Genomic DNA, 68440 nt, shown 5'->3' with positions numbered 1-68440 from the left:
TTGACACGCCGGCAGCAGCTCGCCGCCGACGAGTCCATCAACACGAAGACGACGACGCCAGCCATCCATCCATCGTCAATCAGCAAGATCGTTCTGGACAAGATCGTTCTGGTCAACTGTTCGACAAGACGAGGCCATGCATCCATCGTTCAACTCCATCTGTCTTCAATTTACACTGTCATCGCACGTCATAGTGTACGAATCTATTTTCTTTCAATTAGCTTATATGTAATCCTATATATTATTCAGAGATTAGATTTTTTTTCTAATAATTAGTATTAGATAAATTTCTTTTTAGCCACCATATATCATGTATAGATTAGATTAGTTTCTTCTAGCTTCAAAACCTCCTAAATTCTAGCGGCAGAAGCAAAGGTGCACGACATCGATCAACCAACAAGCAAGCACTACATCAAGCAGATGTGTCTTCATCGAGCCTCCATGTCCGCCTTCAACATGCATTGAAGTAACACCGCTGATGGTCTACATCAACATGGGAACAACATGACACCGCTTTGTCCACAACGATGGACATTCATCTCACGTTCTCTGATAGATATCTCTGCCAGACGCTTCATCGATGTCAGCATCAACCACGTCATCTATGACGGGCAAGACTGCATCAACTTGGCATCGGGTCAACAGCGTTATCTGACATCTGCAAGATGACCCAAGGGCATCCTCTGACATATGCAAAGACGCTTCCAACGGCATCCTCTAACATCTGCAAGGTGTCTCATCTATGATCGTAGCTCCGTCTTCAATTTTTTCGCCTTCGCCTATATGCGGCTACATCAACTACCATGTCGACAACGACCATGGCTACCACACGATCGGCTACCTCGACGAACATTACAACAAGTCATCCTCGACAACTCTAGTCAAAAGCATCCGTGTCATCGCTATCGTCCATGACGCTCCCGCTATGACTTGCGGAAGGGAATAGAGGAGAGAGACAAGGGACGACACAGAAGGGGATGCAGTCACCAATGTGGAGGACCGAGACGACACAGAAGGGGACGCAGTCATCGAGGTGGAGGATTATCCATCAGAGATGCAATTAATGATGGAGAAACAAAGAATAGAAGATGGTGAAACATAAGATTTCAAATTCAGTCGCAAACGTTCACTTCGCTCCCGTTATGACTGAGGGGGATGTTAGAGAATAGATAATACGGTTAGAGATAACAGAGTCCAATAGAAACTATAGAGAAAAGATAAAATCCTAGAGAGACACGATAGAATATTTATCAACTCCAAGTTTTTATCTCCTATGTACTCTATAAATATACTCACGAGGGTCAGTGCAATATACAACAGATCACAGTTTCTCTCCCATCCAATATTTTCCACATTCATTGCTGCCATACCTACTCCCTTCAATCAATTCCATAACCATTGTCGCTCGAGCTCCACGTCTGCTATGAAACACATCAAATGAATGCAGTCCCTAAGGCTAGCCTTTCCCTTTTGCTAAGTTGTTTCACCTACATCGGACATGGCGGGAAAGGAAGGCATAAGGACGTGCAAAGAGGGGGACGAGCTCAATGAAGGCAGCAACTGATGCACTGTATGAGCTCAAGCTAGGGACAATGAAGGACGATGCTAGTGTGAAAAGAGAGGGTGCGCCAACGAGGGAGAAGTTGAGTAAATTATTGAGCTCCATCGACCTATTTGGTATTGTGTTGGGGAATATGACACATGCATCCTCCTTCCTCTCAATGTCGATACTACCATCCTTCTCCTTTGTCCATTGGGCTTGTTGACCATAGCACAAATTTAGGCCCATCAACACCGTCAACCACAGCGTGACGCTTAGGATTGGCAAAGGGGCGGCCGGGACCGAGTTAGGAAAGAACGACCCCTTGGTGGGCTCCCATGGATCAATGCGACTCGCTGAGGATGTAGCGTGACGAAAGGCGTGGAGGTAGCGACCAACGACGTGGAACTGACAAAGGGTGCATTCTGGGTTGACTCCACGCCCACACAGGCAGCGGCGGAGAGGTTGAGCCGTCGAGGGGAGATGGGGGATAGCAGCAGTGACGATGGGAGAGAAGTGGAGAGAACAAAGATTGAAAATTAGGATAAGAGTTTATATATGCTTAGTAATTGGGTTGAATATATGGCAGTATATTGCATTTTTAGGCATGTGGAGGAAACTTCTTTCCGTCCTTAGCCCCGTTGGGGCGAACCCCCACCGAAGAAATTACCATCCCTAGTGACGTTGTGCCCCTCCTCTCCCTATTTGACCGGGTAGACAAGGAGTACCCCGTTCATAGCCTCTATTGTCGTTGTTGGTCCCTCTCTTTTTGCGAGGTGGGAGATTGAGAGAAAAGGAGATGAGAAAGGACGGAGGAAGAGAAGAGGGGAGGGAGAGAGGAAATTTTTTTACACCTTTTCTTTGATAGAATTACACCTGGGTCAACTTATATTTACTTTTATTTTTTTATGTAAGTGCCCAATAGGTTTGATATCAACACGAAAAACTACTAGGGCCATGTTCTTTTGTGGGTAAGTAACCGACGCGTAAGACGTAGCATTGTATTAACATATGATTATTTAATTATTAAATATACAAAATTGAAAAATAGATTGATATAATTTTTAATTCGATTTTTTAAAAAATTTAACAGTTTGGGAAGCATAAGGCAAAAATTGAGAGAAACTGGGTTAGTTAACCTAGATAAAGAACATGGCTAAGGTCATAATACCACATAGGACCAAATTATCATGAAAACCATCTAAAGGAGATAAATTTATCGGGTTTTAAAACCTGAAGAGCCTCCGTTCCGGTCTGCAGCTGGAGGACGTTAATCGAACTTGGTGGACAGTTTCAGTGAGGCAAAATAGATCATTTATCGTTCAGAAAAGTCCCCTCAACTTAGCCTATCGTCATCCAATTTGGGCTGCCGAACCATCATCCTCCAGAAGTCCATAGAAGCCCAACTGACGGCCTGAAGGACTGGCAGATTTGCAGCGACATATCTGTGTATTCGACGAAACAGGACTCCAGATAGGAATATAGGAAAGGAAACCGTATACGCCCTTTCGTTTTTGTGATCCATTTCCCTTTTTTGCTGGAATGCTCTTTCGTTTTTGTGATCCATTTCCCCTTTTGCTGGAATGTCCTGTTGCTACCACAAGGGAGCTTGCTGCGCTGGTCTGCAGCTCTGGACACTGCAACCTGAACAAACTGCACATGGACCTGTTGGGTTACTATATTTTATTGTCATACTACTGATGATGCCTAGGACTGCTCCAACTCAAGTTGTTTGACCAGTCAACTCAAGTTATTCCCAACTTCTAATCATAACCCAAGAAAATGGTTGAGCTGACGTATAAAGATACATACGGCCCTGTTTAGTTTCTAAATGTTTTTTTAAAATTTCACGTCAAATCTTTGATACATAAATCAAACATTAAATATATATGAACATTAAAACTAATTACATGGTTATGGAGGAAACCATGAGACGAATCTTTTAAGTCTAATTAGAATATAATTAGCCATAAGTGCTACATTAACCAACATAGGCTAATGACAGATTAATTAGACTCAAAAGATTCATCTCGCGGTTTTCAAGCAAAATCTAAAATTTGTTTTGTAAATAGAGTATGTTTAATACTTTAAATATGTGTTAAAAACTTGATACGATATTTTTGTAAATTTTTTTTCAAACTAAACAAGCCTTAAGCTCGATGCCCAGAATCAACGTACTACGGTCGAGCTTTAAAGTTTCAATAGTTGATCCTCTATTTTCCCAGTACTGCACTCGTTTCTTACGCCAACTCCACCTATATGGATAGCATACTATCTCCAACCATTCTAAAAAATAACTACTTTAATGATCTAGCTCTAGCAACTAGCTCATAATATAAATGACACTATAATTTATTCTCACTTGACATTAAAATATGTGCAAGAGACTATCTCTTGATTAAAAAATAACTTTTATCTCTCTTCTATTAAAAAATTATATAGTATATCTTATAAATAGCTTAGAGCAAGTACAATAGCAGGCTATAAGCCAACTATAAGCATATTTTAAAGAGATAAGAGGGAAGAGAGAAGAGATGTGGGCTACTAATTTGTACCCAGCTGCACACGGGCTCCAAAACAAAATATGTGTATGATATGTGGGACCATATATTGATATTTTGTAGGTAACTATTGTATGAATTGGCTATTAGATTGGCTATAGATGAATTGGAGCTAGTAGTTGGCTATACTAGTGAACTTGCTCTTGTAAATACTCATTGGAGGTGGTCTTAGATCATGTTTGTTTCCCTCTAACTTTTTGTAGTCTCTGTCATATCGAATGTTTGGACAATAATTAGAAGTGTTAAATATAGATTATTAATAAAACTCACCTTATACCCTGGACTATTTCGTAGGACAAATCTGTTGAGTCTAATTAGACCATGATTAGCGAATGTGATGCTACAATAAATATTTGCTAATCATGAATTAGTTAGGCTTAAAAAATTTGTCTAATAAAATAGCTTTTATTTATGCAATTAGTTTTGTTATCGGTCTACATTTAATACTTCTAATTCACGTCCAAACATCTGATTAAAATCACTGGATCTAAAAGCCATTAATATCTGGTAACTTGACTTTTAAATATTTATTCAAGCACTTGTCTTAGGGGGTGTTTAGTTGGTGAAATAAAAATTTTTGCATGTCACGTCAGACGTTTGACCAAATGTTGGAAGTGGCTTTTGGACACGAATGAAAAAATAAATTTCACGGCTGGCCTGTAAACCGCGAGACGAATCTTTTGAGCCTAATTAATCCATCATTAGCGCATGTGGGTTACTTTAGCACTCATAACTAATCACGTAATAATTAGGCTAAAGATTCGTCTCACGATTTCTTACGTAATTGTGCAATTAGTTTTTCGTTTCATCTATGTTTAATACTCTATTTAAATGTCCAAATATTCAATGTGATGTTTTTTGGGTGAAAATTTTTGGAAAATAAATAGCCCTTTATTTAGATTCTTTCTACAGATGTACTAGTAGAAAGGAGTTGCTACTACTGCCGTACTACTCAAAAGTCAAAACACCCTAAAATTTTTGCTTGTTTCCTGAAACGCAGATCACTTCGGCTTGCAAGGCCGGTCCAACGAGCACTAGTAGACAACACCGAACGAATGCCCGATGGTTCGTTTGTCGCTGCGCTGCGCTGCAGAGTGCAGACACACGCGGCTCGTCGCCGGCCGGCCGGCCGTAGCCGTACGCCTCGCCGTCCGGCACCTGTCCTCGCCCGCCTTGGATCCGCATCCCCTGTCGGTGATCGCGCACACTCGGGGCAGCCCGCTTCTGTTCCAACACGAGCAGCCCACCCCCCCCCCCCCCCCCCCCCCCTCGACCCCGCGCACGCCGCACGCGAGGGGACACGAACACAAATCTCCTCCGCCTCCGCGGCGCGCTGAGAGGCGAGATGGCATGACAAAACGCGGATCCACGCGCTTGCTCTCTCGCCGCGGTTCCATTGGCGTCGCCGGCCGGCGCCTCGCGCGGCTGGACACTAGTGCTAGATGCGCCCAAGTATCAAGGGCCCTACATGCAGTGTGCAGGTCGCTCGCCTCCGTCGTCCCGGCCCTCCCGGGCTATCTCTCTGTTTTTCTTTTTCTTTTCAGTCGCGATGCCGCTGTCACGTTGTCGGTTGATCGGTCACAGATCACGCAGTTTTATTAAGGTTTGCTCCGAGCTACTACTACAATGCTTTCCTACTATACATAATAAATATACACGCACCACTGTAGCTAGTGGCTGACTCCTGACTAGCTGTACGCCCCTGTACTACGTCCATGTTGGTAATGATGGGTTACGTACGCAAACTGTGTTGGCTTCTGCATGGCTCTGCCTCATGCGTGCCTCCGAGCATCCACCAGCCAGCCTCATGTGACGCTCGAGAACAAATTGGCGGGTGCGGTAAGCGGTGACACGAACGTCGGAGCTGTTCGAAACCGCATAGCGTGACAAAAAGGCTTAAAACACTTTTGCTTAGTTGCGACAAAACGAAGACAGAGGCATTTGAAATGGTAAATGATAAATGATAAAAGTTTTGGTGGCAAAAATTTTGATATTATATTTTTACAAGTTGGTGTTTAGAGGCATGTAAAAGTTACCTTTTTTGGCAAAAGTGAGAGGTGGTCCGTGTCCCTATGCACTTTTTGGTGAAATTTGCTACTCTGCACTCCAAATACCAAATACAAAGTTATCATTTTATTACCCTAGTATTTAGATCTATTTTACCAAAAAAAACTTTAAAATAGCAAAACTTTTACCATTTCGAAGAATCTAGACAGGGCCGAAGTAGGTGGCTGGCTGGGGCAGCCTGGGCTGGCCGTCGGCGTCGTCGTCGACAAACCTGCCTGTGATTGCTAGGTAATGTAACTCGATCGCTCGCTTGCACAGATGCGCCATGACATCGTGCGTCATCTTTGTTTTTTGTTTCTTTTTCCTAAAATGAGAGAGCGATCAGCTGTGCGAATCTTATAGCTCAGGCAAAACCTGCCATGAGCCGCCCATGACCGCCAATGTTATCGCAAGTATGAAATGGCGAAAGGAACTCCTCAACTTAAGCCTTGGTCTCATGTTCTATACGCTCTAATTAATTATCATTTCTTTAAGACCACCTTGATCTGCTCGCTGGGTCTTTATAGTTGATATGTTTAGCAGTTCATTAATTCGCCAAAATTCGCTAAAAATTCGAAAAATCAGGGTCTGCTTGGTTACCTGCCACAATTTATCGGTATAAGCGAACAAAAATTACCACACTTGCCTAAGTTGAGATTATCAATTCCTTTGCCACCCTAAGGCAAACAAAATAAAATCTTATCACACTTTTATGAGTCACTGATATGTGTGACCTAATTTATTGTAAGAGAATCTTGACATAAATGTAGATGCAACCAAACAGTTATCAAGTCAATCGAAATTGTTATAGTCGGAGTGATAAAATGTGGCAAAGTAAGTGGCTAGCAACCAAACACCTCTTTAGACTTCTCAAGCCACATTGAAACACTTCACTAGGATATGATTTTCAATGAATACATACCAAAATAAAAAATATATAAAAATCCTACAAACATATGATATTAGTAATATGAAGTGAAATCAAAATCATATCGGAAATACATATGCTCGCAATTTTTATTCCCATAGTTCTCCACATTTTACAATCCCTTTTTTCCATCTTTTACTCCCTCCGGTTTTTTATGATTGACATTGTTGATTTTTGAAACTATGTTTGATCATTTATCTTACTAAAAATTATATAGTTATTGTTTATTTTATTATGAATTATTTTATCTTAAATATACTTTATGCATGACTTATATTTTTTATATTTGCATAAAACTTTTGAACGAGACTAATGGTCAAATGTATGTCTAATAATTATATGCATCAAACGTAATTTAAACAATTGTTTAATTATCATTTTTTATGAATTATTTTATCTTGAAGATGCTTTACGCATGACTTATATCTTTTAAATGAGACTGAAAAAAAACTAGAGAGAGTATCATGCCTTTTACTTTTTTTTCACTCCTTTTATATTTATAATGGAATTTACTTGTTTCTCAAGCATTTGTTATTTCTAACCTTTATTCCACTATATGTCTATTTCAGAAATATATCACCAAATTTTGAGAAAACTTACGAATTTCAAGCAATCGCTCTCTCATTTTGCATCTTTCTTTTTTTTAAAAAAAAGTTCTACATTTCAGGGATTTTAGCATAATTTCATTCGCAATTTGCGGGCCACCTAAAGTGTAGACTCTAACTCTGGTTTTCGAACTTACTTCATAATTTCTTGAATTTAGTTCAAAATTCATGAATATTGTCAAGTCGCAATGGCTTGCATTTGAATGGTCAAACGAGATCGTAAACTTAACGCTGGTGGATGTTCATTCGCCGTCCGCTTTAGAGATCCATATACAAATGGCAGCCGTTAGTTGCATGATCGACGGTCAAGACTCAACGCAGATGCAGAGAGCGAGGTACTCGGACACAAAACAACTAGACGGCGTGAATAAATGGGTCCCCTGCAATCCATCAGCCCTACCACCATCATTTCTCAAACCCAGCATCAGCGAAGAGATGATAAGAGTCCAAGCATGGACCCTACGACCGCTCTGTTGCTGTTGCCACGCAGATGAGCTCGAGCCCCCCCCCCCCCCCCAATGGACTACTAATCAGGCCGTTATCAGGTGAGTAGGTGGCCTTGATCCATTTGTTCTTCCAGAAAATATCTGTCAAATCTTCCAACACGCAATTCTCATCCTCTCTGATCCTGCATGGTTGTCAGGTACCAACCATTTTCGGCTAGGATATTACAAGGCCATACCGCAGGGTCGTATGTGTCTCATGGTCCCCCGGGCTCGAGAAAGAATGCTGCAGTAGGATAGTGTCCTGACTGACCCCTGAGAGACGTACGAATTAAGCCAATATCCACTTGCAATTTGGAGGAGGGGGTTAGGATCTAAGCAAATGGGAGTAAGCACGGCGAGAAGAGAGCTCGCATGTGCGAAGCGGCAGTGCAGAGGAGAGAGCGGAGACCGCGGCGGCAAAGCGATCCAGCCTTGGATAAGCTGGCTCACAGCCTGGAACCCTGGACTCCTGCCACTGCAAGTGACTTCGCGATGCAGGGTAGGGACGACCACGGAACAAGCTCACCAATATTTCAGGCTCATTTTGTACGTAGTAACTAACACACGTGAATTTCACAAATCACAGACTAAAATTTCACACAAGTTTTTTTTAATCTTTGGGGGTTTCTACACGCTAATCAGAAACTCCGATGGATGATGGTTGGTAGGGAGACCAGGAGAGGAGTTCTCGTTTTGTTATGTTCAGTTTTGTGGAGAGTAGGTGCACCAAAATGTTTCAGCCTTATCCGCATACGTGCAATGCAGATCATGTGGCAACGGCAAGGGGCTAAGCTAACCCGACTTGTCCTTCCTGTATTATCTACGTCCTTCTTCTCAGCGGTCCATGGCATAAATGGGACATGAATGGCGGTATGCATGCAGGTGCATGCGTGCGTGGGGGCAAGGATTGGGGGCAAGGATTGATATGATACATTTGATATGCGCAAAAGATTTTTTTCTCTCTCCCTTAGATTAAGATTGGGTGACCTACAAATGGCAAGCATCCCACGGACGAGAGATACACGGTTGCAAGATCTTCCTGACGAGTGACGATAAGCTTCGGATGGAATCATTGGAGCATGAAAGGTGCTTGCATGCTTCGTTGATGGCTACACACTCGACGTTTTTTTTTCAGAAAGAATGGATGGTCGACGGACGGCATCACGGCAAGGACAGGCAACCATGCGGATTGCTTTGCTCCATTGCACAGGGAATGCCTAACCATATTGTTGCCTCGTCACCCAACCTATAGGCAGCATGATTGCACGCTTGAAACAGTCAAGAATCTCTTCGCCGTTGTTCACCGTACACCTCCAACACCAACAATAATGTAGCGGCAGCCACCGACATTCGAGCCATCGCTGACACAGGAAAAAATACCCAGAACATGGCTAGTACCGTGAGTGCGAGCCCTAGAAAACAACCCCGACCGCTCTTTCGTGGCAAGAGAGACGACGGAACGAGAGAGATGAGATCCGCCCAAACCCAACGCAACGCACAACAGCATTTTTTCCTATCCCCACGTTTGGAATCCCTCTCTTCTGGGCAACCATACCAACCTTACTGTAGCTTCTGATAATGAGAAGGGTCAACCATCCCAAAGGCCATATTTCCTCAGCAGCTTCACTATTCTACCCAAAGAACGTTGTTTAACTCGCGCGGCTCGGCGCAACGAGCGATCGGCCGACGGATCGAGGCGGCCGCGCACCTACCACCGCCGGCGCGGCGCGCGCGTCACTACGCACGCCACGTTACGCATCAAAATTTAGCTCGTGAGCAGCAGCGTGGCGATCGCGGAGGCGACCGGGCACGGCGACGCGGACATGCCAACCGACGAGTAGAGGAAGGCCAGGCCAGAGAGGAAGACCGCGCGCGCATGCCCATGACCAGCCGTGACATCGTCGGGCGGCGAGGACCACCCGCAGCTCGTTCTCTTCTCAAGGGCGCCACCCCGCGGCCCGGCCATCTCCATCCATCCATCCATCGCCCATCGTGTGGTAGCAATGGAGTATTGCGATACGGCTCTCTACAGTGCGCAGGAGAAGACATCGTCTGTGTTCTGTTCTGCAAATCTGCAATTGGCATACATTTTTTAGGGCTCCGGAAAGGCCATACCATTTTGTTTGATACTTTTGCCTTTCTACCGAGAGGAGAAAGACACAGAGTTTCGCCGGAGCCTTTTTGGTGATACAATACAGCAAGTGGCATTGCTAACCTAAAGGAGTAAAGGATACTAAGGACAGGCACAAACGAAATACTCTCCCCTAATAATATTAGCAACAAACGAAATCAGCATTGTCTGCAATTAATAACGAGCTTGATTGAGAGCATGAATGAGAAGACAAGGACATTTAGGTGCGACGGACTCTCCAGTACGAAAACACCACCAGTCGTCAATCAGATGCTGATTAGCTTTAGCTTTACCAATAAAATCAGCAGCAGCAGCATGTACCTGTCAGAAACCCCCACCCAGGACCCCCCAAAAAAATAAAAAATAAAATAAGAATCCAAGACACGCGATCGCAAGTCACGCAATAAGAATCAGCAGCTAATTTCCCTTAGCTTTACCAATAAAAACGCGATCGCAAGTCACGCAACGCAGTAGATTCACGGCGAATCAGAATTACGAACAAACACCAGCTTCAAACGCCAAGCACAAGAAGAATCCAAGATGTAAGCAGGTGATTAGCCACGGGTAAAGTCAGAAAAGAAAAGAACCCGTCGGTTAGACCATCCCTTTCGCGCGAACCACACCACAGCGCGCGCCCCCTGGCACGGGCGGAGACCGACGCGTGTGGCCGGGCCGGGCGGCGAGCCGCGAAGGGGTGGAGGCCCACCTGGCAGCGAGAGGGGACCCCCGCCGCGCGACGATTCCAAGTACCAGATGACACGAAATGTTTTCTTCTACAATCTTCGCAGCCTGGCTGGGAAAAAAATGTATTTTGTAATTTTGGTTTGGACGCATTTAGCGGAGGGTGACAAGTAGATGCTTAAGTGCGAGCTGGCAAGGACAGTGAGATGATCAATCAGGAAAAACAAACAAAAGGTTCTTGACGCTGTAGAGTTGTGGTGAAGATGAGGTGATATGATCCGAGGGGTTATGTTTATGCGAAAAGGAAAGAGGAGAAAAGAACAGAGAAGAAAAGAAATCCTTGATGGCATTGGCAATGCGAGATGGGAGGAGGAGCACAATAATGATTTTTTGCAAAAGAATAAAGCGGCGAGAGAGAGGGTGTGTGTGTGAGCCGAAGTGGTGAGGCCCCACCGGAAAGGACCCCCGAAAAAGAAACGATCTTGGGCGGTAGCTCACAGGTCCCGTGTTGCCCGCCCCCACCGGCCATCTCCGTCTCCGTCTCCCTCTCCCCCCTTTAATCCTCGAGAGCTTAACGGCAACGCCCCCTCCCTCTATAATTATCTCCTGCAACTGCAAGTGCTTAATCTCGAAATGCTTGTTAGTGTCAGCTCGTGCACGGCCACAAAGACGAGGATTCCAAGTTACTCTTGTCCCGCGATTGCGATTTGGGATCGTCTTTGCGAGTGTCTTTGTTGCGGTGAAACCTGTTGATGGCAGTGATGGTGAGTGGTGCTGCATTAGATTGACTGACTCTTCTGGGTGCTGGATGGGTGGATCAGCTGCGAGGGTGAAGCTGAAGGTGAAACATATTGAGATTGGAGAACAGAAGAACCAGTGAAGAACACATAGTGCTGCTGCAATGTCTATTTCTCTGTGCTTTTATTTATGATGATGGCCGCAAGCCTTGCAACCATGTAGAGTAGGATACAAATGACCTCTTTTTTTAGTAACAAAACGATCAAAAAAAGTGGAAGAAGAGATCACTAATACCAACAAGAACAATCTAACACAAAGGCATTTAATTGAACAGAACAAAAGAAAAAAATAAAATGAAGAAAAATAAACATGTAGGTGTTTGAACAGGTAATGGTGAAGAAGAATTGAGGGCTCAGAATTTGTACGGGGTCGGCGAAAGAAGAAAAAGAATCATCTTTAGTGTTGCAGTTACCGGGACTCCGCCGCGGCGGAGGCGGCGGGGCCGTACAGGTCGAACGGCGCCCAGAGCGCGTCGAGCGGACACGGCCGCCCGGCGCCGAGCCGCGCCCACGGCTTGCCGGAACCGGACCAATGCAGCAGGCTCACCGGGCCTGGGTGGAGGTCGCGGCAGCTGCCGAACACGTTGTCGCCGCCGAGGCCGTGCTGGTTCCACCGGTGCTCGATCGGCGCCACGTGCCCCGCGAACACCAAAAGGAAGGGCGGCAACGAGCCCAGCTCGTAGATGCGCCCCGCCGGCGACTTCTGTATCTCCATCCACCGCTCGATGCGCCTCGTGTAGCCCGTCCGCCGCCACCGCGCGAGGTCGAGAACCATGACTCCCGTGTTGAAGTAGCACGGCCGGCGCCCCGCGAACGTTCCGGCGAACTGTTTTTCTGACCAGAACCGGTCGGTGAAGTACTTGGTGAAGTTTGCGTGGCAGTACTCCGGTGCGCCGACGGTGCGGCCGCCGAGGTCCGTGCGCCAGAGCTTGGCGACATCGTCGACGACGACGAGGTCGGAGTCGAGGTAGATGACTCGGCGCACGCAGGGCTCGAGCAGGTCGGCCAGGTAGTTGCGGGCGTAGTTGAGTGGCTGCTCCAGGGCCTGCCTCACCGACGTGGAGATGAGGCCGCGGACGCGGTCGGGATCGAAGTAGTAGACCTTGAACTGGAGCTGCGGAAACACGGCGCGGACGAGGTCGCCCAGCGCTGGGTCGGAGACGAGGAAGTGGAAGAAGACGCTCTCAGGGCACATGGCGTGCTGCACCACGGAGTGGACCGCGGCGACGGAGCCCCTGAGGTACTCTTCATCCAGCGTAATCGCGATGTGGACGAGCGAGGGGTCACAGACATTGCCGGTGGCGTTGCCGCAGTCAGCGGCATTGCGAAACGCGGGGGCGCGGCGGAAGGCGAGGCCCCTGGCGCCCCCCGCGATCTGGCCAGGGAAGCGGACGTGGCTGTCAAACTGCGACGACCTGATGGCCTCGGCGGGCGGGAAGGACTGCAGCGACGGCGACAGCACCACCATAACCATGGCGGCGGAGAAGAACCCCGACACCCGCGCCGCCCACAGCATCGCGCTCACCCTCCCGCAGCGCTGCCACCGCTTCCTGCCGCCGCCGCCGCGGCTGGGCTTCGTCCACCCCAAGACGCCGTGCAGGCGCGCGATGGCGTCGTCGAACGGCAGCGCGGCCGCCAGATTGTATCCCCACTCCCAACAAGAAACCGACCGCGAGCACGGCGGAAGAAGCAGCGGCGGCGGTCTCCCCTCACCTCAATTGCATCGCCTCGCGCTCCCCGGGCTGGTGGATCGGCGCGTGGAGTGGGGGAGAAGCGAGGGGGAATCCATGCGACGCGAGGGGGCGAGGTAATGGGGGTGGGGAACAGCAGCAACAACAACAACAACACCACCAGCAGGAGGAGGCAGCACCCACCAACCCACCACCGCGGCGGCAGGCAGGCAGGCAGGCGATTTCCTTCTTCCCCCGCTCCTCCTCCTCCTCCTCTCCTCACCGCAGCTCAGCCTCTTCCGCCCCCTTGCTTATTGTATCCGCCGATGCTGCCGCTGCCGCTTCGGTTTTGTTTATTCACGCGCTGCGATTTTGGGGATTCGGGCGCTCTCTCGCCTCGCCTCGCCTCGCGCCGTGCCTGGCTGCCTCCTCCCCTTTCCTTTTCCTCCCGGCTTTGAGAAGGCAGCGGAGTGGGAGAGGACGAGCTGGCGGCAGCGGCCGTAATAGTCACCGTCAAGCTGATCTCTTTTTTACTGCTCTTAAGCTAGATATTGATCTACTGTTTTTGTTTTTTGTTTCTCTTTCTGGTAACGAGTAAACAGATTTCGCGCGACATTTGGGAGTTGTTGCGAATTTCAGCTTTTAATCTGGCTCAACACGTTTTCTATCGTTTTAATGCTTATCGTTTTTATTGGATAAGGAAGTTGAGTTTAGGAAAGTACTTATCGTGAAAGATATCCAGCCGAATTGGTTTCTGGCATGGGGAGATAAATTCTATCACCCTGATCTCAATACAAGCCTAAAATGACCGTATCAGATTTCCAGCTACTCGTCTTTGTTCTTCTATTTATTTTATTTTTGTGGGTGTGGGGTTCTTTCGGCTTCCATTTGTAGGCTGAACCATTTGCACTACCCGTTCAAACATATAGTTATTGCTAAGAAGTCTTCGTCAAATGTTGTACCGAACGAAAAAAATTATTTGAACATTTATGACCCCAGCGAAGTAAACGGCGGCTTGACAGTGAAAAAAAGAAATGGGGACAAGATGTTAACATGACAGAGAATGAGGTTGATCCACTAATCTTGCGATGGCACCCATCTTGACTATCATAACTCGTGCAGAAATGAGAAAACAAAAGTATGATACGTAGTACATGTGTAGACACGTCGAGGACATTATTAGTTTTCTTTAATCCAGAATCACAGTTTGCAACTCTTTTCCGAAATGTGAGTGCACGCTGATCACGATCGGCCAACGGAAACAAGGCCACATGTCGCTCGCGCGGAAAAAAAAAAGAAAAGAAACATGTGCGTAAATCAACTGCATCTGCAACCATCTCCGGGAAAGAAAAAAGAAAAGCCCAGTAAAATCTCGAGTTCTCATTTCTCAACGATTTCTTTAACTATTATCACCTCCTGAACTCAACTACATCCTCGCGTCGACCGTTGACTATCCGCCGGAACCGACGCCCGCTCACGACGAGACGGAGATACCGTCCGCCGCTGCGAATTTTCAAGGCCAGTTTTAGCAGCTGCTGTACTACCGTCGTGCAGCCTCATCTTTTTTCTTCCTTTTTACGTGTATAAACCAAAAATATAAACTTTTAAAGTTAAAAGTTATTTTTATGTTTTTATCGTAGTTTAGGTTAGATCGCTAAAACCGAGTACATAAAAATTTTATTTATAAATTATTATTACCTCTGTTTTGTAATGTAAGATGTTTGATTTTTTTAATGTTTAACCATTCGTCTTATTTAAAAATTTAATTTAAATATAAAAAATAATAAGTCGTGCTTAAAGTTCTTTTGACAATAAAGTAAGTCACAAGCAAAATAAATAATATTTTCATAATTTTTTGAATAAGATAAAGGGTCAAAAATTATAAGAAAAAAAATCAAACATCTTATATTATAAAACGTTATATTATGAAACGGATGATGTATTTTTTATAAATATATTGTATAACTTTTTCCATCGCTACGTCAACCATGCACGTTTCCCCCACCAGCGTCCCAACGTGCGTGCGCGCGTAGGTGGAGCGAGGAGAAAGGCGCGGTCCAGCTCGACGCCGCCGCGGCCATCCAAGGCGCCGTGTCACCGCCAGGTGGGTCACCGGCGGCAGGGACACCTGGACGGACCCGCTCTGCGGCGGGCTGGCGTCACCGCCGGCGCCAGGCTGTAGGCATGGGCTCCGTGGGTGGCAACCTCGAGATCGGTGACGTGGACGCTTGGGCCCTCCTCCAGGCGCCGACACGTGTCCGCAGGGTGAGCTTTTGTTCCTCTTCCTCCTCGCTCCTGCGACGTGCTGGGTTGTCTTTCCATGTATCTACAGGCATTGGAATTGTGCTACGGACAGAAGAAGAGGAGGAAAAATAAAATGGATAACGAATTCAAAGACAGCATGCTTCTGCACTACAGCTGGCCTCGACAATGCCATTACCTGTCGCTCTGGAGTTGTAAAGTTGCCACGAACGATTATTTTGACAGGACCTTGTCTTTTCTACGAGAGAAACCCCAAAAAATTCCGCTTGTAATATGCAGTTACGCACAAGCAGAATTTTTTTGGTAGGCCTACGATCATGATGCTTCTAGGGTGGTGTTTAGTTTGTAAAAAAATTTTACAAAAACATCATATCAAATTTTTGGATTCATATTTGAAGTATTAAACATAGTCTAATTACTAAACAAATTTTAGATTCCGGCTGGAAACCTCGAGACGAATTTTTTGAGCTTAATTAATATGTCATTAGCACATGTTGGTTACTGTAGCACTTATGGCTAATCACTTTCTAATTAGGCTAAATGATTCGTCTCAAGATTTCTTCCGTAACTGTGCAATTAGTTTTTGATTTATCTATGTTTAGTGTTTTATTTAGATGTTCAAAAATTTGATGTGATGTTTTTGGAAAAAAAATTTTGGGAACTAAATAAGGCCTAAGTACAGGCTTATCCGGTCCGTTTTGATCATAAGACCATGATGATGGCAGCACTAACTACTACTCCTTATTGGCAGTGACAACTGACGGGATTAATTGACTCGGACAGAGCTTCAGACTTTCAGTTCATGGCACCAACTCAATGTCTGAATCCAACAACCCTCCATGTGGTGCCCCTGATTAATTTCACGCAGGTGCTCATCCTTTTACATGGTCCTTGACCTGAGGCGAGGTTTGAGCTGTTCAACTCTGCAAATGAGCAATTGACTTTAGGCAAGGCAATTTGCAAGCTCAATTAATCAGTACTTCAGTAGCATATCATGTTCTCTTTCTCCAATTGATGATTGGGCTAACCGGCTAAGGGCAAAAAATGAGAAGAAAAGAGAGCAGAGGCTGGCAAGGCACTCGGCGAGTTCAGCAGCGAAATTCCCAGGAATAAAGCAACAGGGAGAGTGGGCACATGGTGAGTTCTTGGGTGCAAAGGTAGGTACATATCCTTCAGTGGAGGCATCAGCTTCCAGTCTTCTAGATTGCCAAACAGCCAGAAACATGCAGGTGCAGCATGATTCTGATTCCACTTGGCAATTAGCTGGTCTTGCCTTTCAGCGAAGGAAATGCAACGCAAGATGCCTTGTTTCCTCAAAACGGAGATGCGAGAACCTGAGCATCTTACCGTTTTTTTTTTTTTGTTGTTTGGGGTCTCTGAAGAAATATATAATTCCAGTCATGTTCTGCTTTGTTCAATGATTGAGAGCTTGCAGCCGGAAGTATATTCGACCTAGTTATTGCACGGAAGACTTTAATGGGCCTTTTAGTTTGGTCAAAGATGGCCCAGTTGACAATGTGTCATGGTGCACACAAAGTGATTGTGGGCTGGTTCTTACATAATTGTCTTGTCCTCGACCAAGCAGTCATCGTCTCCGGCGCCGGCGCCGACCACTCGTCGTCGAAGTTTGCCTCTACTCCTTACATTTTTTTGGTAGTGACTGGTGAGCACTGAGCAGCCTTTCTACCCTATCTCGTAATCTCCGATCAGGTTTGGTTTTTTACAGTTTTACGCGATGGCAGGTACATCCTCCGCGAGAAGGCTGCAGCCGGCGGTTGGAGCCCAACCGTGATATCTGGCGACGGCCGGCGCGGGGCGAGGAGACGAGAGGAGCGAACAGAATGGGCCGTCGACGTTACGGGCCTGCTAATAACGTGTTACAATCCAAGTCTGCGCAAAAGAAACTGTGACAAAATTGCCAGTCCAGCTCAACCTGAAACGTCCACCAAACCAAATTAGGCCCACACATGAAAATGTGCAGTTTATCTCCCTCAACAATGGACCAAATCTGTTTCAGCAAGACTGCAGACGGACGATCGTCCGGACGGGAGAAATTAGTGAGTCCTAAAACATCGGTTTTATCACTTTATAAGAAAGAAACCGGATACACTAAAAAATCGTTATCTGTCACGCCCGAAGTTTTATCCCAAGCCTAAATATGTAAAAGAAATTCGTAAATAACAATTGGCTTAATTAACTCAGGAAAAATCCCTCTAAAAGAACCTAATTCAATTAAATCGAGGCTCGTAAATCGACTAACCGGATTTAAATTCAAATTGCAGAAGTATAAAATTTGGCCAAACAAATTAATTTAAAACTCGGCAAAAGTGGGGCTTTCCTTTTTCCCTCCTTTTCCCTTTTTTTTCCTTCCTTCTCAAATTGGGCCGAAGTCCAATTTTCCTCCCTTCCTTTTCTTTTTTTTCTTTTTCCTCTCCTCCTTCCCGTGCCGGCCCAGCCAAGCCGGCCCATCTTCCCGCTCGGCCGGCCCAGCCGACCGGCCCCTCTTCCCGTGCGCGCCTCCTCCCTCCGCTTGGGCCGCCACTCGGCCCAGCTCGCGCGCCGCGCTCGCCCGTGTAGTCCGCGTCGCCTCCCTCCTCCCTCGAGCCACTGACAGGTGGGGCCCACCTGTTAGCGACCGCGCTCTCGCCAGCTCGCCCGCGCCGCGCCGGCCGAGTCCAAGTCCGCCGCCGCGCCACAACGGCCGCCGCCGAGACCTCGCCGCGCCCGACTTGGTCTCCAACCTCCGCCCCCCCCCTAGCCGGCGCCGCCACCCTATAAATCCCCACCGCCGCCGCGCCGTCGCCCACTTTTTCCTCTCCGCCCAAGCCACCGCTGTGCCCCGCCGTTCGCCGCCGCCGTTCGATCTCGCTGCCGGCCGTCCTTCGTCGCCGTCCAGCCGCGTCATCGCCTCCACCTCGACGTCGCCAAGCTTCCCCCGGCTTCCGTCGCCGCCGGTGGGCACCCCGCACCCTTCGCCGCCCCTTCATCCTCTCCACCGCCGCGTCCCGTCGCTCCGCCGCCGTCAGCCGGTCTCGCCACCGAACGTCGCAAGCCGCCGCTCATCCGCGTCTCCACCTCCGCCTCATCCTCGCGGACTTGCTGCCGTCCTCCGTCGCCGTCGGTGAGCCCTCCCCTCCTCTCTTCCTCTCTTTTTTCCACCGTCGCTGGGTCCCCTCGCCGCCGCGCCGTTGCCAGGTGCCGTGCGCTGCCGCCGCGTCGCCGCCGCATCTCCGCCCGGCGTCGCCGTCACCACGCGGTCGCCGAGCCATCGCTGCCAGCACCCGCCATCGCCTCCACCTCCCGGCGCCATCGCCATCGCCTCGGACCGTGCGATGCCGCCCGCCGCCTTGCGTCGCTCGTCGCCGTCACCCCTCCACCTGCCGTCTTCGTCGCCTCGCCGTCGCCGTGGTGGCTCCGCCGCCGCTGGAGCGCCGCCGAGCCCGGCGCGTTGTCGCCACTTTTTCCCCGTGCCGGCGCCGTCCTCCGTTGCCCTCCTCTTGGTGCGGCCGCCATCTCCGTTGTCGCCGCCGGTCGCGCCGTCACCGTCGCGCTCGTCGCGTCGTGGCCGTGGCCGAGCCGCGCCGTCGCCGCCCGCCACTGCCGCTCGCTCGTCGCCGGCGTCGCCTTCCCCTCTCGGCCGAGGCCGCCTCCCCCTCCTCTCTGTTCCAAGGTCGCCGACAGACGGGCCCTACTCGTCTGCCGGTCCCCTCCCTCTCTCCTCCCCGGGCCCCACTGTCAGCCTCTCCTCTCCCCTCTCTCCCACCGGCAAGTGGCCCCCACCTGTCAGCCGTCAGCTCCTCTCTCCTCGCTAACGTCAGCAGCCCCATTAATTGCGCAATAATTCAATTAAGGTTTTCTGTTTAGTTTAAAAACACAGATAATCTTCTAAAATTCATAAGTAATTCATCTAGTCTCCGTTTAGGTCCATTCAAATTTCATTAAATTCATAAAATTGCCAAGAATCCATTAAAAATAGTTTCTTTCTCTGTTTTAGTAGTTTTATAGCCTGTTTTGCTTGTTTTGCCTTGTTTGTCGTAGGTTTTGACCCCGTTGCAGCGCCGTTCGTTCTCGAAGTCGTCGCCGAAGTTCCTCGTGGGTCTAAGCAAGGCAAGTGGCACCCTTCTTTGATCATATTGAACCTATGATTATAAAATCCCCCGCTTTTACATTCAAACATGCATTGTTTTGTGCAAATCTATTTATTGTATTGGGCTATTACCTTTATATCCGTTGATTCCCACTTATTATTACTGTCATCCCAGGGTTAATTTGACTAAACTTAGGGTTAGTCAATGCTTAGCCATGCTTAGTTCAACTAGCTCACCAATTATCATTTAATTACTGTTGCACTTTGATAGACCTTTAATGGTTGTAGTCATTATTAATATCCCGTTGAGGATCAATACAACTAAAATATTGCTTATGGTGGGCTGTGGGTGCATGGTTTTGAGAGTCGTGCCCATGGCAATTAAGGACCGGCTCTCAGGAAACCCTGAAGGTCTTACACGTACTAACCACAAGCCAGAATGGGAAACGGTGAGACCCGTAATCTAGCTTGTCCCTATTTGACGTACCGAGGCAAGGGTAGGCGTGATGGAGTATGGACGGGCAATCGTGGTGTAACGAAAGCCTCTGCTGCTTCCGGATCTACCAAGGCACAAGAGGGGACTGCCCGACTTGGTGTAAAGGAGGGGGTGAAACCTGAAGTGCGGTGCGATTGTCTAGGGAGGGTTAGGTGAAAGGTCTTATGATGGTTTCCGTATTGAGGTATCGTGGTGATACGTTGGGGCATGGTAACATGCTTGGGAGCCGTATCTTGTGGGTAAAGTTGTACACCTCTGCAGAGTAAAACTATTCGAATAACCGGGCCCGCGGTTATAGGGCGAACTGACAGATTCACTGGGATTAGTTGAACCTTTTATAATTGGATTAATCTTGGAACCGGTTTGACCCTGCGCAATGTGGTGTAACGTTGGCAGTGGTTTGGGTCTGTCGCAACGTGGTTTAACGTTGGGCAGTGGGTTGACCCTGTCGCTACGTGGTGTAATGTTCGACAGTGGTTTGGGCCTGTTGCAATGTGGGGTAACATTGGACAGTGGATGATTATTTTAAATGTTTACTTTACTTTTATTTCAGTCTATTTTATCTACTGTTTTGCTAAATTACTGCAGTTTTGTGCAATTTAACTTTAGCCTATCTCTTGATACCCTATTGCATTCATTATTCTCCCTCTCTTGGGTGTTACTCGTTGAGTACGGTGGTTTGTACTCAGCCTTGCTTAACTTTTTTCCCACCAGCGCAAGTGCCAGAGAAAGTACCAGCGTTCCAGTCAGAAGGTTGTTCCGAAGGTTGAAGTGAGGTTCAGTCCGCCGTCGAGAATGCCTGTGGTGTGGAGCCGTCATCGCCAGCTGAAGCTGAAGATTAGATGGACTAGTCTCGTTTTTCTTTTTCCGCTGCATTTCAATAGATAATTGTTTTTATTTGTTTTTAAGTCATGGAACTATGTATTGATTTGTCATAGTGTGTACTCGGGCTGATGCCTAGACCGAGATTTAATGCATGCTGTTGTTAAGAAATTTGGTGTAAATTTCTGGGCGTGACATTATCCTACGATACCTTTGGCTGAAATCCGCGAAAACGTTACAGAAAGAACATCACGCGTATGTATAGTGACTTTCGTCTATAAGTATTTTATTGTTCGATCAAACTTGTATAAAATGGCAGAAATATTGTTTACAAATTTTTACAGTTCACCAAATCTTATTCTAAACTTTAATATTTACGGCCTAAAGAAAATATTTATTGTTTACAATTTTTAATGTTCATCAAATCTTATCCTAAACTTTAATATTTATGATTATATTAGCAATAAATTCTATTTAGTGATATCAGTTGTATAATTATACGTCGACTTGTCATTCTACCATTAGCACTTCATCTATTTCATGTTACAAGTCACTTTGGTGAAGTTTGATCAACTTTATGGAAAATATAGTAAAGTTTGATCAACTTTATAGTAAACATATTAACATCAATAACATCAAATTAGTTTTGTTAAAGAAAAAACATCCATTTTACTCCCTTGTTCACTATAACACTTAAGCTCCTAAACTATTGTTTTTGTTTTGTTTTATATAAAAACTATTGAAAGCGGTTGAATTTACCCCCTAACGTTATTTCTGTTTTATGTTTCACTCCATACAATTCGTAGAATTCATTGGAACTTTGTTTGGTAAGATGATAGATGCATTATAAACATGTTACCATATTTTTAAGATTTTTTCTCAATATTTATATACGATGAAAGATTGAAAGCACATAATATTTATTTAAACACACATATTTTAAATTTCAAACCAACAATCTTAAAAAATAAAATATTTTTGAACTACAATAATGGTGCCATCTATGGGTCCAAAAATTATAGTTTAAAATACAACTTGTATGAAAAATACAAAAGAAGAGGAATATTATTATGAATAAATTGAACCAACTTTAATAGTTTAGGAGTATAAAAAACTAAATTAGGCTATTAAGTGATCTAATGAATTAGTTGGAGAGAGTAAAATGGACATTTTTCTTTACTAAATATGCAAATGAATTTATTTTGTGATATAATTATTGCTATATTTTTTAGAGTTAATTACACTTTGGAACATTCTTAAACCTATCTCTTTTTTCTTTGAACTGCATAATTCTTTTTCCATTGTTGTGCTTAGAACAATCTCAAAAAAAAAATCCTCATCATGTCTAACCTCCATTTCGGCAAATATAAGGACTGCGCATCTATGAGAGATCAATGATTTACGGGAGCCGATGTTTGTGAGGTTGTTGACCGTTCGGGGTGCGCCAAAACATAACAATGACAAATTTATCCCGTTTAAACTGCTAAAGATAGGTCTAAGGGGGGTTAAGTGAACATTGGGTAACAAAAGATAACCGAAAGTATAGTTCAATATTTTTTCAAATAAATATGATCAAACTTAAATTACTTTTACTTAGGACAAACCAAAATTTACTTATAATATGGAAAATATAAAATTAATAAAGGAAAAACTAAATAGAAAGGTTAACAGAAGTACAGTAGTATATTTTTTTAATCAAGAGAAACATTTAATACTAGAAGAAGTATACGGGAAAAAGCAATTTCCATGGGCCTAATGCTCTTGGCCCATGTTAGAAGAGAGAGAAGCCCTTTAGGCCTTCACGCCTTCACGCTCGTTCGAGGAGATGAAGTGTCGACTGCAACTGAGTGCTCCGCCGCTAGAGGTAGCGGCGCGACCGGCGACGCCGACGCCGGCGAGACGAGACGATCGAGTGAAGGCCAAGGTGAGGTCGAAGCAACCACAGTTCTCGACCCGCACCGAGATATATATATTTTTAGTTCTTCTGTTCTTGATTCCTCTTTTTCCTGGTTTGATCGCTGAAAACCTAATCTGCGTCGTTTGGAAACGCCGCCGCCAACCTCGTCGGACCTAACTTTGCCTCGAAATTCCGGAAGCAACGAAGGTTCTCCCGGAAGGCGAGATGGAGGCGAGGCTGGATAGGATCACGGAGCACCCTTTGCTCACCCAGCAGCTCGACGGGCAGCAGGGTCGCCTCGAGGAGCTGTCCAAGCAGATTGCCCTTGCGGCGGCGCTGGTGGACGACGTGAAGAAGGAGCAGGCGGCGGCGGCGCGCGCCCGGGCCCTTGGTGCGCCGGCCGACTCAGGGGGATACCTCCGTCTCGCGAAGCTAAAGTTCCCCACCTTCAGCGGGACATTCCCCAGGCTGTGGATCACCAAGTGCGCATCCTACTTCGAGTTCTACGCCATGCCAACGGAGCTGTGGGTTCCTTGGGCTTCGATGCACATGGAGGGGAGGGCTCAGCTGTGGATGTGGACCTACGAGAAGCGCCGTGGGCGTGACTGGGATCAGTTCTGTCAGGCCGTGGTGGGGCCGACGACCACCGTCGGAAGATCCTGGCACTCATGCACCTGAAGCAAGAGGGGAGCATGATGACCGTGCGCGAGTACCGGGACCGGTTCGAGGAGTGCATGTACCATGTCATGCTGTTCGATCCAAGCATGGGCATGAGCAGTATCTTCTCTGTGGGTATGTTCGTGAATGGCCTGCGAGAAGATATCCGAGCTGTGGTGTTGCCGCACTCTCCAGCAACCGTGACTGATGCTGCTGACTTGGCCCTGTTGCAAGAAGAGGCGTGTGACCAAGCAATGCAGAGAGCCTGAGGAGTAAGCTCTTGTGGTCCGCGTGATTGCTCCAGTGAACTTGTGGGAATAGTGCTACTCTTACCATGTCAATGCTCTTTGGTGCAATAGTTTCAGCAAGGTCCTTTCTTAGGAGTTTTGGGGATTCAGTCATGGATTGCTGCAGAAGGTCTTGGTTTGATGGGAATTTACATTTATCTCAATGGATGCCAAACTGTAGGTGATCTTTATGTCTAGCTCTCTTCTCTCCGTAGGTTTATCTCAAATAGGCCAGATCATTATATATCTTCATAGATGTTCCTTTGAGCAGGGCAGTGTTTACATTCATGAAACTGTCAAAGATCATTATCTATTATCTATCTGGTGCTCTGATGTTTGAATTGCAAAAGTTCCCTTGCCTACTAATCTTTTATTGCTACGCGAGTCCTGAGGATTGCATACTGTGATGCTTGTGCTGTTCTGATTTAACTGTTTTGATTCAAGAGAAATCATGTGTCCTGAGCCTGCTGATGCTTGAGTTTAAGCGCTTGCATCGGCATGGCGGCTATTTTTCTATAAGAAATGCACACCTCCACACGATCAATTTTCACAGTTTCACTTGCATAATTCACTGCGTCTAAGCTTAGCTACAAACTGTCACGCATTTTGCTATTACAATTTCGGTAAGAGTATACAACGGTGTATTTTTTTTTTCCCAAGCACTCGATGTTTGATGTTGAATGTTGATGGTGGGAAAGGAGGGTTGTGATGCACCGGACCATGCTGTGACCTTGTACATTACAAGTTCATGTTGGATAAAAAGCTGAGTGTGCAATGATTATGGAGTAGTTAACTGTAAAATGGTTATGAAGTAGTACTTATTTTGAGTTTGCTGTAAGTCAAACCTTTTCACATTTAACAAGTTTGTAGAGAAAATATAGTAACGTTTTGAACACAAAATAAATATACTATAAAATATATTTAACGGTGGATTTAATAAAACTAATTTAATACCGTTGATGTTTATTTTTTATATACTTGGTTAAACTTAAAATATTCTAAATTGTAAATGACTTATAATATAAAACTTATTTTTCTCTTCCATCGATTCTCAAATTGGGCGTGTGTCTGGAGCCGTTATATTTGGGTATTTTCGGTTGCACTCTGAACTGTATAAATCGACCAAGCGTAGTCATTGGCTCATTTCGTATCATTTTTCTTTAGGTTTACTCTTATCGTCTGGCTGATGTTTCCAAGCGAACACATATTTCTTAACCATGCCCAAGCAGACATAACTTATCGAATTCTCAGTTTCTCATTATACTCTTAACTTGCAGCTTTCTCTAGCATGCATCTCAGGCCTCAACCATTAACCATACATGTCTAACTCATCGAATTCACAGCTTCACATTATACTATTAACTTGCAGTTTTCTCCAGTATGCACCTCAATTCTCAGGCCTCTCACCATACATGCCTATTTTTTTCCCTGGTGAAGCATTGAGAATGCAGGCCCCTTTGAAACATAGATCGAAAAACATATTAATCAGAAAAAACGTATGAATGAAACATCATGCTCATTGGGTTCCTATGGATAGAAAAGCTTCCAATGTCATTTGATTGGCACACAGAAAAGCATAGGAAATCAACACACGAGGAGAAAAAGATGAGATGAAACCCCACGCTTATTTCTCAAACTACTTAGGCCACGTGTTCGGCAAGGCTACTAAGGATGTGTTTGGTTGGGGAGATTTCATGGGTTGGGATGGAGCCAACCCGGTTTTGCCCTTGTTTGGTTTGGGAGTCGGAAGGAGTGGGTCGGACCTAGAAGGGAATATTCTAGACAGATTCGGTGTGGGATGATCCGGCAAAATTTGCCGGACCGAGCCGACCCAGCAGCGTGCGCGGGCACGCGTGAAGAGGGCCCACGCAAGGGTGAACTCTCCGGAAAAATCACCGGTGCATAGACCGCATCTCCCTCCTCCGCTCGCGATTTTTCTCCCCCTCGGCGTTTCTTCCTCGTAGGCGGCTCAACAGCGACAGGGGGAGGAGAGGAGGCTGCGGCGGCGACAGGGAATAGATCGGTGCTGGCATCAGGTGCTCCCCTCCCTCCTCTCCTCTTCACCTCCTGCGCCTCGTCCTCGCTATCGGAAGACGGCGGCGGCGAGGCCAATGACGTGTCGAGGCTGCCAAGGAGGGAGATGAAGCTGAGGCACCCGACGAGCATTTCTTGCTGCCCTTCATTGATGTACAGGTCTTTCTAGATGAATATGATGCATCCTCTCATCACTCCAACATCTGCAAATCGGCAGTACCATACAACAAGCGGTTAACATTTCGTGCGAATTTCATCTATTTCAAAGTTTGATCGATTGTTCAACCGTGTCATTTGTTGCTTGTTGATAGCCAAAAGACATATTGGCAAAAGAAAAATAATTTGTGATTATTATCCTTACATTACTTAGAACGTGGATTAATTGGCTTGTCAATGTTTTAAAAATACTATTTATGTGTGAAGAATTGATGTATTAATGCATGCACATAACTATTCTCAGTTTGTAAACTCAGTTGGTAACTTCACATATTTGTTGTGAGGAGGTAATCTCACCTTTGCATATGAGGAGGTTACTCTACCTACTTGTCCTACCAAAATTCATCCATCCAAACACAGGATAGGTTCATTCCATCCATTTTCATCTCTCTGACCAAACAGAAAACATGCTCGCTCTAACCCTTCATCCAAACAGAAAAATGAAACTGCTCTAAACCAAAAAAACAGGAATGGGTCTAACCCATTCTAACTTATCCCCAAACCAAACACACCCTAATAATCCATAATCCTAGATTCTCTCGTTTTCGCGCGCACGTTTCCCGAACTACTAAACGGTATATTTTTTGAGAAAATTTTATATAGGAAAGTTGTTTTAAAAAATCATATTAATCTATTTTATATTTTTTATAATTAATAATTAATTAATCATATATATTTTCCGTGCCGGATAACTGACACTCATCCTACCCAATGCCAAACGGCCTTAGAGTAACACATTCCATAGGACTTTCAAAGAATTAGCAGGAGCACACTATTTGTTTCAAAAGGCTCAATAGGATTATTTTTCATAGGGTACAAACCCTCTAGAATCTATATGTTTTTCTTTTGTTTCAATGGAGCTTTGAAAGTTATCTCGGTATATTTTTCATGCAACTGTAACTGTACATTCTACTCTTAACTTGCGGTTCTATCTAGAATGCATCACAGACATCTAACCATACATGCCCATTTTTACCCCTAGTGGATCATTGAGAACGAGGGTCCCTTTGAAACATTTATCCCAAAAACAAATTAATAGAAAAAAACATAGTAATAGAATAATCATGTTCATTGGATTTATACGTGATATCAGAACATAGGAAAGCTTCAAACTGTCGTTTGATTGGCACCCCGAAGAACATAGGAAACGAAGACCCGAGAAAAAGAAAAATGAGATGAGAACTTACGCTTATTTTCATCCAAAACTACTTTCGAAGGACTTTCAAAACCCATTCTATAGGACTTTCAAAGGCATTACTGGGAACCAATTCTTTGTTTCAAAAGGCTCCATATGATTATTTTTCATAGGGTACAAACCCTCTGGAACTTATATAGTTTTCTTTAATTTCAATGGAGCTTCGAAAGTTATCTCGGCATATATTTTTCATGCAACTGTAACTGTAAAAGCTATGAAGCCATCTCAGCTGTAGGTCTGCATTACATGGCCCGTAACCCGTGCGAAAACCGGGCCTTACGAGCCCAAACAATCAGGCCCATCCGAATGATGCCCTGACGAGCCCAAATCACCAAGGCCCATCGCAGCCTAATTCACAGAGAGGAAAAATCCCAAACTCGTAAATAATCGCGAACTCCGGTGGCGGATCCCGAAACGGCCGCCAAAAATATCTCGCATCGGCACGAGCTCTGGAACCTTCACTGGCCCCTCCCAACTCCCCCGACGACCAAAAACTCTATTTAGATATTTTCCCACGCATCCGTCCTCCCCTCTCGCGGAATAAAAACTTCTCTGTTTTATTTATTTTTTTCCTCTCCCTTTTTCCCAAGCGCCCTTCAAATCCATCGCCTCCTCTCCTCTCCGCCTCCCTTCCCAATTCGATGCAGCCGCGGTAGCAATTCGGCGTCCCCCCCGCCGCCGTCCTCGCACGCGCGGATTCGGTCGCCCGCTCGCTCGCTCGCTCGCACGCATGGACGCCTCCGCCGGATCCGGCAATGCGTCCGCTGGCGCCGGCGCCGGCGCCGGCGCGTCCGCGTGCTGCTACTACACCCTGCTCGGCATCCGCAGGAACGCGTCCGCCACCGACGTGCGCGCCGCCTACCGGAGGCTCGCCATGGTAAGTACGGCCGTCCGTCCCGTTCGCGCGTGATTGTTTGTGTTCTGACTTCTGAATTGGAATCCTTTTTGCGCAGAAGTGGCACCCGGACCGGTGCACGAGCGACCAGGGCGAGGCCAACCGGCGGTTCCAGCGGATCCAGGAGGCGTACTCCGGTAAGGCTCGCCCGCCCACTCGCCCGCCTCGTTAGCGCTCAACGACGGTTTTGATCGAACGGATCCTTTGCGCGATTGCTGCAGTTTTGTCCGACAAGGGGAAGCGAGCCATGTACGACGCCGGGCTGTTCGATCCCCTGGACGACGACGACCAGGTGAAATCTCGCTTAATTGTTTCTTGCGTAGCAGCTAATAATAATAAATAAATAAACAATATTTTCTTTTTTGGGGCCAATAGTACAGTATAATATGTGTATATATACCAATATAATATTATTTAAATTCTGCCGTGTTTTTCGACGGCCAGGATTTCTCCGACTTCATGCAGGAGATGCTGGTGATGATGGATAACGTGAAAAACGAGGTAGGCGGAAGCGTGGAGCGGCGCACGCAACCGTTCCCAAAATCCCTTTTTTATAGGTGAATTATACTCACTTTTTTTAACTAACCGATGGTTTTGTTATTTTGACCCGTGCAGAAGCCGGACACGCTCGAGGACCTGCAGAAGATGCTGCAAGACATCGTCAGCAGCGACGGCGGGAGCCGCGGCGTCGGCGGCCGCGTGCCGTCGGACGGCACACGGCGGACGCGCGTCGCGCCTTACCCGCCGCAGCAGCGCAGGTGACCGGCGCGCCGGTGTACGAGACGTGCACACGCCGAAGTACGTACGCCTCCTAAGTGACGAGAGAGACCATGCAGGTGGAAGAGAGGAAGCCACGGGAAGAAAAGAAAGAAAGAAACCAATAAAATTAGCAGAATTTGTTTCACCTCTTCGTGTTTTTTTTTTCACTACTTTTGTTAGGTCATCTGATGATTTGACTCCGCTCCATGGAGCTGGGTTGGGTTGGGTTTGGGTCGAATGCGCCGATTCGATTCCGGCCGCGTGACCCAAGAATTGGTGCGTGCGTGGCCAAAGATTCCAATACCTTGTCGACATTTCGTACTGAATTTTCACTCTCTTGTTCAAGTCTCGCCACTTTTATGTTCTTCGTCATCGTTGTGTCTCGTGCCTACAGTGTTCTCTGCCTCTCGGGCTGGCAATCTTTGGCATCTTGCAGCAAATTAGAAATGGTTTCTTTTCGTCGACGCTCCGCTCCTTGTCCATATGCCGTCGTAGGGCTGTTGCCATCACTTGATGTTTCTAGCAACGCTGCTTCTTCGGGGATCGCAAATTGACGTTTTTAATTTTGTGTGTGCCCTGCCCACGTCAAGATCGTGTGGGGGGTGTTGGTGTGCATATGCAGTACAGGCGGGGGGGGGGGGGGGGGGGGGTGGTGGTTCTGGAGTGCTCTTTTTTTGCGGCCGTACGACCACCGAAAACGAAACAACGCTCGCTACCAAGACGCCGTTGGATTGTATTGTATTAGGGCGTTAACAGTTCGGTCCTTGACAGGGGACGATCGCGTTCGACCGCTAGCTGTGTGGTGCCGTCGAATTGCCGCTCGTGGCTGGTGTGGTGGTCCGGCGCCATTTCCGGCGAGGAAGTTGCGGTTGCTGCTGATGCTGCCTGGACCAGAGGATTTTTTGCTCGGCGAGTTGCTCATTGCTGGCTCCGGAGAGATGGGAATCCGGAATGGCCGGTCAGGGGGGGCCGAGCATATGGCAGATTGTTTGTAGACGTAGTTTGGTACTGTAGCAGTTTGGAAAAAAGGAGCTAACTTTTGGAGGACACAAAAAAAAAGTTTGGGAAGGAATCTAATAAGGTCTATGGATGGGAGCGTCTGGTGGTCCATGGAAAAAAAATCTCTTGATTTCGTTTTTGGAAACGAATGTGACAGAAAGAGTGAGTCGAGATGGTTCTTGCACGAGTACTGAGATGTTCTTTCGGCTGGCTCCCTTCTCCCTTCATGCCATGGATAACAGCAAGGTCTTGGACTTTGTTTATTGAGAGGCGCACAGCAAATGGTGCTAGGGGAAGTATCCGTACACGGGAGTAAAATATCTACGTTGGGAGATTTGTCGTACAACAATCCAGCAACCTACCGGACTATATTTTTTTTAGCGAGGGCACCAGCTTTTTAGCGAGGGCACCAGCTTCTCTAAACTTATATATGCATGTGTCATTTAGGTTTCTGAACTTTTAAAATACACTCTTAGTTACCTAAACTTATTCGGGGGTGTCATATGGTCCAAACGGGCCCTAATCCGCTCTATCCGCTGACGTGGCATGCCACGGTGACGCCTATGAGAAGGGAGAGAAAATAATAAGAAGGAGAGATATACTGACATGTGAGATCTATATGGCATGCTATCATGTTTTGGCAGTTAAGTAGTATAATTTAGCGCTATCGTGTTTTCCGCTCCTTTCATTCATGATTCTTTTGGGAGTTCAGTAGTATAATTCAGCAAGGTGCTATCGTGTTTTGGCGCCACCCTTCCATTTTGGTAATCCGGCCATGGAAACTCGTACACAGTCTCTCGAATGTACAGGACCTCGTGTCTCGTTCAGACGTTCACCGTTGTTACCATCAAACTGGCGTTCACCGTTGTTACCATCAAACTGACGTGATTGCTTGACGTATAATCGTTCCGTGGTAGTAATGCTTTAGGGGTGTTTGTTTATAGGACTAAAGTTTAGTCCCTAATCAGATCGAATTTTAATAAAACGAGTCATACTAAGGTGCTCCATCTTACCTTTATTTTATTGATTATCTACTGTTAAATATAATTCCACCTCTTAATTAATAAATCATAGCAATAAAAGAAACAATTAATGCCTATAGTTATCCTTTCCAAATTTGATCATGCCAATGGAAGGTGCATACCAAATTTTATACTTTGCAAAACAAATATGCTTAACATTTCAAAGTGTCATACTATATAAATTTTCAAGTTCTTAATACAGGAAATAAAATATAAATATATTTGAAATTATGAATATTTGAATTGTCCCCAAGCATCAAATGCATACTACCTCCGTCTCATAATAATGTCATTTTTGATTTCTGTGCATGATGTTTTAACCATTCGTCTTATTAGAAAAATTTATAAAAAACTTTCATCTAGTAACAATAAAAATATTAATTGCAACAAATTTTCAAATAAGACGAAGAGTCAAAACATTGTATCTAAAAACTGAAAACTGACTTTATTTCGGGACGGATGTAGTATAACCTAAGTATTGATACTATTCTAGTATCGGATTTGAATTCTGCAAATTTAAACATAAACTTTAAATTTGTATTCAGTTCGTACGTGCATATAGTGTTGAAGATTTGAAAGTAATTACAAATTACGATTTGTAAAACAATGACAGGCCGATCATGCATGCATTTATTACCTACTTTATTGGCCCCAATGCATTCTATAGCAGGTTAAATGTTTTTATTTTTTCCTTTTCTACCATGTATTACCTCCAACGAGGTAAGATTAATGAAATCCGTTAGATTAGTCTCAAATGGATGGTCCAAACTAAATATGAAGTAATTTAAAATAGTCCTTAATAAAACTTATCCATAATCTTAGACTAATTCAACGAGACGAATCTATAAGCCTAATTAAATCATGATTAGCATATATGATGCTATAGTAAACATTTGCTAATTATGAATTAATTAGACTCAAAAATTCGTCTCGCGGATTAGCTCTTATTTATGAAATTAGTTTTTTTATTAGTCCATATTTAATACTTTAAATTATTATCCAAACATCTAATGTGACATGAAGCTAAAAAGTTTAATCTCATCTAAACAACCCCTAGCTAGCTTGTTAATAATGGCTTTTCTTGGGAGAGCATAGCGTTTTTAGTTTTGTACATTTGCCCCCAAGTATTCCAACTTTTGTGTGAATTTTCATTTTTTTTATAACACTCTTGTGTGAATCGACCCGTCCCATTTTTGCGTCTCAGAGGGCTCTCAGGTCGCTGTCTCCGTAGAGGAGTACAACTATGCAGGCCGTGCTGCATGCTAGGTCCCTTTTTCTTCTTGTCTTTTAACATGTCTGCACGAGAACGTACGTGACGTGATACACCGTCCACACGTTTGAGAGGCAGCGGCTAACCATTCGCGAACTGGATTACGTGATTCGCATTTACAGTTAGGGTGAGCAGAAAGAAAGAAGGTCTTCTTTGCTCCATGTGCAGCAGCTAATCCCTGAATAATGGGCCTCTCCAGTTGGGCCGGGACAGTTTTGAACTGCTCGGCTGAAAAAGACCGTCCAAATATCTTGACTTCTTGAGTTCAGATGGTCGCCGGCAGACAAGACAAGCAGGGTTCACAACCTTCTGTCTGGGAATATAGTTATATAACATTCGATAGTTTTATAGGCAAAAGTTTTAAATGTAACTATAGTATAAATTAGATTTAGTTATATTATAATATTCCCTCCGATTTTTATCTAAATACGCAAAACTATAAGTTATACTTAAAGTTACTTTAGTAATAAATCAAATCATAATCAATAATTATATAATTCTTTTAATAAAATAAATGGTCAAATACAGATCCAAAAATCAACGGTGTTAATAAAAAACCGGAGTAAGTATACTATAATTACCTATATAATTTATATATTAACTGTAGGTAACTACACATAATTTATATATTTTGAATCCACAGTTCGTTGTACGAATCTCCAAGCGATCCGATTGTCCTTAAATCAGATGTTTGGGAGGAAAAAGAAACTGTCGAAAGAAAATGAGTAAAACTGATTTTTGTTGTGTGTGTGTATGGGGGGGGGGGGGGTTCAAAATGCAAGTTCCTGCAAGATGACATTTTTTGCGAAACTGTAACAAAATTCAATGAATTCAGAACGAAACCTGATATTTTTTTTAAAAAAAACGAGTGGTTTGGAGGAGCTCTAAATTTTGGGTGATACGAAACTGAACTGAACCCTGCATGCAGCTTGAGAACGTACCCTAGCAAGCACTAGCAAATTACTTTTGCTATTGATAAAACGTTTAATTTTCTGTTCTTCTATCAAAATACGCATGCAATGTATGGGGGCTGGGAGAGGGCGTGTATAAACTTTTTAATTTACGTGCATGCCTTTACCGTATTTAATTGATGGAACTAAAAATTTCAAACATTTAATCACTAGACGATCCCCTTAGCAAATTGGTAACCGGAAAAACCATGATTCCTCTCCGTCGTGTGGCTCCCCACTCAAGTCGGCCTCTCCCTCCCGCGAGCTCTAACGCCCGCCCATGCGCAACCGTTCTCGCCATGTCCAAAGTTAGCGCGCGCTTGTATAAGAGAAGCCACCGCCACCTCCTCGTCGTTGCTCCATTTTTTCAATTTTTACACCAAATAAAACCGGGCCCCCTTCCACTGGGGTAGGGGACGATCGACGACACCATTTTGATATCGTGAGGCGCTGGTCGTCTCGGCATTGTTGCCATGAGCAAAGGCGCGATCATCGGCGCGTCGACCGTGCTGGTGGTGGCGGTGGTGGCGGCGGTGTGCGTGGTGTCGTTCAAGAGCGGCTCGGGCAATGACAAGGGCGACGGCGAGCTGTCGACGTCGGTGAAGTCGATCAAGTCCTTCTGCCAGCCGGTGGACTACCGGGAGACGTGCGAGAGCACGCTGGAGGCGTCGGCCGGGAACGCGTCGAACCCGACGGACCTCGCCAAGGCCATCTTCAAGGCGACGTCGGAGAAGATCGAGCAGGCGGTGCGGGAGTCCACCGTGCTGAACGACCTCAAGAACGACCAGCGCACGTCGGGCGCGCTCAAGGACTGCAAGGAGCTGCTCGACTACGCCATCGACGACCTCAAGACGACGTTCGACAAGCTCGGGGGGTTCGAGATGAGCAACTTCAAGCACGCCGTCGACGACCTCAAGACGTGGCTCAGCTCGGCGCTGACGTACCAGGAGACGTGCCTCGACGGGTTCGAGAACGCGACGTCGACGGACGCGTCGGAGAAGATGAAGAACGCGCTCAAGAGCTCGCAGGAGCTGACGGAGAACATCCTGGCGCTCGTGGACCAGTTCGGGGACACGCTGGCGAACCTGGATCTGCCCAGCTTCAGCCGGCGCCTGCTCGGCGACGACGGCCTGCCCGGGTGGATATCCGACGCGAAGCGGCGTCTGCTGCAGGCGTCCCCCGGCGCGCCGGAGTTCAAGCCGGACGTGACGGTGGCGGCCGACGGCAGCGGCGACTTCAAGACCATCAACGAGGCGCTGGCCAAGGTGCCCATCAAGGCGACGGCCACGTACGTGATGTACGTGAAGGCCGGGACGTACAAGGAGTACGTGTCCGTGGCGCGCAACGTGACGAACCTGGTGATGATCGGCGACGGCGCCACCAAGACCATCATCACGGGCAACAAGAGCTTCATGCTCAATATCACGACCAAGGACACGGCCACCATGGAGGCGATCGGCAACGGCTTCTTCATGCGCGGCATCGGCGTGGAGAACACCGCCGGCGCCAAGAACCACCAGGCGGTGGCGCTCCGGGTGCAGAGCGACCAGTCGGTGTTCTACCAGTGCCAGTTCGACGGCTACCAGGACACGCTCTACACCCACACCAGCCGGCAGTACTACCGCGAGTGCACCATCACCGGCACCATCGACTTCATCTTCGGCAACGCGCAGGTGGTGTTCCAGAACTGCCTCATCCAGGCGCGCCGCTGCATGGACAACCAGCAGAATATCGTCACGGCGCAGGGCCGCAAGGAGAAGCACTCCGCCGGCGGCACCGTCATCCACAACTGCACCATCGAGCCCCACGCCGACTTCAAGGCCGATGCCGCCAAGTTCAGGACCTTCCTCGGCCGGCCGTGGAAGGAGTACTCCCGCACGCTCTACATCCAGTCCGACATCGGCGGCTTCATCGACCCGCAGGGGTGGCTGCCGTGGCTCGGCGACTTCGGCCTCAACACCTGCTACTACGCCGAGGTGGAGAACCGCGGCGCCGGCGCCGACATGAGCAAGCGCGCCAAGTGGCGGGGGGTCAAGACCGTCACCTACCAGCAGGCGCAGCAGAAATACACCGTCGAGCGCTTCATCCAGGGCCAGCAATGGATTCCCAAGTACGGCGTGCCCTTCATCCCCGGCCTGCTGCCGCAGGAGCAGTCCGGCAGGATACACTGATCGATCGATCATCTCTCATCCACCTATAATTAATATAGCGGGCTTGTTAATTAATTTGCATCCATCGTGTTCCTGTCAGCTGCTGTGATCTAATGACTGACCACGTTTCGATCTGTACCTCCATACGCGAAATGCATTCGTATTTTCACTGTATAGAAAATAGTTCGTACACATATGCATGTATACTTAATTATATTGACGTGTTGCATGGGCTGTTACGAATCGATTGTTGTTTGTACTGATTGACAAATGTTGAAACTAATAGAAAAGGTTTGGCAGAGTTTACCCCTTCTGTTTCGCAAATGCAGCCATTTCTTTTTTTCTTTTTTGCTAAACTGATTATCCCCTCATCGCTTATTCTTGCCCACCAGACCATCCTATCGGGTGGATCTAGCCAATAAAGTTCAGCTTTCGCTAATACTGATGTTTTTAAAAAGGCCTTCGTGGGACTCCGCTGGCTTTATCGGGGGTAGCGGGGCTCAAGTCCCCGCCACCTCCATGTTAAATCTGCCCATGTATCCTCCTATTCGTATGCAAATTCTAATGCTTGAGAATTGAGATGACCGGGAAGTATTTCATCATTCCGATGGATATAAACCCCTTACATGTCATCTAAATAGTCACTAAAACATTTAAAAAAATATTAAGATGTATTAATATAAAAATATATCACTTCGTAAATATGCATGTTCAAATCTAACTTTTACATGTTGTAACAAAAACAATAAATTTTAAGTGTGAATATGACGTTGAATTTAAACTTGCAGGTTTATGAAATAATATATCTAATATTAATCCACCTTATTATCTCTTTTAAAAGTTTTTTTATGACGAAGAACAAGTGGATGTCCAACTAATGGACAAAAATCGAGATGAACTCGTGAACCGGAAAGGAGAAACCTTTGCTTTCTTTTTTGTCCCCTGCTAGTGGATCCTACAATCTATTTAAACGCTGCATGAGGGGGTGATTGTTTGACTTATTTATAAAAAAAAAAAGTCAAACAACATATTTACATATAAAAATATTTTATAAACAAAACCTTTATATACGTGTTCTTAGTGATCTAAAAGCAAAAATTATAAAAATAAACTACGATGAAAAAACCAAATCAACGTCAAATTTGAGATTGAAAATTCAAATTTTGCTTTATAAGCATAAGCAGAAGCGAAAAGAGAAGAGTGCAAGCAACTTATTCCTAAATAATATATAATTTAATTGTTTTTACTTAAACCTATTATAAACCAACCATTTTACAAATTATAATTTGAATACTAAAATTCAATTTGATATGTAACATTATTATTTTTATTATATGCTTTTATGAATTTAATATCAAAATAAGGAAACATCGATGTATTCCATATTAGACTCCAATAATTACCTTTAATAGAGTTTAAATAACAATAAATAATGTCTTATCACCTATAAGGTAATAACAACATCGGCCATTGGATCAAAAGATAATGGATGGTTGATAATAACTTTGTATACCATAAAAATCTAATAATTAAAAAATTGTGTTAATTTACTACTGCAGATTATCAGTCATACGTGCCAATCCAATTGTCTAGAAATAGTGGTAACACAACACCTGGTACCAAAATTAGATTTCAATGGTCTCAACAGAATAATATTCTATCTGGTCCTCATTATTTGTCCGAAAGAGAGTAAACTGTAATTCCATTGAGACAAACTTCCATAACTAAGCAAAAGCCTCTCTGAGCTCATGATCTTCAAAAGCAGACTGCTGCACATGTATCTTCGGAGACCGTTATCTTTTATACTTTTATTCCCGTGCAAAACCTATAGGTAATTATGCAAATATATGTCCAAACCTTGACTGCATCAAACCAACCACTCCCACAGAAACATGCTAATTAACAGAAACCAAACACACACAAGCTTCTCTCATCTCAGCTCTCACTCACTGCCTTGGAGGCTTGGAGTTGGAGCAGCATTATTTCAATCGTACACACTCTCGAAGATTAATTGGAGATCATACTACGTATTTTGGTTGATTTTGATTTAGTTAGTTGTAGGCGTCCGGGTTGGCGATGAGGTAGGCCTCGGCGGTCTTGAAGATGGCGGTGAGCGACTCCTTGGCCTTGATGATCTCGTCCTTCACCTCCACGCCGGGGAGGAGCTTGTACGTGGACTCCACCTTCACGACGCTCCCGCCGTTGGCCGCCGGCTCAACCTTGATGTGCGACGTCGCCGTCTCGATCGCCTTGCCGACGCCGCCGCCCTCCACCAGCGTCGACTTGCACTCCAACTTGTCCGCGTCCAAGAAGTCCAGCCTCTCCTTCATGTGGCTGAAGGGCATGGCTGCAGAGAAAGAGAACGGAAATGGCATGTCACGTCGCCATAGAGGCGTGGATGAAGTGAACTGGTCAACGCCTCCGGCGATGGGTTCTGGGTCACCGTACCTGAGGTGAAGTTGAACTGCCTGACGCTGCCGACGCTGCCGTCCGCGCCGTCGACGGGGTGGGCGCTGGCGACGATGTGGGAGGCGATCTTGGGGGCCAGGGTGTGCCAGTCCATGACGGCGGCGCGGAACAGGCGCGGCGCGGCCACCGGGGACTCGATCTCGTGGGTCCAGCTGTCGGTGGAGGCCATTGCAGCAGCGACGAGCAACTGGAGGGCTGCAGGTGTAGGGAATGATCGGAGCCAAGAGCTGCTGCTCTGCTCGATCGAGTGGGTGCCGGAGAGTGGCAGCGAGGGGTTTAAATAGGTGGCGCCAATGGGCGGGGTTGGTGAGCCCCGGCCAGTGGCCAGTTTGGGGTCTGGTGACTTGGTGTCTGGTGGCAACCAGCGTCGACCGGCGCCGCACGTCGCCGGGTCTTTCAAATTGGATGGCGCCGTCGGTGAGGCGAGCATTATTAAGGCAGCGGTTGAAAGGACACGTCAGGTCCTAGTGAGCATGCATGTCGTTTTTGTCAATGTCTAGTTGAAGGCGAAGAAAGTTTAGCCGGGTTGGCTGCAGAGTCGTTGCAGTCAAAGTGATGTAGTGATCACCATCTAGATGACGGACTATCACCCCTATTTTTTTAATTTATATTTATAAGCCAAAATTAAAATATTTAAACTTAAACTTTAAGTTATTTTAAATTTTTTTACCGAAAGCTTATTTTACAGTCTTAGCTCTTAAATCAATAAAATTATGTATATAAAATTTCTTTTCCTATTTTTTCGTTTACAAATATACCATCAATCCATCACTCATCTGTCCCATCACCCGTATAGTCAACCGTATAGATGGGGTGATCTGTCCCATCACCCGTATAGTCAACCGTATAGATGGTTTGGGTTGGTGTGATCAAACGCACGCCTTAACGTTGGCACAGAATATTTAGTTAACATAATTAACTCTCTCACTTTCTTTAGCTAAACCACGGAGCACGAGCTTCAGATCGGTCTTGATGCCGTGTTGCTGTAAAAGGTAAAGGCAAGTGAGAAACACCAAACACCAAAGTGGAATTCAGAGGACGCTTCGCCTAGTCAAAATTCTGCGCAACCTTTCGGGATTGCATAGTCTTACAAACCTGATTATGGCTAATCAAGTTTGAATATAAAATAACAACCTTTCGGGATTGCATAGTCTTACAAACCTGATTATGGCTAATCAAGTTTGAATATAAAATAATGCATCACAAAATGCTATGTTTAGTGTTTCTATTCAGCGTCATCATCACTAGTCCGAGACGAATCCTCATCTTCACCGTATACCGTTTCATCAATTTCATCTTCCTCTTCATCTGATTGAGCAGCCGCGGAATCCGGCATCTCCTCTGATGGAGGCTCAGATCCATTTGGATCCCTGTCAATCTGCGAAGTGAAGGATGAAAATGATCGTTAAATCATATCATAAACACTAAGAAAATAGATTTAATTATCGGTATTAATAATGGTTAAAACCTTAGCCATCAGCAACCGGAGACGACCAGAAAGCTTCAGTAAATCTTCAGCTGCTTTATATCTTTCCACGCACATCTGCAAAAGAAAATTGGTTTCATTCAATCTCTTCAATTTCGGTTTGTTTGTCTGACATGGTACTATGGTAAACTAGTCAAAATAGTATATTTCAACCTCTAATTTTTGGTCCTTTGTTTTGACATGGTAAGCTCATAGTTGCAGTGATTTTAGTCCTGTCTGTTTGACGTGGTAAACACATTTAGTCGTCGTTTCATTTTTTCCATGTACTGTCAATCAAAATCCGATGGTGCTGTTAAAATTGGGGTAGTGCTAATAAATTTATTAGGACTGAATCCAAATTGATGACCTCATATTGACATGACAAATTGGGATATAAAATAAATATAATGTATAATTTTCCAAGTGAGGTTAGACTTTAATGTTGCATTCCTCATCAGCAAAGACAGAAGTGTTTAGTACCTACTGATAACTATTACTGCATAGCATGACATCTTTACAATCTATCCACAATACATGTTTATTTCTTCAACCCTCTGTACTGCTTATTTGTTCAAGAGTGAAGTGCACCGGCAGTCCCTAAACTTATGTGCATGTGTCATCTAGGTCCCTGAACTCTCAAAATGCATTTTTGGGTCCCCGAACTTGTCCGGGGGTGTCATATAGGTCCAAACGAGCTCCGATCCTCTCCATCCGCTGACGTGACATGCCACGGTGGCGCCTACGAGAAGGGAGAGAAAAGAATAAGGAGAGAGATACTGACATGTGGGACCCATGGCCCCACCAACACATAGGCGCCACCATGGCATGCTACGTCAGCGGATGGAGTGAGTCAGGCCGGTTTAGACATATATGACACCCCCGGACAAGTTCGGGGACCTAAAAATGCATTTTGAGAGTTCGGGGACCTAGATGACACATGCACACAAGTTTAGAGACCGCTGGTGCACTTCACTCTTTGTTCAATACTTTGCACCAACTTTTTAATTGGCAGTTATGAAATGTCAATAAACATCACTATTTGAATTGCCAGGAGATCTCTACAGTGAGAATTCATCATTCAGTAATGACTTGAGAATTCTTAACCGAGTTATCCAATCAGCAACAGATCAATGATCAATCGCGGGAAAAAAAACAACTTTAGCATCCAATAATGGGTATCAAATGGTTCAGATCTTGAATTTGCAGGTTCCCATCAAAGCTGAATTTCTTGCCATCATTGCTACTTATACTTCTATCAGAAAAGGTAGGCCATGAAACTATATTCTGAATTACCCTGCTTGGAGTGCTGATCTTTAAATTAGATTTCGGACATGAAATCCACATACTGCAGTCATCTAAGGCAACAGTCCTAATAGTTTAACCCCCTCCACTAAAACATAGCACCATGACATCCATAACAAGGTAGAAAAAAAAAAGAAGAAATGCTATGGCTACAGGATGAAATGTAATCTTTGAACAAACCTCATAATCCTAAGAAAGATGTTTTCTTAGTACTAGCCTAGCAAAAGAGAAATCACCATTATACTAGGCCCTCCAATTTCTTAATGGGTTATCTAATCTAAAAGATTCACAATAAACTAGCAAGACCTTTCAAATACCACTTGTGAGTCACAGGACATGCGAGCTCGATGTAATATGTTTCAAGTAATCTGCATATCATACAAGTGACATGGATATACCTTCTCAAGATTGCTGATTATTTTTGTTGATTTCTCGAAGGGGATATAACGGCCATGAGTAATTAGCAAGCAGTATATCCACCGCAAATTAACCTCTGCATTTCCAGATCTGTAGAGAATAAAATCAGAACTAGTAAGTATACAAGTATAAAAAATGAATGAAAATGCATGATGGGAAACAAACATGGGGAAAGAGCCATTAATACCTTGTTTTCCATGAAGATACCAATTTTTCTAAAAGTTTGCAAGCATCTCCAGGCTTCAAAGATCTTAGATGTGATCGAATCTGTAACCATATCAATGAAATAAGTTTCATCAGCTGCATGTCCAGTGTATAGTGTAAAGACGTGAACAATCATCTAGTTGAAGTACAGAACATTTGACTGAAATTTAGTTCCCACAGACCTTCTTGTTGGGTAAATTAGCATCGATTTTACTGTCGTTACCCAATAGATCAGATAAAATATTAGTTGGTATGCTAGGATGACCTTCCATGCTCTGATCAACTCTAGAATCAATAATGCCACACTTTCGCATCATGTCTTCGATACATACAGTGTCATCTTCAGTTCTTTGTACAGGAGCTAGACAAGCAAAAGCTTTTTTTAACAAATAGGTCAAGATGCATGTAGCAAATAATGGAAACTAATTTAACAGGCATATCACATCAAATGTAACAAAACCTGTTTTTACAGCCAAGGATATTGTAAAACCTAAAAGGACCGGACTAGAAATCATTGCTCATAGCAGTTGTTAAATCCTTGCCACTAAAAACATGAGGGATAAGCACCTGCAATGCATTGCTTACACAGAGTTCAAAATCTCTAGAGAAAGATCATATGGACACATCATGTCACTTATTTTTCTTTCGGATGGGGTTGGACGTGATGGTGTGCTCTACACCCATTCCCCTACTCCCAAAGACCTTCTGGGGCTGGGTAGACATGTGTGTTGTAGCAGGATTTTTTTTCTAAAAGACTTATTTTGCATGCGCAGGTGCAGGTGGTTGATTGATCTCATGCAATCATGTATATACTCCAATTTTTAGGATTGATTATAATAACATGTTGCATCTGTATAAGATGTTATAGTATATTTATTTGGAATTTGCCCAAATTGTTTGTAAGCATACATATACAATATACACATTTATGTGGTTCCACTCTAACCGTGTCATGTTTACGCAGCATGTTCGTGTGTACAGTGCCATGAGCACACAAGCATTATGACTACTGAAGAAACTACCAGCAGAAGATTTACCTCTTTTCTCAATCAATTTTGTAGCAGTTCCAAGGTCACTATGAATTACAGACTTGATGTCACCACTGGATTCTGTTGCACCATGTTTCCTTTTCTTGTCCTGCATATGGAGCTGTGGGAGAGGAAGTATGGCATCTTCTGCATTAGCACGACCTAGAGCCGTTACAATTCCTATAAGAAAAAAAATTGAGATTTAGCCCAAGAGTAGCCATTGCCGAAAGTTGAGGGTTTTCTAAAATAAACGAAAGGGACCACAAAAAAGGTGCAGGATAATGTGTATATCTATAGATACCAGAAGTATACCTTGCTTCTTAGCAGATTGGCCTTTCTGACTCAAGGAGGGTTGAATCATGGGTAAGAGAACTCCATCGTCAGACACACTCAAACTAATATCCATGCCATAACGAACCAAAAGTTTGTCAAACGACGGTTTCACCACAGACCCATAAGCCAGTAGAACGTGTGAAGAATCAGGTCCATCTATTCCTTGAAGTTTTGCGGCAAATATAGCATAACCTTGCTTAGATCTTGAAACAGCGGAATCAGACAACACAATTTTAGTGGGCTTCTTATTACGCAGGTCATCCATGTTAGTCCCAGACCAAAAATAGCAGACACCAATCTCAGAAATAGCCAACACATGAATTTTCCCTTCTGTAGCATTAGTTTCTGAACATTTGCAGTCCACAAAGATTGCTGGATGCTCCATAGAGAGTATACAGCTTGAGCTCTGAGTTTTACTACTACCCAACTTCCAAATGGCAACATAGCGTTCCCCAACACCAGATGACATAACATATTGGCTATCATCACTAAAAATCATGCACCTCACAGCCACCTAAAAAAAATGTTATTTTAGGGTAGCCAGTAGCAGGAGGTAAGAATTTAGGGGTAAAAAACAATACGAGCAGAAAAATAAACCATATGCTCAGAAGTCAGAAGTAGTAGAGCAGAATTTAAGGCCGAGTAAGAAAACACACTGACCGGATGGCCGGAGAATTTTTGAATCTTCTTGTTGTGAGAAGCATCAAAGGTCCTCAACTGGCCAGCAGCTGTTGCTAAAATATGTCCATCTAAAAAAATCAAGTAAAAGAAGCATGCTTATTACTTTGAAATTTTAACTAGGGTGGAAGTGGGTCAGATATAGAGCAGATGTAAGCGCAACATACTCATATGCATGTTTTTTTGCAGCACAAGATATATATGCATTAAGATAGATATTAGATCTTATGATGGCCTAAATAAAGGACACGAGTTACTAATATAAAAGTGTCAGCAAAGAGAACATAGCTATACATAGAACTTACGAATTAAGATTCAAAATTTAATGCAGAAAAGCTATCTCTATAATATTCATTACATTATATATGGATCCCTGTACATTTCTTTACTCAATTCGTGTATCTGACAGGCATAGCTCTGTTATACTTCCATCTTTGCTTTGAGTAGAACATTAATGTTACATGTTAAACAGGGAACTTGTCAATCGGCATTTAAAGATTCTAAACCATGAATTGGCCAACGTCTAGTGGCATCAACACGACAGGGATGAAATAAGTTGAAAAATCTCATTTGCTCCAAAGGTCACAAAAGAACATTTCAGCAATCAGTCAGGGCAGTTGAGTTAACAATTCACAATTGTACAGAAGACAAAGTTGAATCACCAAGAATTAGCAATATAGGTAAACCAAGTGAACAAACACATGGAAAATAAAGTAGTGTGGATCCAGCAAAAAATTAAAGTACTGTGTGTGCATAATTAGCAGATGGCAATTCAATAGGGTCATAAAACCTAGCAGCACAATTTCATTGGTATACCTGGTGACACAGCTAGCGCAGATATTGCTTTTGATGAAGATCTAAATTTATCTACAACAGAGCCATCTGAGGCATCGATCTTACAGACCATGCCATCAGTGCCTGCTGTATACACAGTCCGCCCATGCTTAGAGTATGTTACAGCTGTGACACCCCTGAACACATCAAACAAGCACTCCAGTGTAAGAGAATACATCTAGCTCAAGCTTGCGGAGATTATTAATATTAGAAATACCGAACAGTGAAAAAATTACTCCATATGTGTACAATGTACTTCCCAGTGTATATAGCCCTTCTAATTGCTGCTACTATAGTATTATGAATATTTTCTAGTGAATTTTTTTATGGTTTCATTGAAGAAACAAACGTACCCAGGGTGGCAATCACTGATCCTCCACTTCCACTGCCCTGCGGCAACATCAAGTGCAAGGACATCCCCACTGCCTGTGCCAAGCACGAGAAGCGAACTCCCAGCCTTCCGCTTCTTCTGCTAGGGAAAAACACAAGGACACGATAATCACACAACACCACAACGCCAACCGCAGAAACTCGAAATTTTGGGGGCATGCTCACCTTGCTCGAGAGCTGCACCCATTTCATGCAGGTGTAGTCCAGCGCGAGGTGGCCGCGCTTCGCCCCGGGGAGCGCGCCCACCTCCACGGGCGGGATGTCAGCGAACTCGGTCTGCAGGTGGCCGCGCACGGCGTCCCATACCTGCGATAGAGGTGGAAAAGGATCGAGTCAATCATTCAGTAACCGAGCAGCTCCCGGCGGCTGGGGGCAAAGCTTCCAGCTCCATGCCTTGATGCGGCCGTCGCCAGAGGAGAGCGCGAGGAAGTCCGCGGCGGGGCTGAAGGAGGTGAGCAGGTCCCGGATGGTGGCGGCCGCGGGCGCCATGGCCGGCGCGCGGCGGCAGGAGGGGGAGGAGGGTTTTTAGGTGGGAGGTGGCGGCGCGGCGAAGGTTTTGCCCTCTCGGGTCCGGTCGGTCGGTCGGCTTAGTTTTGTAGCCCGCATCGGACGGCTGAGATGGACCGACAGGAGGCTAGGGTTTTTGGCCCAAACCAATTTCACCCAAACACGCACGCATTTTTGCCGCACAGCTCCCGCCTTCCCCTCGCCGATCCCCTCCTCGCCGCCGCCGAGGATGGAGCCCAACGCCGACAAGCTTCGTGGTCTCACCATCACCTCCCTGGATGAGGAAGACGACGAGCTCGAACTGCCCCACCAATCCCCATCCGCTATCGGCGGCGTCGGCGTTGGCGCGGGCTACGACGATGAGGATGACGACGACGATGAGGAAGCGCCCGAGGTGACGCTTGGTTTCCTGGAGAAGCCGAAGCACCCAGGCCTCCTCCTCCGTCACCTGTTCCCTAGCAAGGCCGGAGGCATCCCGGTGCGTACGGATAGCATGCTGTTCTATTATATCCGCTCGCTGAACTGGTACAATTCGACCATGTGTTTGATGTGGGGGTTGCGTGAATTGTTTTCCAGGCGTGGTTAGATCCCGTGAACATGCCATCGGGGAACTCCAGCTGCTGCGGATTCTGCGGCGAGCCCCTGCAGTTCGTCCTCCAGGTGCTTGTTTGTGTGGATAGTGCAGTTGTTGCTGACTACTTGTTGTTTTGGTGTGAAATCGATCGCAACTCATATTCGATTGTGTGTAGGTATATGCACCAATTGAGGACAATGCAGCAGCATTTCACCGCACTCTGTTCATGTTCATGTGCCCATCGATGGCATGCTTACTCCGAGATCAGCATGATCAGTGGAAGCATAGACAGGGCAATCCTTGTAGAAGGTGATGCTAAGTTCTACAATTGTTTTGCTGATGTCCTTTTGTTCCTCTGATTTTGACTGCTTCAGTGGTTGCAGCGCGAAGGTTTTCCGCTGCCAGCTGCCTCGTAGTAATGCCTTTTACTCCATCGAACCACCAAAGCACAATGGCTCTGACAAACCACTATGTCCGGGAGGTAGTCTTTGCTTATGTTGCATCACAGCTTGGCTCTCCTTTCTTGTTGTTGGTGTTTTTTTTTAATGATTCATATGTTAACCGATATAATTCCAGCATATATAGTGCTTGTCCTCATTTATCTAGCTGCTGTAGAAATATATCTATGATTGATAATGACTTGTGAATTATTCCTTCATCAAATCTTCCATGTGATGAATTCATTCTATATGATGAATTGAATTCCTAAAGCTATTATCTTTGTCTTTCTTTTCTTTCTATTGGTGCACAAACTTTTCTCAGTATGTCAACTGTTACCTACCTTATTCTAAAGTTACAAAGCATTTCTTCTTTTTTTTCTCATTTGTCTGGTCATTCTGTTGATTTGCAGAGATCTTGAGTGAAATTTATGTGTTATGCTAGTTGCTGGTTTTTCTTGTATGACATGCTTACGTTTGTGAGCAACATTTTTCTATAGGTGGCCATATTGCATGGTTGAACTCTTTATGTTAATAGATGTAGTCATATTGAATGCAAATAATATAGTTTTCTTTCAATTTGTTCATCTATATTGTCAGCTCCCGTATGCCATTGGTGTGGTACATGGAAAGGCGATAAAATCTGTGGTAGCTGCAAGAAAGCACGCTACTGTTCTGAGAAGCATCAGGTATATAATTCTTTTCCCACTGTTCTTTAATATATATCCTGTAAAGCATACTTTTGGTGAACTATGCTTTGTTACTCTTTGTCAGACACTGCACTGGCGCTCTGGACATAAGAGTGATTGCCTACAGTTAATCAGTTCTTCTGAAGCTTCAAGTTCTGTTCTTCCTTCTTTAGGAAGAGGTGATTGTATCTGTGTTTAATAATCTCATAAACACTGTGTTCTACCTCTTTTTTATAGTTCTCATATATTTGCAGTTCCTGCTAGCAAATATTGGCCAGAATATGAGATTGCCATCGACTATGAAGGCGCTTTTGATTCTGATAGTTGTGATGAGGGTAACTCAAAATCATTGGTGATGCAGAGACCTGGTAAACCAGATGATATGATGCAGTCATGGATGGATCAGTTTGAGGTTTCAGCCTTACATTCTGCCACGTTTTTGTTTATCTATTCATCATTGTTTTTGGTAACCGCCATTTTTTATAGGCTGATGCTGACAATAAATGTTGGGCATCTTTTCAAGAGCGGATCTCAAGAGCACCAAAGCAAGTATTGAGGTGCACTTGCATCAGTTACATGGATTCTCTTTTATATTTGGTGATATAGTGGCCTGCCTTTGCCTTTTCAGTAGTATTGTATTGTTCATGTTTTAATTATCCTTATTTTAGTTCCCTTGCATACTTTTTCTTGCCGAGAAAATTCTGTTTTACAGGAACTTGAATTAACTTGCCTTAGTTATGCAGATACTGTCGAGAATCAAATGCCAAACCTCTGTGGGCATTATCTTCTGGTTGTCCATCAAATGCTGATATCCCATCATGTAGCTACTGTAAAGGTCCAATGTGCTATGAATTTCAGGTTAGTCTTTTTTTTTCGGGTAGAATTCCATTACTGAGTATAGAGGTTATACACTTATATCCAGTCACATTGCAGCAATTTTGGAAACCTTACTTTCTCATGCCTAAAATGTTATCCTTGTATGTTTGCTGCATATATTTTTTATCAGGCATATCATCAGACACCAACTTATCAATTTTAGGGGTGTTTGGGACAGGGGGCTAAACTTTAGCCCCTTGTCCCATCGAATGTTTGGACACTTATTATAAATAGTAAACGTAGACTATTAATAAAACTCATCCATAATCTTGGACTAATTCGCGAGACGAATCTATTGAGCCTAATTAATCCATAATTAGCCTATGTGATGCTATAGTAAACATGCTCTAATTATGGATTAATTAGGCTTAAAAAATTCGTCTCGCAGATTACCACTCATTTATGAAATTAGTTTTTTTACTAGTTTATGTTTAATACTTCAAATTAGTGTCCAAACATACGATATGACATGGGGCTAAAAAGTTTAGCCCCATCTAAACAACCCCTTAGAATCAGGACCCAACAGTAATGACCACTAGCTCTACTGATGTTAACCAGTTCCGATTACTAGGCCAAACTGTGGCAACATATGCATGGCATGGCTCTCATTGATTTGCTGCTGGTATATTCTTTCCAATAACCATAGTTTAGCAGGAATTCATACCCTGCAAAAAATAATCCTATTGAGATTTTCAAATTACCTATGCAGCCTTTGTGCTGAGTTTGCTATTTTTCTTTCAAATCCCATCAGTTGAAACTATTGCGCATATCTTTTGCTTAGTCAATGAAGCCCCACCACCACCCCCTGGGTGTAAGGTGAGTTGGACATCCAACTGCCCTTTTCACACTGCGACATGCTTACATATCACTGTATTGTGTATGTGCAGATAATGCCGCAGCTGCTTTATTACTTTGGTGTGAAAAATGAACCAGACTCTCTTGATTGGGCAACAGTTGTTGTGTACACATGTCAAGGATCATGCAATCAAAGTGTCAGCTACATGGAGGAATTTGCATGGGTTCAGTTATACCCTACAACAACCACAAGACCATGATAATGTTTATGGATTATTTATTCCACAGAGTAAGCTTTCTAATGCCCTACAGGTTTGGAGCATCTCCATCTGTTTTTCTGTTGTAGGCTATTAAGTGCTCTGCATGCATTTTTCCTCAAGTGTGCATTTAGGCTTAGCAGTCCACAAAGATGGAAAAGTTCACATGTTTGTGTGTATCCTCTGTTTACTGTTTGTGCAGTATTCTTGGTAAACAGTGAATTTTGCATCAGAAATGCAGATAATTTCAACTAGTTCACCCATGACCATAATGATATACTTTGGTTTCACCCATGACCATAATGATATACTTTGGTGATAGGATCTTCCAAGCAGTGAGAAGTGAGAACTGCATGAAGCACACTTACACACATTTTTTTCCCAAAACTAGTGAAGTAGCAATTGCTGCAGTGAAATTGTAAAATTTGGATATCAATTGATCATTTAGGGATGCTATTGTTTATGTAGGGGAGCTATCAGACTTGTATATTTGTGTGATTACTGATATTACTGCCTGGACAAAGAGCACCCCCAAAAAAACTTATCATGTGACATTTTCTTTTAAGTTGATAGCTCAGTTGCTTGGTCCCTCTGCCTGGTAATATGTTGGATAGGCTCCTCTTAGCTGGCGTGTGGCTTGTGGCTGTGGTAGTCTGCACTATGCTAAGAATAGGTTGGATAACTCCTTCAAGTGACGCAACACCATGTTCTCGTGTTTATAGGGAGCTGGTAGAGATCTTCTGCTCACACTTTGACTTCAAGATGGGTGCTAAACTGCTCAGGACAAGATAGTTTTGTTTTCGCTACTGGAGATTTTATAGTGGGCTGTGGCTTCGATGATTCCAGGTCAGTTGGTCGTGCAATGTTGAGCAGTGTAGGGCCGTGGTCCCAATGCTCTGTGCTCGCTACAATGACTTTGGTCTATATAAGCAACTAGGGTCCATCTAGTGCATTTGGTAACAAATAGACGTGCTCCTTGTGGTCACCACCATGCCATTTCATTATTATATCTTAAGTTTGAGTTAAAAATCTATATTTGTTTTCAGAAAAGATCTGTACTCCGATTTGGCAATTTGGTTGTATGGTCAGATGGGGAAAACCATATTTTTCCAGTTTTCTTCGTGGCCATTTTCATTCAGTGCGGACACTACAGACAATACATTTTCTATCGGTTGAAAAAATGGTTAATACGTTCCATAGTTTTATGTGGATACATTCCAGTCACGATGTAATATTATACTGATCTGTTAGTCGTCCTGATCGAATTCCGCATGGAGGTTTTCAGCCCGATGTACCACTGGCGAGCTACTTATTAGCCAAATTGTCCTGTTCTCCATGTGCAAACTTGTCGCGGCCGTTGTTTGATTGGCTGGTTGCCCGGTCTGGTCGTGGTTGCACGTCTTCCCAAAGTTCGACCGCTGCGTTCTGCAGCCGCGCGTGATGCCTGCACGATGGCAAGCACGACCCCTGTTTCTGCCCATGTTCACTACCACTCGCCACCACCGGGAACATGCCAATGTGCTGCCTTTTCCCCCCGTCGTCCTCGATAAGCCGAGTGCCAGAGACAAGCCAAGTATCGACGCGACGCGACGCCACCATGTTTGCTTGCCGATTCCACGGCCGGCGAGCTCGCGAAGAAAAAAGAGAAAGCGCACGCGCGTTGGCGTTGTTGGCTCTGCCCGCTTTTGCAGCTCGCAATGATACGGCGCACGCGGGCGGAAGCATGTGGCGAGCAGCCAGAGCACGGGAGGTATCGATCGATCGATCGATCGGCTGGAAAGATACGAGGTTGTAGTGGAGACTGGAGAGAGCCGGATCCACCGGCTCTTTTTTTTTTTGTGTAGTTACCGCTGGACTGGACAGGCCACGCCGTGGTCTCGCAAGTGGCCGGCCATGTGAGATAAACAAAAATGGCGTTTAGTTCTGGGTTAATTTACTCGATTAATATTGGTTAGGTTTGCTCCAGATACGTACAAGTTCTTGGGCGTCACTGGCCCCCGCTCCTGTGCTGACGGCGACCGGTCCTGGCCGCTTTACAATAATCGCCGCTGATCAAGGGTCCATGAAGAAGACCAGTGCTGAAATCTCCATCGGCTCGGACTCAGAGATCCATCAGTGGTGGTAGTAATTCGCTCTGTCTGTCTCTCGCTCCAGCACCGACCTCTCTGGGTCAGATCGGATCTGCATCTCCACTGGGAAATTCGTTCCAGTCGCGATGATTACTGATTATTTGTTTGTCGTCCCTTCGTTTCGTCCCACCATCTTTTCGCTTATAATTAAGATTATAAGCCAAATTTAGATTTTTTAAATATACATTTATTATTGATTTTGAGGGGGTTTTTTTATTCCAGTTTGTTTTTATCAATTTTTTTCATCCTAAGAACACATATATAAAAGTTTTATTCATAAATTATTTTTCGTTTGTTAATATTATTTTATTTTTCCCAAAAAGTGCAAAGTGAGTGATCACCGTGTTATAAGATTTTCTTATCTGGTTTGGATTTATTTCTGACTAATATATATGTTTTATATATGTACGCAGATATATTAGTGTTTTTTTTTCTAAGAGAAAACTACCAAAACTTAATGTTTGTTGTTAGACGGAGTAATATGTGTTAGCTGTTTTTAAGCGTTCCATAGTTCTGTACTAGTGCGCGTCTTCGAGAGAAACAGGTCCAATGTGACGTCACATGGTTGAAAAAAATAAATTATAATTTGGCGCCATTCACCAACCCAAACTAAACAAAAAATAAAAGGAACAACCAATGCGCCCTCATCGTTTCGCAAAAATAAAAGTTAATTTTAATAGTTAATTTTACGACATTTATTTTAAATAGATAACAAGTTACGCCTAGAAAATATTTTTAAATAAGTTGTTTCGCTTACAGTAACTATAATCAAAACGATGCTAATGGACTTTTAGATAAGTGGACCTCTTTGTTTCAAAATGCAATAATAAATATATAGTAAATTATAATAAGATTTGGTATCACATAGTATTATAAATTTGCACAATACTGGTATAGTCCAGATTCGTAACGCATGCTAGATTAGACATCATCCAGTAATATGAATTTGGATAGAAATTAAATCTAGATTCGTAGTAGTAAACGAAGACTAATCTAGTTTTGTTGCTATATTCTTAGACAGGAAAGTAGCTTCCACGTTATTTAGCATGTATTAAGTCTGAAAGATAAGATTGTAGTAGAAAGATAAGATTGTAGTGATTGGCGTAATAAATAATGAATGGATTGGTTAATTTTTTGCGAAAATGATAGAGTCCAAGAGCCTGTTTGAGGGAGTTTAGATTCTGAGAAGCAACTGCTTGGTAGGCAGCTTCTGCGAATCTGGAAAAGCTTCTAAACCCAGCTTCTCCAGATTCTGGATTCTTAGTTTATTTTTCAGAATATGTTACTACAAATTCTCAGAAGCTGTGAATCGTTTGGACAGGTTCTGACAGAAGCAGCTTCTGAAAAAAAAATACAGCCGAGAGAGCTCTTTCAAACAAGTCCCAAATATGTAATGCATGCTAGATTATACGACATCCAGTACTATGGATTTGCGTAGAGATTAAATCGATTCACAGTAGTAAAATAAAAGTCTAATCTAGGTTTATTATTATATTTTTAGATGTGAAAGTACCTTATACATGATATATACTATATCCGCATTTTAAGACAAGACTATAATAACTTTTAATAAATAAGGATTAAGCAAGAGGGTGAGAATAAATAAGAAAAAATAAAATATAATTAATTGATATAATAAATAATATTATAATAAGTATAAACAATTCTTACATTTTAATAAAGGATTTAAATTATAAAAGGTAGAACGAACAGAGCAGTTTATAATCCTAAAAACATAGTTATGGCCGTGGCCATCACGCGCCGGGGAAAACCGGGACAACAGTTAAAGAAGCTCCTCGACCGACAGCGGCGACAGCTCCAGCTCCGGGAGCCGCTACACGTCGCCCCAACACGTACGACGCCGATGACACGCGGGGCAGGCACCGACGCCATGGCCCACTAATCAGCGATGCGGAGGGAGGACGGCCGGCTTCCTTTGCGCGTTGGTGGTGGTGGTGCGGCACGGCTGTTGATGGGGACGCGTGTTTAAACGTTGGAGAAAGTCACCGCGTCATGTGCCTCGCGACGCGCTGGCCTCCAACTGGACGCCACCGGTTCTTTTCTCTCCCCCCACGTTTTCACATTTTCACCGGGGAGGGGGTTTGGTGAAACCGAGCGGGGCCAGCGTAATTACCATCCGGAGCCCGCTGGGCCTCACCGGTCAGTGACCCCACGCGGCCCGTAGAATTAGCGACAGGAGAGAGAGGGGTGGAAGCATCGCAATCTCGGCTCGCGTGGCTATTCGGATTAGTTGGCGTTTAGATTTACAAAATTTTATGTTAAATATTTGATCGAAGGTCGGAAGAGATTTTTGACACGAACGAAAAAACGAATTCACGGCTAGCCTGAAAACCGTGAGATGAATCTTTTGAGCCTAATTAATTCGTCATTAGCACATGTTGGTTACTATAGCACTCATGGCTAATCATGGACTAATTAGGCTCAAAAGATTCGTCTCAAGATTTCTTCCGTAACTGTGCAATTAGTTTTTTGGTTTATTTATATTTAATATTTTATTTAGATGTCAAAAATTCGATGAGATGTTTTTGGAAAAAAAATTTATGCCTTATTATTCCCTTCCATTTTTTACCGCGACCGCCGCCGCCTCCTCCTCCTCCTTCCGTCGCAGCGGCGAGGGGTCGATTCGATTTCGATTCCGATTTCGCGTCTCCCCAGATTTCCCCCCTTCCATTTCGCCTCCCGATCGATCGCTCAGACAGCCACCGCAATCCGCTCTCCGAGGCCGGCGCCACCCAACGTGCGCGGCACACTCGCCTCGCCTCGCCCTCGCCCTCGCCCTCGCCTCGCCTCGCCTCGCCCTTGTCTTATTAATCCGCGTCCACTTCCGGGGTTCAAGACCTCCTCGGCTTCTTCCTCCTCCTCCACCACTCCGCCCCGCCGCCGCCGCCGTCGACGTAGGGGACGGACGCGGTTTACGGGTGATTGCTCGCCCGCATTTTGTTGTAGTGATTTTTGGGTTGGGTTGGGGGGAGGAGTGAGGAGGGTTTGTTTGATCGGCGGGGGATCGGAGGAGGAGAGGTGGGGAAAATGTGGGTGGCGGAGCAGGTGGTGGGGGAGCGGCGGATGCGGCAGATCCAGCGGTTCGCGCGGAACGCCAAGCTCACCGTGGTGTGCCTGCTGCTCACCGTCGTCGTCCTCCGCGGCACAGTCGGGGCCGGCAAGTTCGGCACGCCGCAGCAGGACCTCATCGAGCTCCGCCACCGCTTCATCTCGCACCCGCACCGCGCGCTGGCGGAGCACCACGACGCGCTGTCCAGGGGCTCCTCCTCGTCGTCGTCCTCCGGGCGGGCTGCCGAGCGGGACGACGAGCCGGACCCGCCGCCGAGGTCGCTCAGGGACCCGCCCTACACGCTGGGCCCCAAGATCTCCGACTGGGACGAGCAGCGGGCCGCGTGGCACCGCCGCCACCCGGAGACACCGCCCTTCCTCAACGACGTCAAGCCGCGGGTGCTGCTCGTCACGGGTTCCTCACCCAAGCCGTGCGAGAACCCCGTCGGCGACCACTACCTCCTCAAGTCCATCAAGAACAAGATGGACTACTGCCGCGTCCACGGCCTCGAGATCTTCTACAACATGGCGCTGCTCGACGCGGAGATGGCCGGCTTCTGGGCTAAGCTCCCGCTCCTCCGCGCTCTGCTCCTCGCGCACCCGGAGATCGAGTTCCTCTGGTGGATGGACTCAGACGCCATGTTCTCTGACATGGCATTCGAACTGCCGTGGGAGCGATACGGCCCTTACAACCTTATCATGCACGGCTGGGATGAGATGGTCTACGACGACCATAACTGGATTGGGCTCAACACAGGCAGCTTCTTGCTGCGCAACTGTCAATGGTCACTCGATTTCCTTGATACATGGGCACCGATGGGACCAAAGGGCCCTGTCCGTATTGAGGCCGGTAAGGTTTTGACCAAGTTCTTGAAGGATCGGCCGGTGTTCGAGGCCGATGATCAGTCAGCTATGGTATATATCCTTGCCACAGAGCGTGAGAAATGGGGTGACAAGGTGTACCTTGAGAATGGGTATTACCTCCATGGATATTGGGGCATCTTGGTTGATAGGTATGAGGAGATGCTCGAGAATTACCATCCAGGGCTTGGTGATCACCGGTGGCCTCTGGTCACTCACTTTGTCGGATGCAAGCCGTGTGGGAAGTTTGGGGATTACCCAGTGGAGAGGTGCCTCAAGCAGATGGAGCGTGCTTTCAATTTTGGGGATAATCAGATATTGCAAATGTATGGGTTTACACACAAGTCGCTTGGAAGCAGGAAGGTGAAGAGGATCAGGAATGAGACTAGCAACCCACTTCAGGTCAAGGATGAACTAGGGTTGCTTCACCCAGCATTCAAGGCCATGAAGACTACTACTACGTGATAAATGATAATTAGATTACAATTCCACGCGTTATTTTGTTCGTTCTTGATCCTTTTGGGTCTAAATCTTAAAAAATGTTCTTTTTGTAGACTTGGGTTGACAATGGAGTATTGGTTGGGATCAAACATCAAAGGATGGATATCTATGTTGTAATGTGATATTAGGAAGACAATGTTATGTTTATTGCTGGCATAATAAGTTGTCTCACACTTAGAAATTGAGTTAGTGAAGGGAACTCTTTGATCACCACTATATATTTCTATAGAATTTCCTATTTCTTATTTGACGAATAGTTTTCTTTCGGTGATATTCAAGGAATGGTATAGATTTTCTTTTGTCACAAGTGTTTGGTTATGTCTACCTCCAAAGAATTATTCATGTGCTTATTGGTGCCTTCAGAAGGATATGGTTCTCGGCCTCTATTAGTGGTAGTTGGGTAGCAAGATATCCAGTTTGTCATATATGAGAGGCTCGGAGCTCCCCAAAGTGGTCTGGATGTAATCTACTTTTCAGTTTCTATAGTCCTATTTGGTCATAGCTTCATCGTTATCCATTTTTTTTGTTTGAATCGTTATCCATCTTTTGTTTAAATCATTGGGGGCTTGATGCAATATATCAATTCATCAGCTGTCATCTGTATTGGTGGATTGATGTAAACTTGTTTGTGTTGTATGTCCCTGTAACTGGTATTCAAGTCAGCATCCTGCAATTAGGAAAATGATTATTGTCGCCAGTATTCTCAACTGTGTAATGTCAGGGATGCTAGTAACCAGCCTCTAATTGCTATGCATACGAATCAATCATCCGAGAGGTATGTACGACCCAATTGTTTTAGTCGTATGATCCTCTTTGTCTAATCAATAGTTACAGTGTTTCAGTCGTACGTAGGTAGTACAATCGAGTCGTTTAACTGTTCTTTTGCAAGCAGCCTGTTGTGATGTCAAATACTCCTCAACCTGTCTTTGCACAGAAACGTCCTCTGCATTTTTAGCTGTTCTCTAGTGAATATTACAGTTTGATAGCTAAGGAGATTGTTTCTCAATCAACCTACAAAACTGAGATTTTGTCACTGAGGAAGCTGTGTTGAGTGCAATGAAGTAGAGCATTTCTTCGGCAGAATTTATGCACACTGATGGTGATACTGTAACCGAGTCTGTGAAAATGGTATTTTTCAATTTTTGGTGCGTACCGTGTGAATACCAGCTCAGCTGTAGATCTGGGAAATGCCATATGAATCTTTTTGAATCATATCACATGGTCAGTGCGTTAACATCGTGTAAGGCCTTGTGTAGTTCTCAAAATTTTTTCCAAAAACATCACATCAAATTTTTGGACATCTAAATAAAACATTCAACATAGATGAATCAAAAAACTAATTGCATAGTTATGGAAAAAATCTTGAGACGAATTTTTTGAGCCTAATTAGCCTATGATTAACCATAAGTGCTACAGTACCAATATGTTCTAATGACGGATTAATTAGGCTCAAAAGATTCGTCTTGTGTTTTCTAGGCTAGTCGTGAAATTCGTTTTTTCATTTATGACCAAAAACCCCTTTCGACATCCGGTCAAATATTTGACGTGACACTTCTTCCAAAAATTTTCTCGATCTGAACACCACCTAAGTATCTGACCAGGGGTAGTCAACGATTTGCTTCTCTCCATGCTCATAGATGGAGTTCGTTCTCCAATGAATTCTCTTCTCTAGCATCTAGGTAGCCGAGTACAATTGATATTTGATTCGATACTTTTACACTGGTAGTCTGGTAAAATAGAGTAATAGCATCATACTCCCGCACAAGAGGAGAAAAAAAATGTTAAGTTGATATTAGCAATGTTCTCTTCTTTTGTTTTTGTTGCAGTCAGTGTGCCTAACGTTTCAATGCATCCAGGGCCTTGTACGGCAGTGACAAAGCAGAGAGTACGACCGAACTTCCGACGAGGATATAAATAAGCCTGGTGTGGTGGCCATCGTTTGGAAAAAAAAAAACATATTTGCAAATAAAAAATAATTTATAAATACAATTTTTATATGAGTTCTTAGCGATCAAAAACAAATGCTAAAAAATAAATTACGATAAAAACCTCAAGATTAAATCTAAATTTAATATTAGAAAATTAAATTTTGGCTTATAAGCATAAACAAAAGTAAAAATATGAGGTTGCTTATGATTCGTTCAGATGCATCAGGGGTGAACAAGCGAAGTTCTGAATATCCAAACTGTAAGTTTCAGTTCTAAGATCTACTGATAAACCAACAGAGTAAATTTTGTATTCCAGTTCTGCTGGGTTTTATTGATATGGATTCTCCAGGGATGGAGAATATAAAGGCCCTGCGCCACTGCTCACTTGTACAGCTCCTTCAGTCGTCTTGCAGCCTCAATTATGTTCTCTCTGTGCCCAAATGCGCTGACCCTTACAAAGCCTTCCCCACCAGGTCCAAATCCACTTCCAGGAGTAGTAACCACATGCGCCTTCTCAAGGATTTCAGCAAATACATCCCAAGAATTACGGCCAGGGAAGTGGACCCACACATATGGAGCATTATCACCTCCGTAGACGTTGAATCCAAGTGATGTAAATGTATCTACGATAATTTTAGTATTTTCCTTGTAGAAGCCAACAACGTCACTCATGGCCTGTATGGGAAAAAGAGAAGATCAAATGAAACATCGACAAAGAACCATGAATATTTTTTTAAAAAAAAAAAACTGATACACTACCTTTAGACCCTCTGGAGATAGGCAACCTAAACCACCGGCTTGAGAAATGTTTGATGCACCATTAAAGCAAGTGCAGACTATGCGGTTGAAATCTTTAGCAACTGGATGCCCATCTGAGAAAAGGAGCTCCTTAGGAACCACAGTCCAACCCAAACGCACACCAGTGAATCCAGCATATTTGGAGAAAGATGCTGTTTCAATAGCAACCTACAGCCAAGAAAACAAGTGACAGGTGCTGATTTAAGTATTTGCACAGATCCAATTATAAGACAACCTAAAATTCCTAATGTGGTAAGGACTTAAATCCTGAAACACAGCTTACCTCCTTTGCTCCAGGAATCTCAAAGATTGATTTTGGGCTGTCATCTGATATGTACATAGCATAGGCAGAATCATAGACTATGATGGATCCATTGTCCTTCGCAAATTTGACTAGTTTTGTTAACTGATCCTGTGTTGCAGCAGCACCGGTAGGATTGTTGGGTGAACAGAAGAAGATTATATCTGTTTGTGGAACACTTGACAGATCAGGGAAAAATCCATTTTCAGGGCTGCATCTCATGTATTCGATATTTCCATACTTCTGAACATCCTCCTGATATAAGCCAGTTTGCCCCATGATAACACTTGAATCAACATACGCCTATCAAAACGGAGCATATGGCCGTAAGTATAACTTAAGAATGGAATCATAAATACAAAAAGGAAAATTGAAGAATCTTCATACAGGATATGATGGGTCTTGAACTGCAATCTTCACATTAGATCCAAAGAGAACCTGGAAAATTGGAAGATGTAAGGGATATGAAAGCATGGTGGTAAACTGGAAGTGTCGGATAAGATTATTTTCGAACCTGCAGACGAGAAATGTCACATTTCGCACCATCAGAGACAAATATATCCGTCTCTTCAATACCAAGATCTGCATAGTAGGTTGCAGCAATAGCCGCCCTTAGTTTCTGTGCAAACAATTACAGTATCATTTCATGATGATGAGCATAAACAGTTTACGATAAAGTATCTAATATATGCAATGTCAAGAGTAATGCATTTGAATGGGGCAGTACAAGAAAAGTAAGCATCCACCAATCAAGCAAATGTGGCAAACGTTTGATCCTTGTGACAACTTTTAGTGCAAGAAGCTTATATTTCAATAAACAGTTACTCCATAAACCAGATCAGCAGATGCATGCCCTAAGGTGTTACTGAACCTCATGGATTAGCACAACATCTATCCTGCTCGATCATTTTAGAAAAGTCTACAGAGATTTTAAAATCATATATGATGCAAAAATAGTTATGTACAACTTTGTGACCAAATATCAGCTCTGTCAGGTTGTCAACTGAATGCTGATGTGTTGGCATTTGGCAGAAAATGCTAGTAAAGGGACAACCATACCTTTTCACCCTGTTCAGCTCCATAACCGCTATAACCATCAACTGTGGATAAAGCATGTGCTCTCTGCATTTATAAATAGACCCATCAAAGAACAGGTTTTATTTGAAAGAAATATAGTACAATAAATGCAAAAGTTTGTTTTTATTTGAAAGAAATATAGTACAATAAATGCAAAAGTTTGTTTTCTTAGTTTCCTGGGAAGATACACAGACTCTCTGACTGAATCATTTACACTTAAGAACTGTGAGTCATGCAATACAGAGCATTTTTTTATCTATACGAAATTTGGCTATGTTATTGTCAAACTGCAGTATACATAGTCTAAAGCCTAACAACAGGTGTTTGTTATATCAAGAGTAACGACGTGCCTCTGCCATGGCATTAGTTATAACGTCTGGAATGGGCTCTGTAGTGTCACCGATCCCAAGGCTTATAATCTTCGCATCAGGATACTTCAGCAGATGAGCTGTTCTTCTCCTGGCAATCTGCTCCGCAGTTGGCAACAAACCAATATCAAAAATGCAATTTCAATATACAGCATGAATAAAGGACGGGGGAAAGGATATAGAGGAAATGATGGGAACGAAACAGACCTCAGGAAACAGATAGCCTGCTTGGAGCTTGGCCATATTGGCATTGCGCGGCACCTTCGTCTTGAAAGCTTCAAAACGAAAGCCGAAACTTTTAGTAAACTCACAACTACAGTGTACAGTCTACAGTGTCAGTGTTAGAATCAATCAAGTCCAAATAAAGCAACATCAGCGCAGGATCAATAGCTGCGATGATTAGAGAAAAGCGGGTGATAGCATCGGCCGAGGCAATATCATGACAACCGATAACTAGTACAGCAAAAACCTAAGCGGCAGTGAGCAGCTTGGAAAATACCACAAACAAAGTGGTAGGAGGGAGGGGATGGTACATGTATCGGTAGCCGGAGGGCTGCTGACGCAGCGGACTCGGACGGCCGCCCTCCTCGCCGGACGGAGGCGGTCGGTCTTCGATGCCCTGGAATCGCGCCCAACACACACACACACACACACACACACACACACACACACACACACACAGTGAGAACAAACAACAGCGAATGAATCAACGAAGCGCGCGCGGCGGTACGGTGGTGCAAAAGCAGGGAGAGTTGGGAGTACTTGACGGAGGAGAAGGACGACGGCGAGGCGAACGACGAGACGGTCCCGGCCGCGGCCGCGGCGGCGGGGGTGGTGGCCATCGCTCTCGGCAGCAGAGGCGGCGGCGGCGCGGGTTGGATAGGAAGGACGCTGGTGGATGCCTACGCGACTGAGCTGGGGGGGATTTTGGGGGAGAGACGGTTTGGGTGATTCTTGGTTCATGGGCCAGGCTCACGTAAGGAGCCCACCTTCTTTGGATGGGCCGATCCATGTTGCATGTGCGTACGCTGCGGCCGCGGAGCCGATGGCGCCACGAGCGGGACGGGGAAGTTGTTGGTTTGTTGCCATCCAGGTGTGCTTAAGCAGCCAGATCGGTTTATTTGGGCTTTGTTACGTTGTCGGTTCAGATGACCAATCCATTAGTTCCTTAACTTTATTTTTTTTAGTCTCTAAAATTCAGACAGAGAGACTAAATTGTATTAGTCTATTAGTCCCTTCTAGAGATACTTATTAAAAACTTTTTTCACACTTATTCCCTAACCAAAATGTCTATATATATGTGATGCACTTTTAGTCATAGGACTTAAAAACCAAATACCACCTAATAAATCCTTCGATTCGGCTCACGAGTTGACTTAGTAAATAATACCTCCATCACAAATTAACTGTATTTATAGATTTCACGTTTCGTCCGTTTTATTTGAAAATTTTATGAATTCTTTTAAAAAATAGTCACACATAAAGTACTATCATATTTTTATCAACAATAAAACAAGACGAACAGTCAAACTTTATCAACAATAAAACAAGACGAACAGTCAAACGTCGAATACAAATCATGCAAAAATGCACTCTTTGAGAGACGGAGGGAATATATTTTTAAATCATCTCGATATAAGATTAGACATAGTTCGCTAAATTTAAATAATTTAAATATGTTTATAATACTAAGCAATAGTTAAGAAGTTCAAAGTATATGAAAATATAGTGATATTTCATACTGAGTAGCTCACGAGCTAAAACTCTAAGGGTCATCTTTTCATTTGCTGAAGAAAAAAGTCAAACGATATATATACAAATAAAAATAACTTATGAATAAATTTTTTATATATGTATGTTTTTAATGATATAAAATTTAACACTGAAAAATAAACTACTATAAAAAATTTCTAAAATCAACTTTAAAGTTAAAGTTGAAAATATAAATTTTGGCAAAAAAAAAGATTAGGTGTAAGTCTAGCTGCTCAACTCATTAAAAGTTTAAAACTATGAGTTCCGCTGATACGAGTTGAGTGAGCCAAAAGACAACATATGCATGTACGTACTTGTGTACGTAGTTTGTCTTGTTTTTCAACTCACGCACAGTGCAGGACGACGAAGAGATTGATCGTGACGAACGATGGCTGGGGTCTCGGGTATGCCCGTGCTCGGTGGAGAAGACGAACACATGAACGGCCATCCACAGCATGCACATTCGCCGCCATCGACAGTTTGGGCACCCGGCGAAGCTACACAGCTGGATGGCCCTTCACGTGCCCTGCTTCTCCACCCTGCACAAGCACACCAATATATTTATCGATCGACGCGAGTACACGACCAGATGCCCAGGCATGATCGGTGGGTAGAATCGAGCCACAGCAAGCTTGCACAATTTATACTGGGGGAGACGATCGAACAGCGTCGGCCCCTCGTTGACGGCAGATTTCGAGCTTTGGTGCCAAGAAGCAGGAGGAAAACAAGGGCTTTTGTGGCCGTAGGACGCAGGTTCCTTTCGCACAAGTGGTAGAGGCAAGGACACGCGTGCCGTGGGCAAACCGATGGATGGTGTTGTCTTACTCTCGCCAGGCGCCGTCGCGGCTGCGGCGATCCTTGGTGGTTTCCCCCTCAATTCCGGTGAATTGGAGACAGCCAGGCCAAGACAGCGCCCGGAAAGCAAGAAGAGCAGCGATCGATCATGCGTGCTGGCATGTGACTGGTGTATGGTATGGAGTCCTGCACCGCACTCCTGCATGCACGATGAGAGCTCAGGTGTTCCTTTCAGGCTTACAGCAGGTCATTAGGGAGAGGATTTTACCCGTGTACCATAAAAAAAAGATGATAGCGGTCTCTGTGCCACTAAAAAATTCGGGCCTCCTTCTGTGCCATCATCGAATTTTATCGTGCCCTCTACACCATTCCGTCACTATTCTGTTAGGTTTAACCATTTAACAGATCTGACATGTGGACCAGGCAGGAAAAATAACCATCTTGCCCTTTCAGTTGCGAACCGTGTCACTCTCTCTTCTCACTCCGTCGTGGCGCAAGGCTCTGACCGCCTCAGGGATGGACACGGACCTCGGTGGCGGCGTGGGGATGGGCATGGACGACGTCGAGGCGGCCTTCTTCGCGCGGCGCGGGCGGCGGTGCTGCTGCTTCCCCTGGCCCTCGTCGGCGACCTCCCACCAACGCGTCGGAAGGGGCTCGCTGCGTGCTCGCTCCGCTTGTCGCTCCGTGGCACGGCCGGCCGGAACGACGAGGGAGATGGGGCGTCACCAGCGCTCGCGCTCCACGTCGCTGAGCTCCTCGGCGACGCGGTCGTCGAACGTCACCGAGCTCGACTTCGCCGCGGCCGACCTCGGCTGCCCCTTCGCCCGCGTCGACGCGCTCGGCCCCGTCGAGCTCCGTGAGACGGCGTACGAGATCTTCTTCATGTCCTGCCGCTCGTCGTCCGGCGGGAGCGGGAGCGGGAACGCCGGCGCGCGTGGCGGGGCGGCGGAGGGGGAGGTGTCGTCGCCGGTGGCCGCGGCGAGGGGCGGCGCGGCGGCTGCTGCTGCTTCCATGGGTGGCAGCCGCGTAAGAAGGCGCTCGGGCTCAGGGCGAGGCGGCTGTCGTCGTCGGTGCAACCGATGATGGTGCACATGCTGAGCCAGACGTCGGGGCCGGATCTCGCCGCCACCGCCCTGGCAGTGCTCGCCGACGTGGCCGCCGATACCAAGCAGCAGGGGAGCCGCGACGCGGTGTACAGCATGGTGCTCCTCGACGTGCTCTGTCGGCAAGATCGCCGCCAACGGGATGCCGCCTGCGCCGCCAACTTTGCCGGTGACCGCGTCGACTACTACATCAGGTGTTCGATGAAGAACGCCTTCACCAAAGTGAGTTCTTGGGTTCACAAACACCACACACATTCTTGTCACACAATATGTCGCGTTAATTCATCATTGTTTCGATTTCACGTGATTTTCCAGATACTCGAGAGTGGTATGGGCGATGGCGACGGCGTGGTCTTCGACCGCGACGACGAGCCGGGCGTGGTGCTGACGCAGCTGGCGAGGGACACGGAGCAGCTGACCATGGTCGAGCGGCGCAGCTTCAGCCAAATAGCATTTTACAGTGATCGTAAGTTTTTCACGATTGTAGTGAGTTAGTAACAAACAAAGAAGTTAACAAGTTTGTCATGATGTTGTAATTTTAGTTCAATCTGTGTTTCTTTTGAAGCTTGTTAAAATCATGTGGCTGCTGAATGGCATAGAAGGAAACTAACTTGTTAAAATGGTGTCTCCGCATTAAGGACAACTAAGTCATTTTCATGCTCTGTTATTTACCGTTAGGAGAAAAACAAACGGAATGGTATGAAGGACACGATAAAATTCGACGATGGCATAGCGGGAGGCTTGAACTTTTCAATGGCATGAAGGCAGACACCATCTTTTTTAATGGTATACAGAGAAAGACCTCGGGAACGTTTGGATCCATGGAATGCTTTGCCCAGCCAAGCTAGCTTGTCAAAGTGGACCCAGCCAGTGCGTCTCGGGCAGCTTTCGGATGGCTATAGGTGTTTCAAGATGGCTCGGAACTAGGGATGACGGATCGGAAACGGACAGTTTCCATATTTTTTCGGAATTGGAACCGAAAACGGAAACCTCAGATATGAAAATAGAATCGGACACTATCGAAAACGAAAACGGAACGAATATGAAACGGAACAAATACTGTATCGGAAATTTATCGAAATATAAAACACCTCAAAATATGTACCCAAATCTTTTCTAGAATAACATATAAAAATATAGAACAACACATCATAAATTTTAAAATATCATGAGAAGCAGCACTCGTAACGGTAGACGTTAGGGCAACGAGTCAATGCCGGCGTCATGAGCAGCGAGGCAGGACCGGCGTTGCACTATAGCAGCAGCAGTCGGGGCCTCGGGGGTAGCAGCAGCTGCACAGCACAACACGCACTCAGTTATCAAGCTTTCAGACTTCATGCTATCTTTGGGCCTTGCTGGCCGGATTGGGCCATTGGGCCAAAATCTGTTCATACTACTGTTCGGAATTCCAAAAAAATTCCAGAAAGTTTCCGACCGATTCCGCATTCCGACGGATAGTCCTCCTATCGTATCTGTTCCGTTTCCAAAAAAAATTCTGATTCCGATACCTTTTCCGAAAATATTCCGACCGATTAGTTCCGTTTCCAAAAACAGATCCGGATTCCGGAAAAATTCCGATCCGTTTTCGACCCTACTCGGAACGAGAGTGCTACTGATTTAACATGGATAGCTTTATGTGGGACAAAGCCCAGTTTGACTCCCTCAACTATTGACCGAGTTTTATGCATATACTTCATTCGCAAAGACAAGTACAGATGCCTCACTCAACTTTTAATGTTAGAGCAATCTAACTTCCTGAGCAATTTTTACCGTGGTTTTGTCCCGCTGGCGCCTATGTGACACTCTATCATGTTTTTTTTTGTTTTGCTTATGTAGTATTTCAATCAAAAAAATAAAAATTAAAAATAGAGGGAACCCACGTACAAGTATCTTAGAAAAACAATGGGCCCATATATCATCATGTGTCTTCTCTCTCATTTTTCTTCTATGCTCTCTTTTCCCTCCTCTCCCTCTCCTCTCTTTATCTCTCTCATGCAATAACAAGACAAGCCTTGGAGCGTTTCTGTCAATGGCCTAGGCAAATCCGGAGATAGGGAAGCAAAACGATGACACATACATGTCGGTGACCTCTTTTCTCTCTCGTTCCTCTGGTATCGATATTGTAAGTTAGGGACACGTCAAAATCTGTGGCGGTTGTTCCTCTTAGCAATAATGGAAGGTGTAATTAATCGGAGGGTTGAGATGGGTGCATCCGCATGAGATGCCACCGGAGATTGAGGAGGGAGACGTGGATGGCTAGTGGTGTAGGTGGAGCTCTCGCATGGCGGAGTTCCCAATCAACTCCTTATTCGTATGACGTCAATAAAGTTTGAGCACGGGGGAGATGGGCAGGGACGAGAACCAGATAGGAGATGCAACCCCCTATGAACTGCCGGAGGAAATTAGCCATGTTGTCACCGCTCTACCCCCTATCTTTGAAGTCACCTCATCACCAGAAACTACCCTTCCAATATGCCCTCACTTCTTGGATGAGGGAGTTATGGAGAGAGAGGAGATAGGGAAGAGACGATAATATGTGGGCCCGCTATTTGTTTACCTTTTCCTAAGTTAGGATTACACATGGGTCCCCTTTATTTCACATTTTTATTTGTTTATCTTTTTTACTAAAATGCTACTTAAGTGCCACATAGTCGTTACATGATATAATAAAATAGATCAAGGTGCCACGTAGAATAGAGATGTCACCAAATCTATCTAGGAAGTTAAATTGGACCGTTCTCATTAGTGATGGGAGTCTCTATACCCAGTTTTGTGATTGAGTGCTTATAGTTGAGAGAATTCAAATGGTTATTTTTCATTTATGTGTATGTATCTCAATATCTGGTCCAGCAATGAGCAGGCCCATTTAAATTAGGTTGCCCCTTATTTCATTTTCTTTTTGTGCAAAAGTTTTTTTAAGGAACTAGTTATATTTATGTCACCATATTTTTAAAAAGGGTCAAATTATATTTACACTCTAAATTTGACATTGCAACTTATTTAATACTCCATCGGTCCCAAAATGATTTTATTTTTAGCCTATATCATACAAATCAATACAAAACCATAAAGATCATAATGACCTTCACATTTTGAAAATTTGCACATTTGTCCCTTATGTTTTAAATTTCAATATATTTGTCCAACAATTTCTCAAGAAATATTTTTTAGATAAATAACGGAAGCTAAAAGTGAATTCTTCGTGACACGGACGTAGGATAATTAGAATTAGACTAATTGATTAGTGGTGTTGGAACAGTATATAGGAGACATTAAAAAACTGAACCAAACATTTTAGACTGCCCGCAACATTCAACAATGTTGAGAAAAATAAACTCAAACTTGGTGCGCGGCCGAACATGCTCAGAGCTGCTTTTTTTTTTCTTTTTTTGCTTATGGAATTGGCTTATATCTCTTTTTCGTTAATGTATTTTTCAAACTATTAAACATTGTGTTTTAGACAAAAAAAATGTTGACACAGAACTTATGCTAAAAATTAAATATCTTTTTAAGTTTTTAATAATTAATACTCTATTAAATATGTGTTAATCGTGTTTCTCATTTTGTGTGTGGGTAATATGTTAATTCCATGCGCCAAAAGAACAGTGCCTCAATCTTACATGTTGGGGTGCACGTGATCTTCTTTGGGTGTAATCTAAGTGCAAAATCGAGTCTACTGCTGCGATAGAAATACATCTGCGAGTGCGAAGATAGAGATATTTGCTCACATATGCAATACAAACTAGTAATATGAATAGTTTTAAATTGTGTCACATCTTAACATTAGGTTCTAATATTTTAAGAGAGTGGGAGTATGAGAAGATGATGACTACTCCCTCGGTCCTAAGAAATCTAACTTTTCGGTTTCTGTGTCGAGCATTTGACCATCAGCCTTATTTAAAATTTTTTAAGAAATTTTTAAAAAATTAGTCACACATAAAATACTATTTATATTTTATCATCTAATAAAAATAAAATTATTAATCGTAAATTTTTTTAATAAAAGAAGAGTTAAACATTGTATAAAAAACTGAAAAGATGATTTGTTTTGGGACGGAGGAATACACAGAGAAAAAATGGTTAGAATAAAAAAAATTAATGTGACGCCGTAATTTTTTTAGCAAAGTTATTTTTTCCATACCAATGATTTCAAACACACACTCCGTACAGCTAGTGGTACGACCATCGATCAGGCCACGCATGTATTTCCACAGATTCGTTCGATCTACTACTAGAAGCGAACCGTACTAACCAGCTCACTGCAGCGCCAGCCAATGGCACGCTCTGCACGCCACAACGACTGTTCATGAGGCCCTGTTTAGTTTCAAATTTTTTTTTAAAAAACATCACATCAATTTTTTAAACACATAAATGGAGCATTAAATATAGATGAAACAAAAAACTAATTACACAGTTATAGGAGAAATCGTGAGACGAATTTTTTGAGCATAATTAGACCATGATTAGCCATAAGTGCTATGGTAACCAACATATGCTAATGACGGATTAAATATGCTCAGAAAATTCGCCTCGCAGTTTCTTAGCGGAATCTATAATTTGTTTTTATATTTGTGTCCAAAAACCGCTCCCGACATCTGGTCAAACGTGTGAAGTGACGTCTCTTGTAAAAAATTTTGCAATCTAAGGTATTGTTTAGATTGAGAAATTTTTGGGAGAAATGTCACGTCAAATGTTTGACCGGATGTCGGAAGGGGTTTTCGGACACGAATGAAAAAATGAATTTCACGGCTGCCTAGAAACCGCGGGATGAATCTTTTGAGCCTAATTAATCCGTCATTAGCACATGTTGGTTAATATAGCACTTATGGCTAATCATGGACTACTTAGGTTCAAAACATTCGTCTCAAGATTTCTTCCGTAACTGTGCAATTAGTTTTTTGGTTCATCTATGTTTAATGCTTTATTTAAGTATCCAAAGATTCGATGTGATGTTTTTGAAAAAAAATTTGGGAACTAAACAATGCCTAAACACTGCATGAGACCATGACAGCCAGGAAGGCATGTGAAAACATGAAATCACCGATTCTGGGCTCGTCAAAC

At 44.5% G+C, this 68440-nt stretch overlaps 9 protein-coding genes and 1 pseudogene across 13 annotated transcripts; 6 read left to right on the top strand and 4 right to left on the bottom strand.

Moving 5' to 3' along the window:
* Positions 1-11855: 11855 nt before the first annotated feature.
* Positions 11856-14031, bottom strand: LOC102721632 (probable galacturonosyltransferase-like 7). The gene has a single exon (XM_040522422.1). The coding sequence runs from the start codon at positions 13288-13290 to the stop codon at positions 12184-12186; it is 1107 nt and encodes a 368-aa protein (XP_040378356.1). The 5' UTR covers positions 13291-14031; the 3' UTR covers positions 11856-12183.
* An 8908-nt stretch (positions 14032-22939) lies between these two features.
* On the top strand, positions 22940-24343 carry LOC102721351 (annotated as a pseudogene).
* A 3571-nt stretch (positions 24344-27914) lies between these two features.
* Positions 27915-29400, top strand: LOC102721065 (chaperone protein DnaJ). Its single transcript, XM_015834374.2, has 5 exons — positions 27915-28274; positions 28351-28429; positions 28514-28584; positions 28737-28793; positions 28908-29400. Exons 1-5 carry the CDS (start codon positions 28128-28130, stop codon positions 29052-29054), a joined length of 501 nt encoding a protein of 166 aa, XP_015689860.2. The 5' UTR covers positions 27915-28127; the 3' UTR covers positions 29055-29400.
* A 4255-nt stretch (positions 29401-33655) lies between these two features.
* On the top strand, positions 33656-35751 carry LOC102717601 (probable pectinesterase/pectinesterase inhibitor 21). The gene has a single exon (XM_006649881.3). The coding sequence runs from the start codon at positions 33766-33768 to the stop codon at positions 35461-35463; it is 1698 nt and encodes a 565-aa protein (XP_006649944.1). The 5' UTR covers positions 33656-33765; the 3' UTR covers positions 35464-35751.
* A 1473-nt stretch (positions 35752-37224) lies between these two features.
* On the bottom strand, positions 37225-38146 carry LOC102717327 (pathogenesis-related protein 1-like). Its single transcript, XM_006649880.3, has 2 exons — positions 37891-38146; positions 37225-37789 (listed from the first exon to the last, which is right to left on the bottom strand). Exons 1-2 carry the CDS (start codon positions 38078-38080, stop codon positions 37494-37496), a joined length of 486 nt encoding a protein of 161 aa, XP_006649943.1. The 5' UTR covers positions 38081-38146; the 3' UTR covers positions 37225-37493.
* Positions 38147-38918: 772 nt separating this feature from the next.
* On the bottom strand, positions 38919-45112 carry LOC102720508 (WD repeat-containing protein 43). 3 transcript variants are annotated; one of them, XR_005811459.1, is made up of 13 exons: positions 44956-45112; positions 44728-44868; positions 44526-44641; positions 44155-44309; positions 43321-43409; positions 42640-43174; positions 42337-42507; positions 41482-41660; positions 41283-41362; positions 41077-41185; positions 39380-39454; positions 39046-39289; positions 38919-38979 (listed from the first exon to the last, which is right to left on the bottom strand). XR_005811459.1 is itself a non-coding variant. In XM_015835813.2 (12 exons), the coding sequence occupies exons 1-12, from the start codon at positions 45049-45051 to the stop codon at positions 39137-39139; spliced, it is 1899 nt and encodes a 632-aa protein (XP_015691299.1). In that variant the 5' UTR covers positions 45052-45112; the 3' UTR covers positions 38939-39136. The 3 variants fall into 3 exon arrangements, 1 of the variants encoding a protein (XP_015691299.1); XR_001549985.2 differs by lacking the exon at positions 38919-38979 and adding an exon at positions 39551-39663 and having other exon boundaries at positions 39274-39289; XM_015835813.2 differs by having other exon boundaries at positions 38939-39289.
* A 120-nt stretch (positions 45113-45232) lies between these two features.
* LOC102717049 (programmed cell death protein 2) lies at positions 45233-49963 on the top strand. Of its 3 annotated transcripts, none has more exons than XM_040522106.1 (11): positions 45233-45547; positions 45646-45729; positions 45819-45952; positions 46027-46124; positions 46681-46769; positions 46855-46948; positions 47024-47181; positions 47256-47314; positions 47513-47627; positions 48533-48729; positions 49420-49963. In XM_040522106.1, exons 1-10 carry the CDS (start codon positions 45299-45301, stop codon positions 48698-48700), a joined length of 1248 nt encoding a protein of 415 aa, XP_040378040.1. In that variant the 5' UTR covers positions 45233-45298; the 3' UTR covers positions 48701-48729; positions 49420-49963. The 3 variants fall into 3 exon arrangements, with proteins under 3 accessions (XP_040378040.1, XP_006649942.1, XP_015690372.1); XM_006649879.3 differs by having other exon boundaries at positions 47256-47326; positions 49420-49962; XM_015834886.1 differs by lacking the exon at positions 49420-49963 and adding an exon at positions 49020-49396 and having other exon boundaries at positions 47256-47326.
* Positions 49964-53455: 3492 nt separating this feature from the next.
* Positions 53456-55552, top strand: LOC102716765 (probable xyloglucan 6-xylosyltransferase 1). The gene has a single exon (XM_006649878.3). The coding sequence runs from the start codon at positions 53875-53877 to the stop codon at positions 55219-55221; it is 1347 nt and encodes a 448-aa protein (XP_006649941.1). The 5' UTR covers positions 53456-53874; the 3' UTR covers positions 55222-55552.
* Positions 55553-57414: 1862 nt separating this feature from the next.
* On the bottom strand, positions 57415-60618 carry LOC102716485 (probable LL-diaminopimelate aminotransferase, chloroplastic). The gene is made up of 10 exons (XM_006649877.3): positions 60492-60618; positions 60263-60348; positions 59937-60004; positions 59712-59828; positions 59344-59406; positions 58799-58903; positions 58672-58722; positions 58267-58587; positions 57945-58151; positions 57415-57860 (listed from the first exon to the last, which is right to left on the bottom strand). The coding sequence occupies exons 1-10, from the start codon at positions 60569-60571 to the stop codon at positions 57567-57569; spliced, it is 1392 nt and encodes a 463-aa protein (XP_006649940.2). The 5' UTR covers positions 60572-60618; the 3' UTR covers positions 57415-57566.
* Positions 60619-63459: 2841 nt separating this feature from the next.
* On the top strand, positions 63460-63975 carry LOC107303913. The gene is made up of 2 exons (XM_015835191.1): positions 63460-63601; positions 63695-63975. The coding sequence occupies exons 1-2, from the start codon at positions 63476-63478 to the stop codon at positions 63872-63874; spliced, it is 306 nt and encodes a 101-aa protein (XP_015690677.1). The 5' UTR covers positions 63460-63475; the 3' UTR covers positions 63875-63975.
* The last annotated feature ends 4465 nt before the right edge of the window (positions 63976-68440 follow it).

Source organism: Oryza brachyantha, chromosome 3 (genome assembly GCF_000231095.2).
Source record: "Oryza brachyantha chromosome 3, ObraRS2, whole genome shotgun sequence".
In the NCBI taxonomy this organism is placed as follows: Eukaryota; Viridiplantae; Streptophyta; class Magnoliopsida; order Poales; family Poaceae; genus Oryza; species Oryza brachyantha.
This window is presented reverse-complemented; position numbering and strand designations above follow the sequence as displayed.

Excerpts from the sequence above, each read along its gene's own strand:
- LOC102721632 (XM_040522422.1), bottom strand. The coding sequence starts at position 13,290 with ATGCTGTGGGCGGCGCGGGTGTCGGGGTTCTTCTCCGCCGCCATGGTT.
- LOC102721065 (XM_015834374.2), top strand. The coding sequence starts at position 28,128 with ATGGACGCCTCCGCCGGATCCGGCAATGCGTCCGCTGGCGCCGGCGCC. Across the intron at positions 28,275-28,350 it reads CCTACCGGAGGCTCGCCATG|AAGTGGCACCCGGACCGGTG; the intron begins GTAAGTACGGCC and ends CTTTTTGCGCAG. Across the intron at positions 28,430-28,513 it reads GATCCAGGAGGCGTACTCCG|TTTTGTCCGACAAGGGGAAG; the intron begins GTAAGGCTCGCC and ends CGATTGCTGCAG.
- LOC102717601 (XM_006649881.3), top strand. The coding sequence starts at position 33,766 with ATGAGCAAAGGCGCGATCATCGGCGCGTCGACCGTGCTGGTGGTGGCG.
- LOC102717327 (XM_006649880.3), bottom strand. The coding sequence starts at position 38,080 with ATGGCCTCCACCGACAGCTGGACCCACGAGATCGAGTCCCCGGTGGCC. Across the intron at positions 37,790-37,890 it reads GCAGTTCAACTTCACCTCAG|CCATGCCCTTCAGCCACATG; the intron begins GTACGGTGACCC and ends CTTTCTCTGCAG.
- LOC102720508 (XM_015835813.2), bottom strand. The coding sequence starts at position 45,051 with ATGGCGCCCGCGGCCGCCACCATCCGGGACCTGCTCACCTCCTTCAGC. Across the intron at positions 44,642-44,727 it reads GGGTGCAGCTCTCGAGCAAG|AAGAAGCGGAAGGCTGGGAG; the intron begins GTGAGCATGCCC and ends TTTCCCTAGCAG. Across the intron at positions 41,186-41,282 it reads GTATCTTCATGGAAAACAAG|ATCTGGAAATGCAGAGGTTA; the intron begins GTATTAATGGCT and ends TATTCTCTACAG.
- LOC102717049 (XM_006649879.3), top strand. The coding sequence starts at position 45,299 with ATGGAGCCCAACGCCGACAAGCTTCGTGGTCTCACCATCACCTCCCTG. Across the intron at positions 45,548-45,645 it reads GCAAGGCCGGAGGCATCCCG|GCGTGGTTAGATCCCGTGAA; the intron begins GTGCGTACGGAT and ends ATTGTTTTCCAG. Across the intron at positions 46,770-46,854 it reads ACTGTTCTGAGAAGCATCAG|ACACTGCACTGGCGCTCTGG; the intron begins GTATATAATTCT and ends ACTCTTTGTCAG.
- LOC102716765 (XM_006649878.3), top strand. The coding sequence starts at position 53,875 with ATGTGGGTGGCGGAGCAGGTGGTGGGGGAGCGGCGGATGCGGCAGATC.
- LOC102716485 (XM_006649877.3), bottom strand. The coding sequence starts at position 60,571 with ATGGCCACCACCCCCGCCGCCGCGGCCGCGGCCGGGACCGTCTCGTCG. Across the intron at positions 60,005-60,262 it reads CCCTCCGGCTACCGATACAT|CTTTCAAGACGAAGGTGCCG; the intron begins GTACCATCCCCT and ends TTCGTTTTGAAG. Across the intron at positions 57,861-57,944 it reads TATCTCCAGAGGGTCTAAAG|GCCATGAGTGACGTTGTTGG; the intron begins GTAGTGTATCAG and ends TTTCCCATACAG.
- LOC107303913 (XM_015835191.1), top strand. The coding sequence starts at position 63,476 with ATGGTGCTCCTCGACGTGCTCTGTCGGCAAGATCGCCGCCAACGGGAT. Across the intron at positions 63,602-63,694 it reads TGAAGAACGCCTTCACCAAA|ATACTCGAGAGTGGTATGGG; the intron begins GTGAGTTCTTGG and ends GTGATTTTCCAG.